Source organism: Ichthyophthirius multifiliis (assembly GCF_000220395.1).
Source record: "Ichthyophthirius multifiliis unplaced genomic scaffold scaff_1120509251265, whole genome shotgun sequence".
Lineage (NCBI taxonomy): Eukaryota > Ciliophora > Oligohymenophorea > Hymenostomatida > Ichthyophthirius > Ichthyophthirius multifiliis.
In genome coordinates, this window is record NW_004086043.1 from 1 (window position 1) to 56,664 (window position 56,664).

The following is a 56,664-nucleotide window of genomic DNA, read 5'->3' on the forward strand; positions in this document are numbered from 1 at the left end:
ATATATAATTATATATAATTTATTTATATACGATTTAAATAATAATATATATATATTTAAATTATATATATATATATATTAATTTCTATTAAATTATATTTTTATTTACATTTTTATATTTATTTATTTTTATTTTATTTATTTTATTTTATATTTTTACTTATTAATATATATTTAGGATTAAAAAATTTAAGCTAAAAGTTAAAAATATTGTTTTTTAATTAAAAGAAACTACATATAAATAAGTAGCAGAAAAATTATTAGAAGAATTAGATATTAAAAAAAATTCAATTGTAATTAAATATTATTTATAATAAATATTTTTTTTTAGGATAAAGAAGAATAAAATATAAAAAGAAGAGTATACGATGCTTTAAACGTTTTAATAGCAGCAAATGTTTTATAAAACAAAAAAAAAGTTATTTTTGATGACTAAAGTAATAAAAATTCATAATTTTCTAAAAATCCTTTATAAGAAATAACTTATTTAAATGAGGCAAAAGTACAAAATATATTTTATATTAAAAAGGTATATATATATAAAAATAAATAAAAGAAAAATAGAAAATATAGGTTAATCAAAAAATTAAATAATTTAAATGATTTAGTTAATACATTTAATAGTTTTTACAATTTAGTGGAAAGAAATAAATAAAATATAAATAAAGAAAAAGTAATCTAATTTCCATTTGTAGTAATATTTACATAAAAAGATAATTCAAAAGTAATTAAAAAATAAATATAAAAGTAAATATAAGAATTAAAATAAAAAATAAAATATATTAATAAATTTAAATATATAAAAAATAATAAATATAAATGATTATATATATATATTTATATTATTTTATTTATTATATATCAATTTTTTATTTAGGTAGTTATTTAATAAATAGAAAACAATAATATTCATATATATTCGACAAATAAAATGCAATTATTTGGAGATATTGATATCGTATAGAAATTAAATATCAATGAAAATAAATAACATATAAATAATTAAATTAATATATTTATTTAAAATATTATATCAAAATATAATATTAATATTGATATTTTGAATTAAATTTATTCTTGAATTTGATAATAGATATATTATTTTGTAAATATATTTTTTTTAATAAATTTATAAATTAATTAATTCTTTAAATTAAATTTAGAATGAAAAAAATAATATTTAATTATAAAAACAATAAAATTAATTATAATATAAAAAATAAAAATTATATATCGTTAACATTTTTTATAAAATATTTTTAAATATGTATATGTTTAAAAAAAATATATTTACAAAGTAAAATAAAAAAATATATATATATAATTATATATATATTATATAAATATATATATTCATATTAATGCATATATATATATATTTTCTTTTTATTAATTTTTTAAATATTAAATATTTTTTATATTTATATAATATATAATTTTAATATGATTTTTCTAATTTATTTATTTTTATCATTTTATTTTTCTTACATTATATCATTATTTATTTATATTATTAATAAAAATTTTTTTATTACAAAAAGATATTATTTTTTTTTTGTATATATTTTATTATAATTTAAAATTACTTTTTAAATCTATTATCTAATATTCTTTTAATATTTAGTATATAATTATTATTTTCTTATTATTAATTTTTATATTATATATTGTAATATCATATTTAAATTATTTTTTTATTTATATTTAAAATTAATTTTTTTTATTTTTATTATTATATTTTTATTTAAAAATAATTTATTTATTTTTTAAAAAATTTATGAATTATCTTTTAAATAAGTTAATATTTTAATTTTTAAAATATAAATCACATACAATTTCTTTTTTTTAAATATACTATCGAAATTTATTAAAAATTTTGTTATTAATATAATTTTATTTTTTCTTTAATAAAATAGTTAAAGCATATAAAAAAAAATTTAATGATTTTTCTTTATTTAATAAATATTTTTAAAATAAATTAATTTTTTTAAATAAAATACTCATAAACCTATTTTTATTTAAACTATTTTTTTATAATAAATAGTTTATATTTTTAAGGTTTAAAACCTTTAAAGAAAAAGCTTCTTTTTTTAGCTATAATTATCTTTAAATTTATATTTTATATATATATTTTTTTTATTGAAATAAAAACCATTAAATTAACTTATTTTTTATATACATTATTATATATTAATTTATTATAAAAAAATATTGATTAATATTAAAATTTTTTATTTTTAATTAAATTTTTTTTATTTATAATTTTATCCTAACTTTTCTTTATAATTATATTATTTAAAAAAAAGATATTAAAATATAAATATAATTCAGTCTATATTTATGTATTTTATTTTTATGGGTTTTTAACTTCATTTATAGATATTATTTTATCTAAAAAAATAATATTAATGAGATATTTATATTATATATAATATTTATTTATAAAAAAAGACTTTATAGAAATAAAAAAGAAATAATTTTATTAATTTCATTATTTCTTAATTTTATCCGGAGATTCATCCAATTTATCAAATTTTTTTCTTTTGTATTTAATTGTTTATCTCTTAAAAAAAATGCTCTAAATAGTATTAATCTTGCTATCTTTGTTGGCATTATTGAATTCTAAAGCATCAAAACCATTAATATTATTATTATTATTAATGTTATTATTATTATTACTTTCTAGATTCTAATCTAACATTACAGCTGCTGTATTAATATTATTTTCATTCCTCATTATATTATTATTCTCCATAATACGAATTTTCTACCTCAATCTATTTTAATTTGCAAAAAGTTTACTACCAATCCTTTTTTAACATATTTAGGACTTACTAATTCCTAATTTGGGCTAGTAATCCTAAAATCTTAATGTGTTTTCTTCAGATTTTTTTCATCATCTATATCAGTTGCTAAAGTCATTTTTTATTGCATAGAAGGATATGTAATCTAATGCACTTTTGCCGATATTTTTTTCAATTTATATTTTAGCCAATAAATCTTCGATTATTAACAAAAGAAACTAAAATTATCGAAAACAAAGACAGATAACTCTATTAAAAATATAAATATAAATAATCCGATTATTACCCATCCGTATATAGTTCTTTAATTTTCATCATATCTTCCGTTTTCTATTAAAGGCAATAACAAAATTAATGATAGAGTAAAAAAGAATTCAACTCCAACTTATTTAAATGAGTAAAATAGGATTATATAAGGCTTGTATTTCATTAAATAGCTTATAATAGATATATTTATGACAGCAACTAAAAGTATTTAAACATAATTATACCCATTAAGTACAATAACAATTGTTATAATAAACATTTTTCGATAGTAAAGGATTATTTAATATACAGGAGAATTCAAATCATTCTTTAGAGTTTCTAAAACAAATTACAGATAATTTTATTTAAAATATAAAATCGTAAAAAAGAAAGGAATAGGAAAAAATAAAATAAAAAATAAAAAAGAAAAAACAACTGATAAAACTTTTACTCCATAAATATCTTTTAAATTAGTAAATTAAATAAATGAAGAAAGTAAAATATCTTAGTACATTGTCCATAATAAATCTTTGTATAATCTAAATCCAAAACAAGATAATATATTATTTTTTATAAAATGATAGAATTTATTATTATTATTATTTTGTTTTTTTAATAATTCTACCAATAAATAAATAAATAAATGTAATCCAATATAAATAAGGACTATTGTGAAATTTTATCCTGTATTAGCTATAAAATTAGTTGTTTATTCTAACTCGTTTATTCTTCCTATTGATGAATTTTCATATATATCTGTATCCATCCCTATTTCGAATATATTCGGGATAAATCCCATAGTAATATCTTCTAAAGATTTTAAAAACAAAAACAGATTTTTCGGAAAAAGCATATTTATATAAATCATTAGATATAATATATTTGAAAAATCAATCAAAGTCGACACAAACTAAAAATTTTTCGTAAAGGCCAAAAATAAAGAACTACCAATAACAACTTTAGATATTTAATTTGTAGTGGATATTATTTTTTAAGTTATTTACTCTTCTTTATCATTTTAATTATATTCTAATTATAAATTAATTTCTTTTAAAGAAGTATCTATTTAAATATATTTGACTTATTAAATATCTAATGCATTTAAATTTTAAATTTAAATTAGTAAAATTTGAGACGGAGGAGGGTTTTGTTTAAAAATAAAAGAAAGTTCTAAATGAGTTTTATTTAAATATTTTAAATTCTTTTAATATTTTAAGTCTTTCGAAAATACTAGTTTAATGTTTTACAGTATATTTTAAGATTCTTCGATTTGTGTATTTTCTGGAAAAATAAAATAAATAGTGTTACTCTTAGGTGAAAAAATTTAGAATTGTACTTACTTTGTAGTTATTAATTATATACATTTATTATATTATTCATTCCATATTTATTAATCTTAGCACTTACTTTTTACACAATATTAATAATTTTATAAAATGTAGCCTTTTTCACATATTTAGCAACTATTATTATTTTTACATTATTAACAATTTTAAAACGGACAAATAATACAATTTTTATTTTTATCTAAAAAATATCTCTCAGGACATTCAATATTACATTTATTTTCTAATAAAAAGTACTTTTCTTTGCATTAAATGCATTTATCTTTTAAATATTTAACACAATACTCTATATAGATCTTTTCACAAACACTTCCTTTTTATTAATATCCATCTGGACAACTTTATACACATTAATTATCCAATTAGATATAATTTTAAGTACATATTTAACAATTATTTTTATCTGCACATTTAACGCATCCCAAAGAACATTCTTAGCATATATTAATAGGCTATATAATGGGAAAAAAATTATCTGGACATTTCTATATACATTAAAAAATATCTTTCTTTTAAATTAAATAATACTAACTTTTGCATTAAGAACACTAATTTATTCCAGTTGGGCATTATAGGCAGTTGGAAACGTTACATTATTCACATTTTTTCTTGTTTTCGTTTTAAAAAAACATTTATGGCTCACATTATTAGACACAAGCCTTAATTTATCCACTATCATTTGTTATAGAATAATAAAAATCATTACATTATAAGCAAAAATTACTCTAATTGCATATTTTACACTTCGAAAAACACTAAATACACTAAAAATTTTAATCAAAATAATTATCAGGGCATTTTTATACACAAAATTAATCTTTTTCCAAATTTAATAAATAGAAGTTTTTTTGGCAAAAAACACACTTATTTTAGTCAAAAGCTTGACAATTTTCAACTTAAATCTTAACACACTTTTATTCTTATAAAAAAAATCCAATTGGGCAAAAATCTACACACGTATTATTATTTTCTAAAAGGACTTTTGTCTCTTCACATTATATACAAAGTAACTCGCTTTCGCATGCAATGCAGTATTTTGGACATTATTCACATTTAAAAGTCTTTTTATTTACATAAAAGTACTACGGACAAATCCCTGTACAGTTTTATTCATAAAGGAAATAATTTTCCATACACTTGGAACATTAGTTCACATTATTAAGACATTCTATACAATTTTCAACTTTACAGGGCAAACATTAGGTGTTTATCTCGTCTTAATAGAAAAATTAGATAGGACATTTGACGTAACATGCTTTTATGAGTCCAGATTACTCTATGTATTTGTAGTGTTTTGAATCACAGGACTCACAGTAGTCATATTAAGTGCATTTTTTACAATTAAATGAACATTATTGACATTAAGTGTTGTTTAATTTGTAGAAACCAATATTATTCGAACAATTTCTGACACACATATTTTCTTAGACGAGCATATTATTGTTACATTAAATACAGAGATTTTATTTATACAAGATACAGTTTAAAATATATATTTATTGACATGAGTCTAGTTTAATATCTTTATAATAACCATCTGGACATTCATTGTTTAAAAGAATGCAAATATTTTGGTAAAGAAAATAGCCTAAGCTACATTCTAAGCAAAAATTATCTAAACTCTTACACTAAATACATGGAAATTTACACTAAATGCACATCCTATATTAAATATCAGGAAAAAAGCCTTTGGGACAATTCTATAGACACTAATTTTAATATAAAAAGTATTAATTTGTGCATTTTACGCAAACATTCACATCCAAAAGGCAATTTTCACATTTCTTAGTCTTACAAGGAATACATTTTTTTTCTGGTAGTTACATAAAAAAGCCTTTAGGATTACATATATCACAATAGAACTTATTATAACATTATACACAATTATCTTTACAGGCTTCACAAATAAAGTTTTAAGGAAAGTATTTATCTGGACAAGCCTAAATACAGTTTTAATTGTGTAAATATAAGCCTTTTTAACATTATAAACAGGTTGATTTATTATATAATAAGCAATTCTATATATGCATTTTTACACAGTTTTTATTAATTTAATCCTTTATATAGCCATCAGGACATTCCTAAATACATTCATATTTAACATCTGTATTATTTATATTATATATATGTTTAAAAAAAGAATCCCCGCATAAATCACAATTATCATAATCACTACAAGAGATACAATTACTAATACATGATGAACAAAATTATACAGTTCTTTGATAAGTACCTTAACTACATTATTTAGTACAAAAAGTATTTGTAATATCTAAAAGATAAGGATCTGAACATTAAGTACATGTATTTTCACTTTAATAAGTACAGTTTAAACAGTTTGAATCTGTACATTATATACATTCATCACTTTCACTATTATAAAAATAACCATCAAGCACACAATCATTTTATATTAAACATTTACTAAATGGATTAGTATTATTTCTGGAATTTTTCAAAGGAATAAAACCACTTATGCATTTGTTACATGAAATACTATCTATACAAATTAGACAATTCGCCATACATTAGAAACATTAGCCGATTGCATTTTTATAAAATTTCATAGGACAATATTTTAAGCATTAATCTAAGGTACCATTTGGTTATTTATAATATTTATATGCACATTTAATACAAATTTAATCATTATTAATATCACATTATAAACAATTCTCTGCTTTACAGTTTTTTTATACACATTATTTGCCTGTAATGTCTATAAAATAATCTTTTGGACATTTATCTACACAACTATTTTGTTATAAAAGCAATTTATTATCATCACATTTCAAGCAGAAGCTCGAATTTACGCACTAAACACAATATTAGGTACATTAGTGGCAAACATTAGCAGACATGAAATAATAAGGCGGGCATTAATTAACACATTAATTATCATGTAAAAAAATGGAATCTAAATTTGCACACTAGACACATATTTCAAAACTATTACAATATAAGCAATTTGGAGAGCATTATTCACATCTTTATTAATTAAATTAATAAAATAGGACTTTGGGCAGTACGTTAGACATTTATCTACAGAGTTTTCATTATAAATGTAAAAACCAACTAAACATTAATTACATAAATTTTAATTTATGCATTTAAGACAGTTATTAACACATTTTATGCATTTCATTTATACTTTATCAGCATAATATTAATCCGGACATACATCTGTACAAGAAAATTCATTAATAAGATATAAATTAGGACCACATTCTAAGCATTCGTCTTTACTTTTTCCAAAGCATGAACTACATAAAGGATCACATTTCATACACTAAATTTATTTTTCTAAATAATAACCGTTTGTATAATCACAATTTTTATAACAAATACCATTTATTAAAGAATAGCCACTATAACAATCTATGCAATTATTAAAAAAAGGTCCTCTGCATTATTTACATTATTTATTACATATTATATGAACAAATCTAATATATAAATACAATTATAAATAAATATTTATATTTATTATTTTTTGTTAAAAACTTTTTTTATCTGAAAAAATTCTCGGGATGTTAAGGAGTATATATTTAAAACCAATCTATTTTTTAACATTATCTGTTTTCATCTAAATATCTATCTGAAGAGCACATAATACAAGTTTTTGATTATATATCAATTTTTAAGCAACCTATAATATCTATACTTTTACAATATCCTTCGTAATAAAAAACTAAAAATAAAAAATATAAATATATATTATATTTAAATATATAGATGTAAATATTAAATATTATACAATAAAAAGGACAATCTTTAGCATCTTTTTCACAATTTCCATTATTTAAAAAATATGTAGAATCCTTACATTATAAACATTTATAATTTAAAGATTTTATACAATTAGAGTTACTATTATTAATACTTTACACAATACCAAAAATTTAATTTATATAATATAAATCATGCATTAAATCATTTAGATAAACACAACGGAAATCATAGGTTAAAATCATCCCTAAAATACATCTTGAGCAGTTATTAATTTAGTTCCCAAAACAACTTAAACAGGAAGGATTACAATCTAAACAATTCCCTGAAGATGGATATTAGCTAAAATTGCAGTATTTACCTTAACATTAATATCCAATCATGAATTTAGAAATATTTAGACATTCTGTACAATAAAATTCATCTAAACATTAAGAACATCCAGGTTAACATTTCTTATATAAAATTTCAATATTTTATAATCCCAATTTTAAATTAATATTATCAGATAATACTTATAATTAAACAATCTGTATTAAATAAAAATAAATATAAAAAAAACAAGGTATATATTTGTAGGTAATTATATAAATATAAATAAATATATATATATATATATATATATATATATATATATATAATATATATATATATTTATATATTTATATATTTTAATATTTATTATATAATAATTATTAATTTTTAATTTTTTTTTATATATACGAAATCAGTTTAAAAGGAATTATTAATATTACTTTCAATTTAATAAATATTATCATTTTCAATAGTCCCACATACATTTTCTTTTTTAGAATTAACTACAGTATATTATAATTCTCTTTAATCAATTTTAATATTTATTTAATTTATATTTTCTATCAATGAATCTACATCTATTAAACTTAAAGATAATAAAATTTCGAAATGCGGTTCTTCTATTTTAGTTCTTAATACATAAAGTTATTTTACACTAATATAAGGTATTTAAAATTTAGTTTTAAGGTTATTTAAGCAATATATTTAACAGTTTTAGATTATAAATTTAGACATATTAATATCATATAAACTTGGAATGTAGGATTTTAATTTATCATCAAAATTATCACTACATTAATTTTCATAAATACTTTTCTAATATGCAGTTATATATTCTTTTTTTATTAAAAATAATATTTATATATAATTAAACCTAATAATTGCGAAGATTATTTTATTAGTAAGGTTTATATGAATATTAAAAATATTATTTTAAATTTCATTTAAATTTATTTTTTAATTTTTTTAAGATAAAAATTTAAGCTTTATAATTTTTTATTTAATATAATTTATATAAAAAAAGAAAAATTTAATTTTAAAATAAACTGAAAATTAAATAAATTTTAAAATAATTATTAATATAAAAAAAATTTATCTTATTATATTTTTGTCAAAAAAAATAGGAATGGAAATTATAAAAATATATAAATATTTTTTATATATTTAAAAAAAAATGAATAGTATATATTTTAAAAAAAATATATTTGTAATATTTCTAATAAAAAAAATTTAAAAATATTATTAATATAATTAGTCTATTATTAAATAATAATTAAAATATATATAAATAAATTTAATCATTTAAACATTTTTTAAAAATGAATAAATAAATTATAATTTTATATTTTATTTATAATAATATATTATATTATATTAATAAATTATATTTATATTTATATTTATATTTATATTTATATATTTTAATATTAATATTACTTATTTTTTTTTATATTTTTCTATTATAATATATATATTTTTTTTTATTTTATAATAAATAAATAGACAAAACTAAATAATTAAATAAAAAAAAATATGCTAAATCTAATAAATCTATTATTTTTATTAAGAAAAACTTAAAAAATAATAATATAAATTTTAAAAAATAATTTTCAATCTTTTTTAACTTTTTTTTTTTAAGTATTATTTTATTCCTCTTACTCTTCATCATCTTCTTCATCCTCTTCTTCTTCTGCTTCATCTTAATCATCATCATCTTCATCACATTCTTCTTCATCTTCGTTTCCATCATCATCATCAGCTCCTTCATCTAATTCATCTTCATCATCACTTTCATATTCATCCTATTTTTTTTTTTTCTAAATATATATAAATATGTATTTACCACTTCATCATCATCCTCGTCTTCATCATCATATTCAACTTCATTTCCATCTTTGTCTTTATCATCTAAAATTTGAAGAGTCGATAGTAAAGCAAAAACACCTTGAGGATATTCTTTATCAATAGTAACCTTATTATTTGTCAAATCTAATTATTAAAGTTTTTGGAATTACTTAAAGACTTCTAGATCATTTAAAGTTTCAATTTAATTATTTATTAAAGATAGAGAAATTAATTATTTTAAATGTAAAATATTTTTCAATTGATTTCCATGAATTTTATTATCATTTAATTCCAGTCTTTCTAAATTTGTTAAAAGTGGAAATTTTTCTAAACTATTTATTTGACAAGAATTTAAAGATAAACTGCGCAAATTTTTATATTTTTCTAATGTTTTACATAATTAATCTTCGAATTTTTCAACTTTTTAACCATCTAAGATAATTTCTTCGACTTCGTCTGGTTATTGGTTTTTTGTTTATTCTTTTATAAGATCATATGTATTTGTCATTTTTTTATTATTTTTTATATTAATTTTTGTTTTAATATTAATATCTATATTTAATTTTTTAGTCTTTTTATATCAGTTATTATTTTACATAAAAAATAATTAAAATTATTATTATTTTTATTTATACTTCCTATTTTTTAGATTCTTAATATTTATATAATTATAAAAAAATGATTTTTTGATTTTTTAATATAATGTAAAAATAAATATATTTATATATTAATAAATATATATTTAAAAAAGATAATTAATATGTGAATTATTAAAAAAAATAAAATATTGTTTTATATATAAAAAAATAAAAATAAAAAATTATATATATAAAGTATTATTTATTTATATAAATAATATTAAATTAAATATATTTATAAAAATAAATATAATATTATATTAATTAAAAATAAAAAAATAAATAAAAAAAATTGAAAAAATTAATAAATAAATATTAAAAAATATAATATATATATATATATATATATATATATATATATATATATTTATATTTATTTATATTAAAATATTTTTAATTATATTTTTTTAATTTTGTTTTCAAATTTATTTAATTTAATATCAAATATTAATAATAATTTTTATTTTCAACTAAAAAAAAAATATATATTTTTAATTTCTAACAATAGCAACATTATAAAATTATATATTAAATTAAAAAAATCATTTATTAATAAATTTTTTATCAATTATCTTAATTTACTCTTGCCATTGCTTTTTATCTTCCAGTATCAGATAATCCTACTGTTTTATTCCAAACATATTATTATTTACCTAAATCAGAATCAAAATCTACTGTAAAGAATCCTTATCTTTCAAATTAAAATCTATCTAAATGATTTAATAATCCTACTAATCTTTTATTCATTTTAGCATTTTTTTTAACCACAAGCGAATTTTTATTGATAATAGTAATTAAATCTTTTTTACTTTCAGTTGGATCTTCATTAAATAAGCATTCATAGAGTCTAACTTAACAATCCAGACTTTCCTTTACACTAACCCAATTAACATAAGTTTTCGGTTTTGGTGCATTTTCCTTAATAAACTCAATCAAAACTTCCTAAACAACTCCATTTTAATCAGCCTTGACATCCAAACACTTAAAAACTCCTGCATATTTAAGTCCAACTATCTTGCCTTTGGCAAAGCCGAAGAAATCCTTATGATCTTTCATCAATGTATCTTCCCTTTCTACCCATACTTAATTAAATAGTGTAATTTTATGGCTTCCTCTTTCCAGATATTTCGGGAAATCTGGAGCATCTATTTCTAGGGAAAAGTTATCGTCTAAATTGACTATTTTAACCAATACAGGATCAACTACAGCCAAAGTTCTTTTAGCCACATTATCTAAATCTTTCCTGATACAATGTTCTAATAACTAGAATTATATGATATTCTCATTACCACTTCTTGTGACAGAAACTAGCTCACAAAAATCATTAATACCAGCTGGAGTATATCCTCTTCTACGCATTCCTTAAATAGTTAATAAACGAGGATCGTCCCATCCATTTACATGTTTATCGAAAACAAGAGTTTATAGTTTTCTTTTAGAAAGTACAGTACTTGATACATTTAATCTTGAAAACTATAAAAATTTAAAAATATATATATATATATATATATATATATATATATATATTAATATTTTTTTATGTATTACCTCCCATACATAAGGTCTATATATTTATAAACTTTTTAAATACCAATAATATAATTCTCTTCTAATTTCAAATTCTAAAGTACATAGTGAATGAGTAATACCTTCTAAAGAATCACAAATAGGATGAGTATAATCATAAAGTGGATAAATACACCATTTATTGCCTGCATGTGGATGACTTACATATCTAATTCTATATATAGCAGGATCTCTTAAAGTAGTATTAGGGCTTTTATAGTCTATTTTAGCTCTTAAAACAGCCTAAAATTATATATATATGTATATATAGAAATTTATAAAAATATATATGTTTACCGATCCTTCATCCCATAAACCAAGTCTCATTTCTTCAAAAACTTTCAAATTTTATTCTATAGGGCGATCTCTATAAGGTGAAGGTAAGCCTTCATCTCTATATTTTCTTCCATCTTCAATATTTTAATGACAGACATAAGCTAATCCTTTTTTGATAAGTTTGACTGCATATTGATATAATATATCAAAATTATCAGATGAATAAGTCACTTTCCAAGGTTCATATCCGAGCCATTTTACATTATCTTTTATAGAATTTATATATTCCATATTTTCTTTTTCTGGATTAGTATCATCAAACCTTAAATAGCATTTTCCTTTATAATCTGAAGCTACTGTGAAGTTAAAACGGATAGATTTAGCATGTCCTATATGTAAATAACCATTCGGTTCTGGAGGAAATCTTGTTAATATTACATTACCGAATGTTTTTTCCCTCAATTATAATAATTCAGGGGTATTTTAAGCTGCAGCTAGGTCTCTGCCGATTAAATCAGTTATTTTTTTCCTAGGTTCTTCTTAAAATTATCCATTATTCTCGGTATTATTTTCTTCGTTATTATTATTATTTTGGGCTGTTTTTTTATGTTTTTGGGATTCTTCCTTGGCTTTTTTTTATTTAATTCAATTTTCTGTTATTTATCTTGTTAAGTTTCTGGTCCTAAATAATTCTCATATTCTTTTTTAAATAAACCAGCAAGTATTTTACCATCTGCAAAAGGAAGAATTTCTCTCAAGTTTTTCATATATTCAGAAATACTAGTACAATATCTTAAAGTGTCTAATTCAGCTTTTTTTGTAGTTAAAAATTCACGGATTTTTTAAGAAATCTATTCTTCGCTTAAAGAAATCCCGATTCCGCATACTTTCTCTAAATCCTATATATTTATAGATACAGAATTTTTTAATACATATTCAATTGTAAAGTCTAATTAGTTCTAATTAGTTATTTTACCTTAGGAGATATATTTTGATAATAATTCTCTTTAAGCTTCTATTGTAGGTACTATTTTTGTAGCTAAAGAGTATAACATATTACCTTTTTTCTTATCACATTCATTTATTTAGGCACAGTCAAGAGTTTTAGTCAATGATTGGGTCAATTGTTTGTTCTTTAAAACATCATTTATTATTTTTTCGTCTAGATTTATGCTTTTTAATCTTTTTTCTAATTCTGATTCCATTTTTTTATTTTTTTTTTTTCCTCTATTTTTTAAAGATTTTTTTTATTTTTTAAAGATTTTTTTATTTTTTAAAAGTGTTTTTTATATTTAGTTTATTTTTTTTAAAAAAATAAATAAATAAATCAAATATCAATACATGAATGATTATTAATATTTAGAAAAAGTAATTTTTTATGATAAAGATGTAAACTAAAGAATAGTAGATAAAATAAAAATATCAGACCCAAAATTTAAAATAAAGCTCTCCGCAATCCATTACCATCATTAATAAAAAGAAAAATTAGACCGTTAATTACACGATGAATTATTTAAATTAAAAAAATAATATGAAAAAAAATAATTTGAAATAATTGAATAAAAAAATGTAATTGTTTTTTTTTTATAAAAATATATGAAATTATTATATAATAGAAAATATTAATGAATTAAGGCATTTTTTATGTAAATCCGAATTCAGATACTCATTAATTATTTTTAAAAAATACTTTACATTTTTCTAAAAAATATCAATATTAAAGAATTAATGACTATTGGATAACTGCTATAAGAAATTGTAAATTATTAAATGTATAATTAAGTTAATTAGATATATAATATGCTTAAAATTTATTAGCTGTAATATATATACATATATATATATATATATATATATATATATATATATAATTATTTAAATAAAAATATATGATAGATTGATATATAAAGATAAGAAAATTAAAGAGGATAATCTTATATATCATTGATATTCTTTTTCGATGAAAAATTAAAAGATTTAAATAATCATATTGTAACAGTATCTTTTTATATGTATGATTCTTTAAATTCATATAGATAAGAATGTAATGCTGAATTCTAAAATAAAAATTAAAAAGATAGAAATTTTAATTCATTTTTTATCTCTTTTTTTGCAACAATAAATCTTGAAGACTGTATAACTGATGTAAATATATTAAAATATAATATATATTTAAATATATATATACATAAAATTATGTATGTATATATATATTTATATATTTTTTTGATATATTAAGTAATCAGAAAGTAAAGATAAATGTAAAAAATTAGGAAAAAATTTTGAAATCGCAACTATTTTTAAAGAAGAATTAGTCCCGTTTAGCCTTGAGTACTATTTAAACGCAAGAACTTTAGATCTATAAGAAAAAGAGATTGACTAAAATAATTTTGATTATGTTAATGTTGGAGAAGAGAAAGAATTATAATAATAATCTTTAATTCATAAATTAAATAATGAAGAAAGTTAAAAATAAAGTTCCTTATATAATATCGATAATAACTAAAATGAATTTATTGATAAATCTTAAAATAATAATTGCTAATAGTAATGAAATATATTTTTTCATAAATTAATAAAAATATGTATTTATATTATTTTTTATAAAAATTAATAAAAGAAATTAAATAAAAAATAGTTCATAAATATTATGCAATATTAGTGAATTTTAAAAAATTATATGTTTTTTATAATAAAAATTAAAAAATATAAGAAATGTAATAAATTTTATTATTTTTAATTTTAATTACATTTTCATTATCTATAATTATAAGAGAATAACTTAATCTCAAATATATAAACGACATAACAAAAATAAAGTCAACAATAGAAGATTAATCAAGTTAATATCATCATTCTGCTTATAATAGATTGGCATATATAGTAGATACATACGGACCAAGATTATGGGTATATACTAAAAAAAATATAAAATAATTTAATATAACTTTAATCAACAAAAAAGGGATCTGATGTATTAGAAGCTGCAATAATGGATTTTTATTAATAAATATAATAAGAAAAAATAGACGTAAAATTAGAAAAAGTTTCCAATTTTACGAAATGGGAAAGAGGAAATGAGAATTTAACTCTTTTTGAACCACGTCTTCATCCTTAAAAACTTAATTTCATAGGATTAGGTTTGAGTGTACCTGGAAATGTTACTGCAGAAGCATTTTTAGTTACATCTTTTGAAGATTTAGAAAAAAATAAAGATAAAGTTAATGGAAAAATTGTAATTTATGCATTTCCATGGTAAAATATAAATAAAAAATATTATATAATAAATATATTAATATAGGGTAGATTACCCAACTACGGTTCAGTTTAGAACTTCTGGTGCATCCTATGCTGCTAAATATGGTGCAGTAGCTGTATTAATAAGAAGTATAACTCCGTTTAGTATTAATTCACCACACACAGGTGCTATGTAATACAAAGAGAAAGATGAACATGGTAAAATTTAAATATATATATAAATATATATAAATATATATAAATATATATATATATATATATACATATATTTACTAAATAACATATTTAATAGGTAATCCGATACCTAAAATCCCCGCAGGTTCCATTACGGTAGAAGATGCCGAAATGTTACTAAGAATGTAGAAAAGAGGTTAAAATATAAGAATAAACCTATATATGGAAAACAGATAAGTACCGAACTGTGAATCTTTTAATGTAGTTGCTGAATTAAAAGGTACTGAGTTTCCTGAAGAAATAATAGTTTTAGGAGGTCATATAGATAGTTGGGATGTTGGAAGTTAAACTGGTGCAAATGATGATGGTGGTGGTTTTATTACTACTTTTGAGGCTTTAAGAATTATATAAAAATTAGGACTTTAGCCTAAAAGGACTATCAGATTTGTAGCTTGGAGTGGAGAAGAATATGGAGGAAGTAATAGTGGAGGAAGTTAATATGCTTAATTACATAAAGGAGAAAATGTAATTTTGGCTTTCGAAAATGATATGGGATCTAGAACTTCTATAGGGTGGGGATTTAATGCAAAAAATAATACTTAAAGCTAACGTTTGAAAGATTTACTATAAAAATATATGAAAGTTTAATTTTTTTTTATTTTATATATTTTTATATATTAATAAGAATATTTATGGATTAACTAAAGTTTTTGATGGAGAAGGGGAAATGGTAGATACAAGCTGGCTTGGAGCTCCTATGATTAGAAATATTGCTGATGATACTAAAGATAATAAGTATTATTTCACTTATCATCATTCGGCAGGAGATACTATGAGTATTATGGATCCTGATTAGTTAGATTAGAATGTTGTAGGAATCGCATCTCTTGTTTATTTGGTTGCATAGGAAGGAATTTGAATATTTTTTATTGAAAACTATATGTTATTATTATAATTGTTATTTTTTAAAAATATAAATAAAGTTAAAATATTTTAAACTATTTGTAATAATAAAGTTTATATATTCATTTTTTTAAAAAAAGTTTAATTGCTTATTATTATTCATTATTTTAAATATATATTTTTTAATATAAATACAAAAAAATATGTTATTTTTAAAATTAAAATCTTTAGAAATAAAGATATTTTTTATAAAATAAAAAAAATAAAACAAATAAAAAAAAAATTTATAATTAAAGTTTTTATTTTTTTTATTATGAAATATAAATATCTCTTATTAGGCTAATATATGTTAAAATAAATATAATAAAATCAATATTTTAATAGCTATAACTATTGTAAAATATAAGAATTTATAAAATATAAAATAATTATATTATAATATTATATATATTTATAAATATAAATATAAATTAATATAAATTTTTATTTATATATAAATATTTTTCTTTAAATATATATTTAAAGATATATATTCTTTTAATCTTTTTCTTTATTTTAGTTTAATGATTTTTCTTTTACATATATAATTTTATTTATGCATTATTTAGTTTATAATTTTTTAAAAAAATTATAAGTTTATTATTTTTCATATTTTTTTTTTTCTGTATATATATATAAATAAATATTTTAATACAAAATTATTATAATAAATATTTTATGAATTAATAATTTATGTATTATTATTTATTTATTTTATATTTATTAAAAATAAAATCTAATATATATTATTTTTAATAACTTATTAATTTATTTTTATTTATACTATAAATATTTGCAGATTTTTAATAATTTTGAAAAATTAAATAGATGAATTAACAAAAAAATAAAGCGAAGATTATAAATATATTTTTATAATACAATTAATATATATATTATTCTTAAATTACATTAATTTTTATAAATTAATCATATTAATTTTAAATAATGTTAATTTTTTATAAGTTTTATTAAATATAGTTTTAATAAATTAATATTATTTATTATAAAAATTAATTAATTTTAACTATTATATAAATAAAAAAAATATATATATTTATATATAATTATATTTTTTTCTTTATAAAAAAAATAAATTAAAAATATTTTCTAATAAATATTCTATTATATTTAATTAATTATTAAAAATAAAAAAAAAATCACTTTAATATTTATTTATGTATACGAAAAAAAAAATTAATTTAAATTATATCAATAAATAAAAGGATATTTATAAAATAAAAATAAAAATATTTTAAATTATTTATATTATTTCTATTATTATAAATATAAATATTAATATTATATAAAAATGAAATATTTAAATTAATATATAAATAAAAGAAATATATATTATATAAAAATAACCTATTTATTATAGAAAGTTAATTTTTTTCTTATAATATTAATATAATAAATATTTATTTTTAAATAAATATTTATTAAAAATATTACATTATTTTTTTATATCTAAATTTTAATAAATATTTTAATTTTATATAATTATATATAATTATATATTAAATGATTAATTTTAATATTTAAATAATAATAATTTATATGTATTACAAATTCTATTCAATTTGTAATAATAGATAAAATTAATAAATAATATATATATATATATATATATATTTTCAATATATTCTTATAAATAATTATAATAAAAATGGATTTTTAAGATAATTAAATATAATTTTAAGCCGGAAGAATAAAAAGTTCAACTATTTAAAGTTGTTAACTTTTACATGAATAATAGAATTTGGCAGGCGAGAGTTTATTTAGAAGGAGGTTTTAATAAAAAAAGGAGAGTAATTATTTCACAATAAAACTACCCGCTCCATCTAAATATGAAGAAAATTAAAATAAATAAATGCTTTTTTCATAAAGATATAAAGTTCTGAAAAATTTAGGAGATGTAAATATATTTCTTTTAATTTAATAAAAAAAAAAAACATAAAATAATATAATATAAAAAGGGTGTATCTTCAATAGTTAAATTATGTTAATTAAAAGATAAAGAAAACGAAGATTTCAATAAGCTTTTTGCTGTTAAAATTTTTAAAATAAAATCTGTAGATGATACATTAGAAGTAATTTTTTTCATTAAAAAATAAAAATAAAAATAGATATAAAGAGAAGCCTAATTGTTGTAAAAAATAAACCATAAAAATATAATTGATTTAAAAGAAATATTATTCGAAAAGGCAAATGAAAAGGCCTATTTAGTTATTGAATATGTAAAAGGAATTACCCTTCAAAAATATATATAAGAGAACAAAAAAATAGATGAAAGAGAAGCATTTTTTATAATAAAATAAATTTTAGAGGCCATATATTATTTAGATACTTGTAATATAACACATAATGATATCAAACCTGATAATTTAATCATTAATTAAAAAACAAAAAAATTACATTAATTGACTTTTCAACTTCTAGAAAAGTAATTAAATAAAATAATTTGTAAACGAATTTAGGAACACTAAATTATAAAGCTCCTGAAAAATTTACAAATATTTAAAATAATCCGAAATCTGATGTTTGGAGTACTGGAGTTATTTTATTTTATTTACTTACAGGATTTCTCCCTTTTTAAGATTATTAGTATGTATTTTATAAAAATAATATATAATGTTTTTTAAAGAAATTCAAATGTAAATTAAGTAATTAGAAATATTAAAAATTAAATATTTTAAATCTAATTTTAAAATATGGTCTCTATATAAAGTTATATTATAATTAATTCTTTTTTACAAATTGATATAAATACAAGACCATCTTGTAAATAGGCTTTAGAAATGATTCCTTTTTAGGTTATTTTTATATTATTATTTTAAAAAAAGAAAAAAAAAAATAATTAAATTTTTTTATAAATAAAATTTAAAAATATAAAAGAAATATTAAATATTAAAAATAAATATATAATAATAATAAGAAGAAACAAAATAATATTTAAGATAAAAAAAAAAATGATTAAATGTAAATAAATAAAAAAAAATACATAAATAAAAATGATTTATATTATATATAAGTATTAATATAAAATATTTAATAATATAAATTAGTTTGTTAATATATATATATATAATATATATATATATATATATATATATATATTTTATATTCTATTATTTTATTTTGCTATACCGATTATAAATATATTTTTTTTATTTATAATATACAGAATTAATTTTAAGTTTAATAAAACATCTTTCAATTATTAAATAAAGAAAAAGTTTTTTAATAAATATAAGAATCAAATAATAATTCTAAAGATAAGAAATATTTTACAATTAATTAATTTAATGAATAATTTTAAAATAATTAAAATTAAGATGTATATGTAAATTAAACTTTTTTTAATTTATGAATTTATAATAAATTAAACAAATTTATACCAGTTTTATATTTTTTGTTAATTTTAATGCATATATCTTTATAAAAAATTTAAAAATATATTTTATTTATTTTAGTTAATTAATAATTATATAAAATAAATATTTATACAAAATTTTTTATTAATTTAAAAAAGATATGTAAACTGAGAGGATTATTATTTATAATAAATTAAATAAAAATTTAATAAAGTAAATTTTAGATACTAGTTAAAAAGGATGCACTTTTTATCAATTCGATTTTCAGAATCATATATTCGAAGATTTATAGAAATATATATAAAATTCAAAAAATGTTAAAATTTCATTTAAAAACTGTATTAATTTAGATTAAATTATTTATAGAAAAATTGGTTTTTTATTATCAAAAAATGAAAATTTGGCTAAATTTTAAATTTAGTTTTATGAATTTTCTACTGTAAATTTAAATGATATTGCTTATTTTTATTCTTGTCTTTAAAAAAGTAATTCTTTGAGAAAAACATATGCACCAAATCAATAATAAATAGTTTAACCTTTATCAAATTTATTTAATATTAATAAATATATATACAAAATTACTATAAAAATTATAGATGAGTAAAATTTGAAAGTATTAGTGTCTTTTTTTTAATTAATTTAAAGATAAATATAGATTTTAGTTATTTCTTAGTTGAAATAAATGAATAAAAAAAACTAAAATTTCGAAAAATTAATGCAGTTGATAAAAAATTTGGAAATCAAAAAAATAAAAATAAAATTTTTACATATAAATAATATGCAAAATAGTAGTTTTTTGAAAGTATTTGGAAATAAAAATATTAAAGAAATTTATATTAAAAATGCTAATTTGGTAAATTATGAATGTTTTTGGAAATTATTAAAAGGAATTTTTAAGAAAAAGAATGTTTTTTAATTTATTTGTTAAAATATTAATATAAAAAATAATGAAGATTTTATAAAAATGGACTATTTTAATAATATGTAGATTAAAAACAAAAGCTTATAAAACTTAGAATTAGGGTTTTTGTAAAATCATGAGTTTGTTTTAAATAATTCTTTTGTTTTTTTATTTTAAAAAGTATCTCGTTTATATATTTCTAATATATAAATAAGCTAATTAATTGTTTATAATATTTTTATATTTTCCTAGTTAAAATAATTACATGTATTTATGGAGAAAATTGAATAAATTAATTACATTTAATAAAATATTCAAAATGATTTATATTTTTTAGAAGTTTATATTGATATTATTAATTTTAATTTGTAAGAAGATAATAATAAAACATAAAAGAAATTTTAAAAAAATATAAACATATTAAGTATTGTTTTTATAGAAAATAAAAATAATATTTAAGTAAAAGAAAAAATGGTTTTGGATGTTTTTTCTTAAATATAAAAATATTAAAGAATAAATTTTTATAAAATTAAAATAAACTTAATTATTTAAAATTGTAATAATTTATCGATTTTATATTATAATTCTAATAACATAATAAAATTAGATATAAAAAGTAAAAATAATTTAATTATTATTAAAAATAAATTAATATTATAAATTATTGCTTTTAAATAATATTTAGAATTATATTAAAACTTTTCAGCATTATAAATATTATATGATTTAGTTATATGAAATTATATTTATAATATATAAAATATATAAATATTTAAATATATATATATATATATATATATATATATATATATATATATATATATTTTACTTTTTTTTTTTTATTACTTTTGTAATTTTTTTTTTTCTTATTTTAAAAAAATTTTTAAGAAAAATAAAATTTCATTATTTTTTTTTGTGACTTTTTTATTGTTTTTTAATAATAAAAAACAAAGATAATAATTTAAAATATTTTTATGATTTGTTATTTATATTTTTTTTTTATATAAAGTTATTAATATAATTATATAAAATTATTATTATCATATATATTTTTATTTTTTAAAAAAAATAAAAGTAAATATATATAAAAATTTAGTGATTAATATTACAAAATAAATATGTTAATATAATATTTCTTTATAATAATATTTATTCAAATAAATTTTACAAAAACCTCCACTAAAATTAAATGTGAAGCCAACACATAATTAAACACATGTTATTAATATAATCAAGAAAACAGTACAATATAAATAAATACAAGTCAAAATTGTAAATAATGTAAAGTAAACTTCAATACTTAATTAAAAAACTCACCTCTGTGTACGTCTGAAGTTTCCCAAGCATTAAAAAAAAGTTAGATAGGGCAACCCTGTTAATTGTTAAATGAGTGTTTAAGTAATAAATGTGAGAATAACGTATGCATAGGTGCAGTTTTAGGTGAAAAATGTGATATAAAAAATTATATTTTTTGTGATAAAAAGTTGTATTGTGGTCCAGATAATTTATGTATTGAAGTTCAGACTGAAAACTGCGAAAAAAACGAATAATGTCCTGTGAATATGTTTTGTGGTGAAAATAAAAAATGTTTGGAATTTTTCAGTTTATAAAAAGATCAAACAACTAATAAATTATTTTCTTTTGGAATATTTTTGAATTTCCAATGTAAATCTTTAGCCAGTTTAGATGGAAAATGTATAGAAATTTCCCAAAATAATTAAAATTTAACCCAATGTGGTGAAAATATAGGTGTTTGTGGATAAAATATAGATAACTTAGGAGAAAAGATTAATTGTGAAGAAAATTTTGCGGATAATAGGAATTTTTGTACTTTTGGAGTTCAAAATTAAGCTTTTTGGGAATTTTTATAAAAAGAATTTGTATAAAAAATAGTTTAAAAGAATATAGAATGTCCAAATGAAGTCAAAATGAGTAAAAATTGTATAGGTATAGGCTAAGTTTTGGAAGAAATGGAATATTTTGTTTATTTGTATTTAAATTATAATAAAATTTATGGAAGTTGTGTAGATGGGTTGATTAAAGAATAATATCCGGTATATTCGACCTTTTTTAACAAATTGAGTTAAACTTAGTTAGAAAAAGAAGAGTAGGTAAGACTATAAAAAGAAAGAGAGGAATAGGAAAGACTATAAAAAGAAAGAGAGGAATAGGAAAGACTATAAAAAGAAAGAGAGGAATAAGAAAGGCTATAAAAAGAAAGAGAGGAATAGGTAAGACTATAAAAAGAAAAGGAGGAATAGGAAAGACTATAAAAAGAAAAGGAGGAATAGGAAAGACTATAAAAAGAAAAGGAGGAATAGGAAAGAATATAAAAAGAAAAGGAGGAATAGGAAAGAATATAAAAAGAAGAACAGGAAAAAATATAGAAATAAAAGTAAGCGGAAGAAAAACGCTTAAAAGAATAACAAGATAGAATTGAGAAAGATAAAATAATATAGTAATAATAAGATAATTAAGGTTAAAAACAATAAAAAATTAAAACGATAAATAATAAGATTAAGAGGATTAAAATAATACTATACTAATGATTATAGTATTTCTTGTAATAATAATTTTAGTATTATTATTTTTAATTATTATTAAAATTATTAAAACCAGAAATTAAGACGGATTTGCAAGTCTAGCTGCCAATTTATAAGAATTGAAAGGAACTTAAAACGTACAATATTAAGGAGTATAGATTGGGAAATCTTAAAAAAGTAGCTCGTAAATTTAAACAATTTAAGATAATGGAGTAAAAGGAAATTCTAAGTAAATTGATAGTAAAATAACTAATGTTAAAAATAATAATAATAATAATAATGTAAATATTAATTTAAATAATACTAATAATATAAATAAAAATATTTTAAATAAAAATAATGATTAAGAAAATAATTAAAATAATTTTATTTAATTAGAAAATAATAAAGGTAATTTATTTAAATATAAAAAAAAATATTTATATATATTTTTTTTAAAGATTAAAATAATTTCTTTTGTATTGATGATTGCAATAATAATGATTAAAATGATAAAATAATAGATTCAATTTAAATAGAATGTTAATCAGACGATTCAAATTTTTCTAATGTATTTAATTTAGAAGGAGAATAGCCATAAAAAAAACTTAATAAACATAAAAAAAAAAAAAAAATGATTAAGACAAAATATAGATTTTATTTGATAATTAAGATAAATGAAAAAATGTTATTAATTATATAAAGTAAATATTTATTTTTAATTTGTATTCTATTTTAAATAAATATGAAAATTTTATTTTATATCAAAAATATATAAAACAAATAAAAAATAAATAAATAAAATATATAAAATAAAAAAAAAAAAAAATATATATATATATATATATATATATCTATATTTTTTTATAAAAATATTTAAAATTTATTTAAAAAAAAAAATATATAAAAAAATATATATAATATTTTTAAAATATATTAATTTTTAAATATAAATTAATTAATATATTAATATATTAATATATTAATATATTAATTTATATATTAATAATATAATTTATTATATATTATATTTAATGTATTTAAATATTAATACATGTTTATTCATTCATGCAATAATTTCTTAATAATTTTATAATAAATGAGATAATAATATATCGTTTAGTTATATAATAATATTTTTTTTTATTTATATTTTATAATAATATTATAGCATATTATTTATATATATATAATTTTGTATCATCTCAATATTATATATATTATTATTTATTGATAATTTATTTAATAAATTTTTATATTAATATATAAAATTTATTTATATATTATTAATATTTTTATAAGATATATAATTAATATTTATTTATGATATTATATAATGTTTTTAAATAATTTTTTTTTTTTTAAATATAATTATTAATTATTATATAAGATTTTCAAATTTTCATAAATTTTATAATAAATAAAATTTTTATATTAAAAAATATATTAAAATTTAATATATTAAATTAAATTTTTTTTATTTTAAAATTAAGTAAATAAAATTTTAAAATATATAAATATATATATATATATATTTATTATAAAAATATTATGTATTTCCTAAATAAAATATTTCATATTTTAATAAGCATATTGTTTATTTAAAAAATAATATATATATACATATAATGTTTTATTTTCTAAATTTATAAAAACAATTACAACAATAAACTAAATAATTATAAACTAATGAATATTTTAATTAAAAATTTATTAAAAATACTCAAAAATTTTCCCTCTAAAAAAAAACAATAATAATTTATAAAAAATCTACAAAAATTAAATAAATGTCTCAATAATAATTAACATTCGAATAAAAGAAAACTTCTTACGAATGGGTAATGGGTATAGATGAGGCTGGAAGAGGTCCAGTAATAGGTCCAATGGTATATGGCTGCTGTATATGGCCCATAACTAATACAAATAATAAAAAACATGAGAATGATAAAATGGAAAATGAAGGTTTTAATGATTCTAAAGCACTAACTATCGAAAAAAGAGAAGCTTTATTTGCCCGTATGTAGGAATTATAAGACGATGAGTTACATTTTGAGTATAAAATTTTAAGCGCGGAATTTCTATCGAATAGAATGTTGAGTAAATAGAGAGATTCTTTAAATTAATTATCATTTAATGCAGCTTATTATTTAATAGACTCAATTCTTTAATAAGAATTTAACTTAACAAGGGTTTATATAGACACAGTAGGGAATAAAGAGACTTATTAAAAAAAACTGGAAAATGATTATCATAAATAATACCCATAAATTAAATTTTGTGTCAAAGAAAAGGCAGACGCTGACTTCCCGGTTGTTGGAGCAGCTTCGATTTGTGCAAAAGTCATTAGAGATAAGGAAATAGAAAATTAAGAAATAGAAAAAAATAGCGTTAGTTTAGGTTCAGGATATCCTTCAGACCCATAAACTAAAAAATGGCTTTAAAATAATTTCGATGGGGTTTTCGGGTTTGGAAATATGGTTAGATTTAGTTGGAGTACTGTGGAAAATATATTTAAGGAAAGAGGGGTTTTTATTAATTTTTTTGAGGATAAGGTATAGGGTAATGGATGCTTTTAGTAGTTTTTAATATAGAAAGAAAAAAAAATGTATTTTTAAGGAAAATTGGATATTGTAAGGAATTTTTAACTTTGATTTATTAATTTATATACATGTATCTATTTATTATTATTATTATATTTTTTTAAGGATAAATATGAATTTTAATAATATTTTTTTTTATTTTATTTTAATGTATTTTTATGGTTATGTTTTATTTAAAAAATATCTTATTTTTTTCCTTTCTTTTTTTTTTTATTTTTAGTGTGTAATTTTTTTTTTTTTTAAAAAAAAAAAAAATACTTTTAATTTCTTTAAAATGAATACTTTATTTTTTTTGATTTTTCTTTTATATAATTATTGATTTTTTTTTTTGTAAAAAAAAAGTTATGTATAAGATAGATATTTAATTTATTAAATAAAAATTAATATATTATAAAATATTTCTCTATTAATTTATTTATATTTTTAATTTAGTCTATTAAATTGTATAAAAATAAAATTTATTTAAAATACACCTATAAAAATAGAATATAAATACTATTATATCAACTTTTAAATAATATAATTATAAAATATATTTTTTTAAAAAAAAGAGGCAGTACCTCCTATTTATATTTAATTTATCTATTTATTATTTGTTAAAATTTATAAATTTAATTAAAAAATAAAATATTTCGTATATAATAATACTTTTAATTTCTAATATATAATTTAACTATTTTATAAACTAAAATATTTATATATAAAAAAATTTAAAACTAAATAAAAAATACTAAAAATACTAAAAATAAAATAAAAAAAACAATGGATTACTTAAGTGATTAATCTCCCGAATCTCCCATATATAGAAAAAAAGCCCATAAAAATAACTTTTAAACTCCAAAAACATAATATAAAAGTGTTGAAAAACATGCTACTTAACTAATGAATTCACCAAAGCCTTCATCTAAAAAGAAAAACATTTTCTCTTGTACAAACAGCTCTTCGGATTTGTAGAATTTTACTTTATAAGACTTATAGTATCTGCATTTATAAAAAAAGCTTTCTTCTATATAGGAGAATATGGAAGATGATAAAGAGAATATTTTCAGTTAAATTTTAAATAATTAAAATAACTTTAATTATGGGAATAACAATAAGTTGGTGGAGTTTTTTTATTTTTTCAATGAAAAAAATGAAGCAATTAGGTCTCTTTTTACGTTTAATGGATAGTTAGAGATTATTAATTATTTAAATGAAAAAATTATAATGGAGATAATGGGTATATGTAAGGAATTTTCTAATTAAATTAAATGTTTAACGGCTTTTAAATAAATTAATAGTCTATTTTTGTGGAATATTTTGGTAATTTTTATATTATTACGCTAAATGGAGTTGCTTTTGGTAATTTTAATAATTAAAATTTTACTGCAAGTGCAAAGTTTTGTAAAATAGAGGATAATATTGTACATTTGAAAATATATTTTAATTGATTTTTTTTTTTTTTTTTTTTGATACTTATATTATTAATTAAAAATTTATATTTTTAAAATTTAAATTTTAAAAAAAAAATAATTAAATATATATATAAATTTTATTTTCGTATTTTAAATAATTTATTAAAATATTTTTTAATTAATATGTTATACTAGTTATTCTAGTATATAAATATTAAAATAAAAGATTTAAATTAAATATAAATAAAAAATTTAAAAACAAAATTATATAATAAATATTTATTTTAAATAATAAAAAAATAAATATATCATAATAATTAATAAAGTAATTACTAATTTTATATATCTTCTTCGAATAAAACCTTTAAATTAAATTATTTATTTAAATTAATAAATTTATTAAAAAGTTTTTATCTAAAAATTGCATAGCCAGTTATATTAAATTTATCAGAATTTAAATAAAATGAATTATTTAATAGTATAATTGTATTATTTTAAGGTAAAAAAAAATCACAAATAAGACCAAAGCTATTAAATATATCATTTTTATACATAATATACACTTTTTTATTATTTTTTTTAAAAAAACTATAAATTTCTTCCTTTTTTTCTTTACAGGGTTCATATAAAATTTATTAAAAACTTAAAAATTCTTAAATTTCATTTACTTTTTTATTTATTTCTTTTTAATTTTAACCAAAAAGCTTTTAGTCAAACAGAAGTCCATATGAGTATAAATTTTAGAAAATTCTTATGAAAAATTTACCTTTTAAAGTTCCTATTTACATTATTTAGTCAATAGCATTTTAAAATATATTCTTAAATAATTAATAATCAACATTTTCGCAATCTAATATAATCAAAGACCATGCAATTTATAAAGAAAAAGAAGGTGATTACACATAGTTTACCTAAACGAATTTAAAAAGCTATTTTCTAGGTTCTATATATCCTAGTTTAGCATTATTAAAGACTATATCTCCAAAAGAAGTCTTCGAAACTTCAATATATTAATATAATTAGACATTTAATTCGTCAAGGACATCTTTATTATATATTCTAGACCTTGAAAACAGGAAAAGAAGTTATATTATTTAGGATTAAGACATATTTTTTATATATTATTGATTATATAATTCCTAGATTATTTTAGTGTTTATTTCATTTATGCAATATATATTATCAAAATGAATAAAAAATGTAATAAATTCCATTATTATTTCTATTTTTTCTTATTATTATTTATTTTTCTGATTATATTTTTAGAAAATTTATATGAAAAAATTACGGAGAATTTCTAGTTTTTTTATTTAGTTAAAAATTTCGTTTTTTCCGTTTTTTTAATTAAGGTTAAATTTCTTAAAAATACCAAAATTTAATTTAAGTTTATTTTCTCAAATTCTTCCTTTAATTTTTCGATTATTTATTTTTCTTCATCATTTTTTAAAAAAATATTTTCAATATTCAAAAAACCTATTTAATATATAAAATTTATGTTATCAATGGCATATTAGGTGCTAGAATTTTCCATAAATAATTAATATAAGCCATTTTCGAGAATTTTATTTAAAAAATCGAAGTCTTAGGAGCTCTTTTATGCCTAAATATTATATAAGTTTAAGTATATGGCAATATATCGGATTTAATAGTCTTTATTTGTTATTTTTTAAAGGTATTCGCGGGTTTAGTTTATTGCATTTTGTATTTGTGTCCTTTAGAAGTTAATTAATTGATGGTTTTTGAATTTTTAATAGTTAAACCCTATATATTCGCATATTAAAAATATCTTTTTGTAATTCTATTTATAATAATAATTATATATATATATATATATATATATGTATATATATATATTGTTTAATATTACTAGTTATTTTTAATTAAGTTCATTTTAAAGCGCATAAATCATAGAAATATATACAAATTGATTTTAAATATTTAAATTATTGAATATTTTATCAAGTTTATATAATATATTATAGTCTATTTTTTCTAGTTAATATTAAATTTTAGAATAATCAATTAAATTGATAAAATCCCTTAATTATTACATAATGGATCCTTTTTTATTTCTTAAAATTTAATATGGGGAAACTAATAAACATTTTAATTTTTTATATAAATTTTTATGAAAAAGACTTTTAGATTAAATAAAAGAAGTCATTAAAAATTCTAATTTATAATAATTTTTATTTTCATCATTTATAAAAGACTTCATTAAAAAAATTTAAATTAATTCGTCTTATTCCATTATTATTTATTGAGTGTATTTTCGAAAATATAATGGGTCGCAATTATAGAATGTATAATAGGAAAATAATATATTTATTTTAGATTTTAAAGGAAGATTATCCATACTTTTATATATATTTTACAATAATAATTATTATAAATTTTTCATATTTTAACTATTTATTTAAGGAAATAATAAACCTATTTAAAGATAATATAGATTTGTATATGTATATATTTTTATTATAGGATTTTATTACTAAAATTGTATAAGTGAAAACTTAGTTTTTCTATATTGAAATTATTTATTGCTATTTAATATAAAGAAATTTATTTAGTAATTAATTCTTTTATATTTTCATTTTAATTATTTAAATTAGATAAAATATATATTCTTTAGATATATTTTTCCAATTATACATATTCTATTTAATTTTAAAATAAAAATATATATTTATGCACTAAAGTCTCTATATTATACCCGAAAGAAATTAAATCTAATAAAACTTAGATGAAAATTCCTTCACTTACTTAATTTTCATCAAAAGATAACATTTTTTATTCAATTAGATATAAAATTTCTTAATTATTTTATATTTATTTAAATTTTAAAAATTATAAACAGTTCGTCAAACGAGTAATTTAACTAGATGAAATATTTAAAATATTTAATTATTTTTTTATTAAAGAAAGTATTTATTAGAGAATATCTGGCATTATTTTATTCTATTTAACTTAGCATATTACTTTTATTGCTTTTATAAATTATAAAAATTCCATGTTTTACATTTATGTAATAATAAAATTATAACAAAATTTAAACAATTCTTAATTAAAATTTATTTATAAACTATATAATTTTTTTATATAAATAAAAGTAAAAAAAAATATATATAAAATATATATATATAATATAAATATATAAAATATATATATATATTTTATTTTTTATTTATATTCCTAAAATATTAATTTTAATATAAATATAATATATTTTTTATATATATAAATATTATTATAAACTTATTTATATACATTGTTATATAATTTTTTTATTATATATTTACTATTTATATCCGTCTATAATGTCGATTACATATTCAACATTTAATTAATTTTTTCTTTATTTCAAAATAATTTATGCTATCTCGTATAAAATTTATGGTGTAGTTTATATTCTGCTATATATATTTATTCTTAAAAAGCTTATAATTCTAAAAATATTACATAATTATTCTGTTTTAAATTCATTTAACTTTTCATATAGTTTTTCTGTTAATTATAATGCAAATATTGGATGTTTATCATATTAATAATCATATGAAAAAGCTAATAATATATTATAAATTATTTAATTTGTGAAATATTCATTTAATTTAGAATCTTGAAACTATTGAATTAATTCATGGTATATATAGTCGTTTTTAAATTTTAAAATACATAAATTTAAAAATAATTAACTTAATTGCTATGGATTTAATTTTTAATACTATTTATTTTCTTATATTTTCTCAATTATTTTTTAGCCTTTTTCTATACATTATTACTTTAAAACACCTTTTTTTTATTTTTTAACAAATATTTTTTTCTTTTTTACCTTATTAATGTAATTTAGTGTAAAAATTAAAGACTATAATTAATGTATTTTCATCCATTTATTCAATTTTTTCATTTATGAAATCTAGAAAATCTAAAAAATTAATGTTCTTGCTAATTTCTTTGGTTTTGAAAGTCTAAGAACTCGTATTGTCGAAGGATTTAAATATTTAATATATGTTTTATATATCTATTTTATGCTTGTTTTCTTTATATATTTCTAATATTTGTATAATCGTATAATATTTTTTATATTCGAATATAATATTATTATCCTTTTAATTATATTCAGATTGGAAAGTAGATTAATTATATTAAAATTTATAATTATTTATAAATGGTAATTTAAATAAAGTTTTTTTTTAGTATTTTGGAATATATTTAAGATTTTTAACATTTTTTTAATTTTTATCTTAAATTTTTTTAATAAGAATAAAATAATATATATATTTTTTTTATAAGAAAAAATTAATAGATTTGGTTCAATAATTTTTTAATTTATAAAAAATATATTTTATTAATAAGGTAAATATATATATATATCATTAGTTTTTTAAAAAAAGTGTTTTTTTTAAACTTAAAAAATTTTCTTTTATAATTAATTTATTAATATATATGCAAATATATATTTATATTTATATAGTTTTATTTAATTAATAAAATAATGATAATGCATTTAATTATTTCTTTTTATTATAATATAATATTTACATTTTTAAACATATAATATATATATATTTTTTTTTAAAAATTATGATTATATTATTTAAATTTATTTTTTACATATTATATATAATATAAATAAAAGATTTAGTATATTTATATCAAATATTTCAATTTATTTGTTTTTTCTTGTATTATATATTTATTTTTAAACGAAAGAAGTATTATATCCTATTAATTATTTATCTAATAATTATGATGAAAAACTTTTATATTATAATAATATATAAAATAATAAATAAAAAATTCAAAAAAATAATAATAATAATTATAAATATAAAAAAAAAAAAATTAAATAAAAAATTAAAAAATATATTAAAAATAATAATATAAATGTAAGTTAGACAAGAAGGTTTTTAACCGAGTAAAACAAAAAAGCTTAATATTTTTAAAAAATATTATACATAATATTAATTATATATATATATATATATATATATATATATATATATATATATATTTTTAATAAAAAGACTAAAACTCTAATTTTAATAAACAATAATTTGGAGGTGGAGGATTTCAAAGAAATTATAATTAATCCCAAAATCCATAATAAGGAAATTCATTTTTCAGTAATAGATAAAATTTCAACGATAGAAAGCCATTTAATAACAATAAGTAAAAAATAAATCAAAATATATACATATATATATAAATATATACATATAAATATGTGTTTTTTATAAAAAAAATAGTCATAATTAAGGAGGGTATAATAATAGAAGATTTGATAATAATTCCCAATAAAATTAAACTTAATAAAATACTTAATCAAATCCATAAAATCCATAAAATACGTAAAATCCATAATAATTTACGACAAATCAACAATAAGGAGGAACTTATAATTAAAGGAAATAATTTCCTTTTTCAAATAATTAATCAAATTATTATCAAAATCAATAATAATAAAGTAAACTAAGTATAGATTTTTAAAAAGAAATTCCGACAAATTCTTCTTTTTCAAACTTTTAAATAATAAAATTTAAAAATAATAATTTAGATTGCATAAAATTCCTAATGAACAACGAAAGTAAACTGTAAAAAGCCGAAATCCAATTTTTGACTTAATAATAAGGCTTAAATATATAAGAATTCGACGCTATAGATAAATAATAATAGAATTTTGTATTTATGAAATCTTTTGGAATAAATTAATATGAGGCAGTGACTTTTAAAGATATTAATACTAATATATATGGATTCGCTCTTATTAGTACTTTCCCAAATCAGTAAAATTAATTCTAAATCGCAAGTAAAGTAATATCAATAGCACATAGATAAGAAATTACTTAAATATTAAATCTCAATAATTATATTATAACATCTTCTTTAGATTAAACTATAAAATTTTGGGCTATTAATAATTAAGGAATTAATTGTGATGAAGTAAGAAGTCTATAATTTAATGAAGAACTTAAAAGATTATTAACATTAAAAACTCTTGAAATTAAACCTATTAGTTATATCTAAGTTTTCTAAAGAGAATAATAATAAGATATTATATTTTTTATAGGATTTAAGGTATTACTATATATATATATATATATATATATATATATATATATATATATATATATATATATATACATATATATATATATTAACCTTTTATTAATATTTTTTTTATTTTTAAGAGTGGAACAATTAATTAAGATAGAAGTTATAATCTTTTAGTTTTGAAATATAATTTTAATTCTAATTAATTAGAAATTATAAAGGAAATGTTCTTTGGTACACTTTAAAAAACTGAAATTAAAAAAATCAAAATTGATGATGTTAATTTAATTGGTTTTATTGATGTTGAGTAATAAATTGATAGAGGTTCTATATATATATTTACATTTTTTATATATTTTTATTAATATGTATATAAAATAGCTGATTAAAATACTTAATAAGATTAAATAAATAGAGGAATTTTATATTAATTAAATTTTAGAAATTGGTAGGATACAATAATTCATTAAAATAAATTTCCTTTTACTGATTTTGATGTATTTTAAAACAGTATTAATAAGAAAAATTACATTATATGTTCTGATTTGAAAAATATTTATATTCTTAGTTAATAATCAGAAGGGAAATATTTATAATTAAGATATGATAACTAACTTTCTTAAAAATCAGGAGAAATTTAGAAAATTTAAGTATATTCGGAATCTGTTAACCTAGTAGATATAAATTATTTGTTTGTTTTACATGGAAACTTCAAAACTGGTGAAAAAAGCAAAATTTCAGTGTCTTTGATTAAAACTGATGAATGAAAAGAATATTTATTTACTTTTTTTATTTTTTAAATAAAAAAAACAATAATTTTATCTTTTTTTTTAATAAATAATAAATATAAAGGGCATTTTTTACACTTTTTTTATTCTCAAAAAAAAATAGTGTTTTTTTATAAATTTATATATAAAAATGAATTTCAATAATTATAATAATTTAATTATTTTTTTTATTTTATATTTTTTAGAAAAAATCGTTTTAATTATTGATTTTTCTTTAGTAATTAGATTATATATTTTCCATATAAAAAATGCTGAAATACGCCTTAATAAGTAAAGGATCGTTTATTATTGCAGATTATTCAGAAAAGGATGGTGAATTTACATAAATATCTAGAAAAATAATAACGAAATAATAAAAAGAAAATACATAAAAACAATTTTTTTAACAAAATGACTTGATTTATTGTTTTGCTACTTTAGCATCGGAATAAACCTAAGTAACATTTCTAGTAGTAGGAGATAATTAGGAAATAATTAAATAAAAATCATTTAATTTTATTGATAATTTAAGTATTTAATATATAGAATATGAAAAAAACAAAAAAAGGGATTTAGAAATAGAAGGAAAATCAGCTTTTTTTACAAAAAAAATAAAAAGTTTATTAGTAAGATTAATATATAAAATTATTGATATTTAATAAAATTATAAAAAATATAAAAAAGGATGAATATAATGGAAACATTATAAAAAATAAACAAGTTGATGATCTTTAAAAATTAGAAAATGACTTAAATTAAGTAACTGAAATTGCTAAATTAAATATAGGTAACATTAAATATATATACATAAATATTATATATATATATATATATATATATATATATATATATATATATTTATTTTTAATTTTATAATAATTTATATTTAAATATATATATTATTATTTTATATTTTTATATTATATTTTTTAATAAACGAACTTTTTTTATTAAGATTAATTAATGTAAAGAGAAAATAAATTAAATGACATAAATTAAAAATCACAATATCTTTTAGTTTTTTCAAGTGATTTAAAATATAATGCAAAAAGATTATAGAAAAAAACTGAAAATTAATTTAGAATAAATAAATTTTATTTTTTATTATGTTTTATTTTATTTTTTTGCTTTTATTTTCTTTATTATTGAATATAGATATTTTTTTTTTATTTTAATTTTTTATATATAAATAATATTTTTCATTAATTATTTAATAAAAAAAAAGATATTAATTTATATAAAGAAATTAAAAATAAGTAAAATATATTTAAAAAATTAAAATGAATATAAAAATTAATCCATTAACTGGAGGACTTTAATTTGAAAGCCATGATGAATTAAAAGAAGAAATTTTATAATTAAAGAGCCATATATAAAAAATGACATACATTCCAGTACCTAAAAGTGATTTGAATTAATATTTTGATCCCTAAAGAAGTCGTTTGAGTAATGAAGAAAGATTTAAGGTAATAAAAAGTTTCGCATAAGAAATAGTTTAGGAATAAGAATTAAGAGAATTATTGGAAAAAAAATAATTTCCCATATGTTATGATGGATTTGAACCTTCAGGTAGAATGCATATTGCATAAGGAATTATGAGGGCAATTAATGTAAATAAACTAATAGACGCAGGCTGTATATTCAAATTCTGGGTAGCAGATTGGTTCGCTTTATTAAATAATAAAATGGATGGTGATCTAGAAAAAATAAGAACCGTAGGTTTATACTTTATAGAAACATGGAAGGCAGCAGGAATGGTAAAATATATATATATATATATATATATATATATATATATATATATATATATATATTTATATATATATTTAATTATTTTTTATATTTATATAATTTTTATATATAAATAATATTTTTACATATTACTTTATATATTATATACTTTTATATATTTATTTTTTAAAATTTTTTTTTTATATTTATTTTAGAAAATGCATAATGTCAAATTTCTTTGGGCTTCTGATGAAATTAATAAGTATGCTAATGATTATTGGCTTCGTGTTATTGATGTTTCTAGAGAATTCACAATTTCTAGAATGAAAAAATGTTCATAGATTATGGGAAGAGAAGAAAGTGATGAACTTAGGACTTCTTAATTATTATATCCTGCTATGTAATGTACTGATATATTCTTTTTAGATGCTGATATATGTTCTTTAGGTTTAGATTAGAGAAAAGTTAATATGCTTGCTAGAGATTATTAGAAACTTGGAAAGAATTTACACTCTCCTGTAATCGTTTCTCACCATATGTTAAGTGGATTAAAAGAAGGAATGGCTAAAATGTCTAAAAGTGATCCTGATAGTGCTATTTTTATGGAAGATACATATGAAGAAGTTAAAAGAAAAATTACTATTGCTTATTGTAAACCTCAAGAAATCTATAATGACAAAGGAGAATTTGTTAATCCTATTATGGATTATGTAAAATCTATTATTTTTAATGCTTATGGAACATTTACTATTTAAAGAAAGCCAGAACATGGTGGAGATATGTATTTTTTTTTTATATATATAATAATTATATATCAAACAAAAAAATATAAAGAGTTTATAATAATTATGAAGATTTAGAAAAAAATTATTTAGATGGAAGTCTTCATCCTAGTGATCTTAAACCTGCAGTCGTGGAAGCTTTAAATAAACTTATTTAACCTGTAAGGAATCATTTTTAAAAAGACCCTTTTGCTAAATAACTTTTGTAAAAAATATAATTCTGGTAAAATTAAAAATTACAATAAAAAAAGTTAGAATTACAATAATAATAATAATAATAATAATAATAATAATAATAATAATAATAATAATAAAAATAATAATAATAATATTAATATTAATAATAAAAATGATTTTTTTTATATTATTTTTATTAGAAATATATTATATTATATATATATATATATATATATATATATATATATATATATATATATATATATATTATTAATATTATTAAATAATTGTCATTAATTATAATAATATATTTAATTTCTAATATCAAAACATTCTTAATTCTTATTATTTTTGCCATAAATACTATTTAAATTTACGTGATGAGAAAAGTTTTTTTTTCTTTATTATCTTTCTTATTAGAGTAATATATTTTTACAAAAAATATTTTTATTCTATCTACTATTATTTTATTCAAATACTTCTATATTATTTATTTTATAACAATTATTTATACTATTGCTATTTATAGGAGGTAATAATTCATTCATAGAAGTACTTCTTTTTTATTAAATTTAAATTATACCATTTTCCTTATTTTATTAAATATTTTTTCTGAAAGGAGAAACATCTTATAAACTTTATTTAATATATTTTTATTATTATTAAAAATAACGATTATTTTTGATAATATTGTTTATTTATTCTTATCTTGAAGGTATTTTATAAATATTAATTTACTAATAATTCAAGTTTTCTTATTATTTTTTAAATAGCAAAATATCATTTTTGTTTTGCATTTATTATATATTTTACATTTAATTAAAATATTTTACTTTCTATTACTAGTATTATTATAACATTGGTATTTTTTTCATTAAATATTATTATTAAAACTATTGAATTTCTTTCTTCTATTTGAAGAAATATTTTACTTAATTTATCCTTTATTTTTGGGTATTCATAATAATTTTTTATATGTTATTCGATGTATATTCTTCTTATATTTCTTTTTACATATTTGGAGTTTCTTCTTATTATAAATTAAAGCTTTTAATTCTTTTTTATTTATTTATTTGAGTATTTTCTGGAATATCATATATATTTTAAGATTTATAGTCTAAACGTCTATCTTATGGTTTTTTTAAGTATATTTTTAGTCTACTTGAACTATTTTAGTCTACTTCTGCTTCTTCTTTATATCTTTATGAAAATATTTATTGCGAAATTAAAAAGTTTTCTTTTTATTTTATTTTATTTTTTTAATTTTTAATTTCTGATTCTTATTTTTCTACTTCTTCTTCCTCTTCCTCTTCCTCTTCCTCTTAATATTCTTCTTCTTAATTTTCTTCCTCTTCTTCTTAATTTTCTACTTCTTCTTTTTCTTCCTCTTGATTCTCTTTTTCTAGTTTTTTTAATTTTCTTCTTCTTCTTCATCTTCTTCTTCTTCTTCTTCTTCTTCTTCTTCATCTTCTTCTTCTAGTTTTTCTTAATTTTCTTCTTCTTATTGTTCTGTTTCTCCTTAAATTTCATGTTCTTCTTCATCATGATTTTGATATTCTTCTTAACTTTCATCTTATAAATATTCTGTTTCTTCTTAATTTTTTCCATGCTTTTTACTCGCATTTTTTTCAACTTCAATAATTAATTGCATTAATTCAATTAGTTCTTCTAATTTATATCGATCTTTTTCATAATATTATATCATATTATTAATTATAGCATTATTAAAAGTATCATATTCTGTATTAAAAATTTTATCATAATTTATATTTTATAATTTCATATTTATTATTAATTAACTATTAGTATCTACTTATGTCATTTCTAAAAAAACAATACCTAAACTATATATATCACTCTTTATTTAATAAAAAAAAAACCTTTATTTATATAAATATATATTTTCATAATACTGATTTTGATATCCTAATAGATTTATTATATATAAAACTCTAATATTGTTCAGGGGATGCATATCTAGTTGTACATCCTGTCTTTTATTTCAGAAATAAAAAAATATATATCATATTGTTTTTTGTTACAATATGCTTTGTATGTTATTTTTCATTTGTAACTCTTTTTGATATACCCAAATCAGCTTTTTATATTTTTTAAAAATAATACATATACTATATATGTATAATATTTACTAAATTTCCATTTTAAATCAATACCTAAAAGCAAATTTTCTGGTTTAATATCCATATGTATAACATTTTTTTCGTGTACGTCTTTTAATCCTTTTAATAATTATAAAGATGTTTCATATATATATAATTTAGACATCCATTTTTTGCTGTTTATTTTATTATGCATAAATACACATAAATCAACTTTTTTTTATTAATTTACAAAATTTAAAAAATTGTTTATTTTTAAATTAAAAGAAATACATTAACAGGCCTCCATTATTAGAAATTAATAACTTAAATTTTAATTAATTTAATAGTGTAAAATTTATATAGCTTATACTATATATTTTGAATTAAATCTTTATAAATTTTGAAATTCTTCTTCATTTTGATTTTTTTGGTAATCGCTTTTACATTTTAATAATTTTATTGCAACTTTTCCGTTCTTTTTATCTGTAGCTTTTAATACTAAACCTTTACCACCCTTTCCTAATATTCCTTGGTCAGGATTATTTAAAAGACCAGGATCTAGTTGGTAATTATTTTATTCGATAAATTATATAATGCCTTCTAAAGTTTATGTCGAAAATTTTAAACGTTCAGCAAGTTTTTACATTAATATGTCTTTTTGTGTATATTAATCTAATTATATATATACATTTTTTTTATTTTTATTAAACTTTAATTTTTTTAGGAATATTATTACTTTATACTTGTTGTTCATCTGTTTATGTTTTTAATCTTTTTTAAGTAGAATTTTTGGTACCCATTATAATTTTTTTGGTTGTTTTTATTTATTATAAATATAATATTATTTTTATATTATATTGAAAGTTATTAATAAAAGATAATAATAAAATGCTATTTATATTATATTTAAAATAAATATTTATTATTTTAAATATGATTTATTTTTATATAATTAGAGCATTTTTGATACATTTAAAAACTAATTTTAAATAAAAATATCTTTTAGTTTATTTTTAATAAAAATATATTTTATCAAAAAAAAAAAATATTTTAAATTAAATTTTTTATAATTCTACTAATTTTTTAAAATATTTTAATTAATATTAAAGATGAATATATATTTTAAAATTAATAAATTTTTAATATATTAGTCTAAAGTTCAATTATTAATAATTTTTATTTATTTAATCTTAATCATTATACTAAAATTAATTAGATTTTGTTATATAAAAATATAAAAATAAATATTTTATAATATATTTAAAAAAATCAAAAATAATCATAAAAAAAATATTTAAAATTTTACTTGTATAAATTATATAGAAAATAAGATTTTAATTAAATTAATATTTTTTATTTACTAAATAATTATAATATTTATAAATAAAATATTAAAAAAGTTAAAATTATTAATAAGTATTAGTTTTTATTATTTATTTATAATTAAAAAATTAAAAGTTATTTAATATAAAGTTAATTAAAATTGTTATTTATTTATTTATAAATATATATATTTTTATTTATCATTTTTTTATTAAATTTTTTTATATATATTTTTCTTATTTTACTGTATTAGGATAACTACTTTTTATTCATTTTTATATTTCATATTTAATTTAGATTTAAAGTTTATTTTAATCATATCTTCAATTCAATTTAATATTATTTAATATAATTAAATTAACTTAAACAATATTTTTTTATGAATTTAAATTTATCAAATTTTTATATCATTAGAAACATTTTAAATTTATAAAAACCTTTCATGATTACTTTTAAATTCATATACTTTATAAATTATAAAACATCTAGTTTCAAATTGAATTTAGTTCAAGTTACTTTTATCAATAAATAATATTTTGATATGCATTTATTAACCCATAATATATTCTAAAAAATCATTCAATTTAGAACAATTATCATTTTTATGTATACTTCTTTTAGTCTATAAATTAGCCACAATATTAAATTCTTGATATTTATCACATTTTGCAGTCACTTATTTATTCGTATGAATCTAATTATAATTTAGATTCTCCATGTAAATCATAGAACTCAAATATTAAATGTATTTCTTAATAAATATTAATATCTAAACCTTATATAATATTAATAACTTTAGCCTAATCATATAATTGAAATAAAGGAATTATAATTTACTTTTATTCTACATTAATTTCCTGAATATACTTTTGGTTTAATTTCTAATTTAAAAGAACTCCATCTTTAGTATAAAAAATAGTTAATTTTAAATCTTTTTTTACATTCCTCATTTTACTAATACCATAAATCCATTAGATATAGACTAAATTTTTTAAAAAGACATTTTAATTTAACCTATAAAGAATAGGATTTTTATTTTATACATAAAATCGATATTTATTAAAGTATTTGATAATCGAATTAGAATAAAAAAAATATTCTAGTTTTCAAATTACCAGCTATTCTTAATTTTTTCCTAACAAATACGATAGCCTAAATTATAATTAAAAGAATATCTCAATTAATCCTAACATTCTAAACATATTTGGTTGCCATATATATAGCTTTGATTGTAGTATTTTAATATTACATTATTATTATATACTTTTAGTTTTAAATTTCTGATTCCAAAGGAAATTATGAAGATAGATTTTTATACATTAGTTTAAATATTAATATAAATTAGGCCTTAATATGATTTAAGGATAAAATTAATTTTTTTATGTAAATATTCATGTTTAATTAATTTCCTGAGCAACTTGCATAAATTTAATTTAAATCAAATCTAATCGTTTTATTTGCATTATTTTCAATCTGATTTCAAAATTTTTGAATAAATTCATAGATCGATTATATATAAACAAAATAATAAATTATAAATTGGAGTATTTATGTAAGAAAAAAAATATTTAGGAAATTTCTCATAATATAAAAAGCTATAAAATATACTAAAAATCTTATTTTATTGCATATTTATATAAATTAAAGTTAAAATTCGAAATTTATTTAGGTAGTTTGAAAATGTATTTAGATTATTAATAAAATCTATAATAATATTTAATTTAATATTCAAATTATTTTAGATATATTTTATATTTTATTTATATATAAAAAAAATAGTTTTATAATTTTTATTTTAATAGAAAATTAATTTATATTATAATAATTATGATGATTTTACGAAGTATAAATATATATATCATAAAAATAAATAAAAAATATATATTTATAAATATATATATAAATAAATATATATATTTTAATTTATATTTAGTCTTTAAAATCAAATAATTTTATTTTTATTTATTTATATTAATTAATATCTTTCTAATTGTTTTATTTGTATAAATATAATATCTTTAAGTTAATGTCAATACTATATTAAAAGCGAAAATATAATTTTATTTTTGCAAAATATATGAATTATCTTTTAATATAATTATATCCAAATTATTATATTAACATAATAACTAAATAATAATTACTTATAAATAAAATATAGAATACATTCTAGAAAAATAAAAATTAAAATAATATAAAATTGATTGAAATATTTTAATATATATATATTTAAAAGTAATAATTTTATTTTTTCAATTTATTATATTTTTATATATAAATATAAAATAAATTATATTTTTTATATACATTAAAATTTAAATATTTTCAATTATATTATATTTATATAAACTATGTAAATGTAATTTTTATATTATTTAATCTTTTAAAACTTTTAATATGTATCAAATTAAAATTTTAATTGTTATCAATTTATATCTTTTTTATTATTTAATATTAAATTATAAAAAAATAAAATAAAATTAGAAAAATTATAAAAATTTTAAAAATGCAAAAATTAAAAGAATATTTTATTTAATAATAGAATTTTTAAATAATTACAATTTAATTTATTTTTTAAATAATATTTATTTTTTTAAATTTAATAATTAATTACATAATATATAAAAAAAATTATAAATTATTCTCATATAGTCCATTAAAAAAATTCTCTTACAATAAAAATAAATAAATGGAACAAAAAAATCTATAAATAAAACATTTTGATAATTATCTTTAAATTGTAAATAAAAAATTATGTCCTAAAAAAATTATATTAGATAATTAAAAGCAATTAAAATTGGATTCCGAAAAAGACGTATTTTAAAAATTTTCAGTATATAACAGGCATAATTTAATAAAATAAAAAAATTTAAGTCTTTAAGATTCTTTTCCTTTTAATTCATCTAAGCATCCTTAATATACAAATACTCAAATATCTACATAGGATACTTTAAATACAAAATCTAATATAAATATTGATAAAAAAAGCGATTATTTAAATATATTAAAGAACAAACCAGCTTTTCAAAATGCTTTAAACGAGGCTTATTTATTTAAATAATATAATAATGTGTTGGATAATATAAATAGCCATAATTATTAATTCGAAATGATGAATTTAGCTTAGAATAGTATTATTGATTAGTCAAAATTTAATGACTTTAAATTATTTGATTCTAAAATTAATTATTATTTGAAACTTTAATAAGAAAAAAAGTTGGAAAATATATAAAAAAATTAAGAAAATTAATTTTAATAATCTAATTTGGAATAAATACAAATTCCTGATATAAAAAACATAAAAAAAATTCAAAAATAATAAAGTGTAAAAAATATTTTAGCCAAAAATAAAATTTCTTATGAATAACAAGTCTAAAAAGGGTCTTTATCAAAATTTTAGGAAGCCCTTCAAAAATACGAAAAAAATATTTTAAATTTTCAAAAAATATAAAAACCAATTATTTAAAATAAAAATAAAAATAAAAATAAAAATAAAAGTAAAGTATAAAATATTCTTATAAGAAAAATAGACCAAAATGATAATTATTCAGGCCTAGATTTTTCCAAAAAATTAGTTTCACCAATCATCAATAGGGTAATTTCAGAAAATATGTTAAGATAATAAATCTAAAATATTAATAATGCTGGAAATTTAAAAAAAGCTACTACTTTAATTGATAATGAAACACCTAAATCTTAATTTTCTAGTAAGCATTCTAAATTTAAAATATAAGGTTTGTATATATATAATTATATTATATTTTTATTTTTTAAGAATAGAGATTATTACATGGACCATCAGTTAATATTTTGAACGAATTTTATAAAGATTGTAATAGTTCTTAAGAAAATTTATATAAAATTAATACTGATTTATAGAAAAAAAATAGGAATTCATTTTATTAATAATAAAAAGGAAATTTCGTAAATATTCATTTTAATCAAAATAATGAACATCATCTATCATTTTCTATTAACGAAAGTATTCGAATCGATACACCATTGTCAACTTATTAAAAACATTATTCTTTTGATTTCGAGTAGAAATACGCAAACCCAAGTCAATATTATTTCGTGAGTATTGTAAAGATAATAATTCTTTTAAACAGATATAAAAGGAACAAAGATATGTAAAAATAAAAAAACACTAAAGAAGTGCATTAAGTGTTACTAAAAAAACTGCTATATTGAATAGGAAGTAATAAATATGTGATTAATTACATTAAATAGGGTTTTAAAAGGACGGAAAAATAAAAGGTCCGTTTTTAAATTTTATCCGCCTTTTAAATTCAACTTGTCTAAATTTGGGTAGATACCTTAGCTTTTTCGGGTTAGACATTAAATGGGATATATCAAGCAAAATAATATGGAAAATAAATAACTTACATATGGTATTTTAGTCTATTCGGATTATTAGAGTAAGTTTATTCCTTTAAATATTCAAAATATTACTTCTTTTGAGTTTAATACGGTTTGGCCTTTATATTATTTTGGTTTACTTAATTATTTAGTTGATTTAAAGATTGTTTAGAATGAGGAAGACCTTCATTTCGATCTATGTGAGAATTTTATGGAAAAATATTTTAATTCTTTTGAGCTTTTTCCAAGTGAATATATTTCACTTTTGCATGTAAACGATATTATTTATGCCGGGAAAATCAAAGAATTATTGGAATATTTAATTAGGTATAATTACTAGTTCGAATAAAAAATTATCGGAAATTCATTTTAAATTTCTAATTATTTTGATAGTTAATAATTATATAATGATATTATGAATACATGTGTATAAATGAGAAAGTATTAATAAATATATATTTTTTGATAATTATATAGTTTTATTTTATTAGAGAAAAATCATATTTAACATATTAAAATTAATTTAAATTACCTTATTTTTATGAAATATTAAAAAGAAGGAAAATTTTTTATGAATAATTTGACAAAAATTATATACCAGAAAAAGAAAGTAGTAATATGATAATTGAAAATAAAAATAATTATAAAACTGCATATAATAATGAATAATAAATTAATTTACTTCTGAAATAATATAATTAACCAACTCATGTTTTGATGTTTTTGAAAAAAAGAGGTCAATATTATTATATGGTATAATTATAAATAAGTTTAGCAAATTACAATTATACAGAATAAAATATAAATTAAGTATCCTTTTTGATAAAAGCTAAAAATCTATCATTACTTTTTATAAATTTAGATGCTAATGAAATTAAGGCTAGCAAAATTATTGATTATATTGGAGAATCATAGTTTTTAAAAGAAATAAACGAGTATTAATATATATATATATATATATATATATATATATATATATTTATTATTTATTTTTTATATTATTTATATTATTTATATAATTATAATTTATTTTTTTATACATATTTTTTATAAGGTTTATTTTTAAATAAAAATTTTCGATTAATTTTATAAAGAAATTGTAGAAAATTTTTTATTAATATATTACATTTTCAACTGCTTAAAATTAATAAAGTATGTCTAATTCTAAAAAAACACTAAAAAAATTTATGACTCAAAGTATTATTTTAATATTTCAAAGCTAAAGTAAAAAAAGGGATTTATTAAATAGAAATATACCTATTCTTAATTTTATGTAAGAAAGTGATGAAGAAATTTCTAATAATTCTCTTTTTGATAAGAATTTTAATAATATTTATGATAAAAATTTTATTTTAAAAAGAGATTAGAATATGAATGATTTATACTAAAATATAGAATATGATACTAAAGATGTATTTTTTAATAAAGAAACATAAAATAGTAAAAGATTGCCTTTTGAAATTCCATCAAATGAGTATTTTCCTATTATTTATAAGAAACAATAATTACATTAATTTTAATAATAATAAAAACACTAATTTAATATATAATAAATATTTTAAGTTAAAATAAATCCAATCTTAATAATACTAAAGTACTTTAATTTAATTATAAAATAATTAAGCAAACAAAAGATTAAACTTATAATCTAGAATATTTGGAATAACGAAAAATATTTTTACTTTATTGAAACATTAAAAGACATAAATATAATTTAAAATTATTTGAAAAAAATACAAAATAAAACTTTCAAAAAACTCAAATTCTAAAAATTATTTATACAAAAATAAAAAATGAATGGAATATTAAAACATTTAATAATTTTAAATAATCAAAAATATGAAAATGTTTAAATAATCAGATTATAAAATTAAGACTCTATCCTTAGAAATTTAATAGTGAAATCTAATTCGTTATAAAACTATTATTAGTGTATAAATAGATATATAATTCTAAAAAACTCAAAATTTAAAAATTATGTAATATATGTATCTATATATACTATTAAAAGCACAATGTTTAATGCTTTTTAACCTATTTTGTTGCATTTAACATATATTCCTTATTAACAAAAGACAAAGTAGTATAATATATGCTTTGGATATTTGGATTTGTTATAAATAGACCCTAATTGGTGTTATAGAATACTAAATAAAGGGTTTGAAAATGAAAATATGATATAGAATATTGTTTTTAAAATTTCTAAAGATCTTCTTTTTTTTAAGTCTTATTTAGGTGAGTAAATTTATTTTAAAGGAAGAACAGATGGGAAAATAATTAGAAGCAAGACTTCTTTGATAAATTCGCCTTATAAAAATAAAATAATTGTCTATAACCATTTTTAACCTTAATAGTAATAAAATAACGAAAATGTAATTATTTAAAGGAATTAATTAATAAGTAAAATAAAATACTAGAAAAATAAATTTTAGAAAAATAATTATGAATAAACCTTTTAAAGCAAATAATAAAGTAAATAATTTCTCGAACAAAGTTGTTAATAAAAAAGAATCATATATTAATGTGTTAAAATAATAAATAATTAATTTACAATTTTTACTGTTATAAGAGATGTACTTTTTGATAAATTTGTCATAGAAATTTATGTACCAAAAACTTCAAGAATCCTTTAAAGTAACTTCCATTTACCTTAGTTACATGAATGCTCTTGGGAGTTCTTTAATTAAGTTTTAAAAGATAAGTTTTTCTTTTATTTTGAATATAATAATAATAATAATGATAATACTAGTATTTGTTTTAAAAATTATACTTAATTTATCAAAAGAAATAATTATATGGAAGCGAAAAAGTACTTTGCGCAAAATGATTAATTATAAGAGAAATAAGAAGAATAGAAATCTCTTTTTTGCATAAATATCGAATAAACATAAACACAAAATTACCAAGAAGACTTTTATACAAATCTTGTAAAAATAAAAAGAAGTGCAAAAGAGCCTGTGTTTAACTCTTTAATTAAAAAAATTATGCCAAAATCACAATTAATAGCCACAAATAAAAAAAATGTGCATTTTATTATTGATGATTTGAAAAAAAAGGCTAATATAGTAAAAGCATTTGTAAATAATTCTTATAAATAAAAAAATAATCTAAACGATAACTCATCATCATATTCTGTATAATCATCTCCTTTAGCATCTGAAAGTTTATTTTCTTAATTTAGTCGTAAGAATCAAAATTATTCAAGCGTTTTAAATATCCCTGAACCGAATTTAAATAATAACTTTATGGGTATTCAATATCCAAATAATAATTAAAAATTTAGAAAAACTTCTATTTTTTTTTTTTAGAGTTAGTAACAAAAAGAAATAAACATTTCTATATAAAAAACAAAATAAAAAAATGAAATAATATAAACTCCTTAAAAAGGTTTATGGAGAAAACTTTTTTTGAAACATAGGCTTAAAATTGTTTATCATAGAAATTAAAAAATGCTTTTTGAACTTTTCAGGAGCGAAAATTATCGAAAAGTTGATAAAATTTATTAGTTTAGATCTCTTACTAATCATATGGATAATTATTTTATTAATAATATTTCTTCATAAAATTTAAAAATTCATATAAATTTGTCGAAATAGGAATTTGGGATAGAATCATTAGCAAATATACAACTATTAGTTCAGATGAAAAATTATAAAATGTTTACTTTTATGTAGATGGTAAAACAAAACTTAATATTAGGGAAGTTCTTTTTATGGATCATATTCGTATTGATAATTAGGAAGAATATTTAACTTAAATACACATTAATTTTATAGATGTAGTTTTTTTTTTAAAAAAACATATATTAAAAAACTAAAATTTTAGGTTTTTCATAATCTAAATTAAATATAAAGATTTAAATAAAACTCAAACGAAGAGACAAGTGTATAAGCTTATAAAAAATAATTAGAGTTTTATTTCTTTGATAATATATAAACAATTTCTTATACAAAAAGCTCTTTATTTACAATATTTATAAAAATGCATTCTTTATACTAATAAAACGTATAATAAATGGAAATTAATTTAAGGGAAATTGTTAATTTATACATAGCGGAAGGATATTTTAAAAGTTAATTAAATTATATGAATTCAAAACTTAATTACGGAGATTTAAAATAACTGTGTTCTTTTATAGCTTATAAGCTTAAAACTTTAGAATTTATAGATATTGTGGAGATGAAAAGCAGTATAAAAAATTATTACAATTATTATAATTAGTATAATCATTAGTTGTATTTATTACCTGCTTTTAGGAATTAAAAAGAAAAAGAAAATAAAAGTGAAAACGAAATATTAATTTCTGATGAGAATTATATTATATATAGGGATGAAATACTCGATCCTTAGTAAAAATTTATGTTAAAAGCGTTTTTTTATACGAATGATTTAAGTTTTAAGTTTAAAGCTTATAAAACATGTTCAGATGAGAATATTATCAAGTTTAAATCATTGTAGTATTTTATAAAAAAAATACCATTTTTTAATACTTTTATATAATAAAAATAATACGAAATTGCTCTAAAAAGGGCAACACATTTTTATGCATAAAAACTTTTGATCTTATATGCAATTAATAATTATTAAAAAATTGATAACTAATGAGATAAATTGCAAATAATGTTTATATATATATATTTTTTATTATAAATACGAAATTAAAAATAAATTAATAATTTATTATATATAAATAATTTATTTAATTTTTATGTTTGTTATAATGTTTTTAATTAAAAAATATTAAATAATTTATATATAATTATTTTATTATTTCATATTCGTAAATTATATATTTTTTTGTATCATTATAACACAAAAATCTTAAAAAAAATATTATGTAATCTTAAATAGAAGAATTTTATAAAAATATAAAATAATAATTTAAAACTTTTAATGTTTTACAACCAGATGAAAAATCCAGAAATTTTGCCAATCATTAATCAAAATAAATGTATAAAATAGTTTCACCTTTAAATGAAAGTCAAAATATATTATAATAACCAAAATAATCATTTTAATAAAATCAGCCCTTTTAATAAAAATCTTAAATATTTTAAAAACCAATAATAAGCAATGAAAAACAAAAAATCGAATTTCCTAATTAATAATAATCATTTAATTTTTTTCAAAAAAATAAAAATAATAATAATTAAAAATAAAAATAATATGAATAATAAGAGAAATAATAAGAAGATTAAAGAAGTTAAATTAAATAAGTTAATTTTAAAATTTCAGATAATTAAAATTTCAATTAAGGATAAAATTTTAATTAAAACTAAAATTTCAATTAAAATTAAAATCAAAATTAAAGGTTCAATTAAAATGAAATTTCTATATAAAATGATATAAATTAATTTGTTTAATAAAACGAAAATCTTAATATAGAAGAAGGATATGTAAAATTGCTTTCTTATAAAACAGTATTATTATTAGTCTATAAAAAAAAAATAGAAATAATAAATACTTCTGAATTCGTATAATTTTAGTAAAAATGCAATAAAACAACTTATTTTTAACTTGAAGAAGAATCTATAGAAAGTATATAAAACGCTTTTTTACCAAAAAAACATAGTTTATGCCTTTCTATATAAGAAAATGATAATTTTAGCATTATTATATTAAATTTAAAAGGCGTAAAATAAACTCTTAAACTTTAAAATGTACATAAAGGAAATATAACTGATATTTAAATAACTGACCAAAATCATGTGATATCTATAGGACTGGATTCCAAAATAAATTTTTTTGTTTAACTTGAAGATAGATTCGAATTATTAGCTTAAGATTTTGTTTAAAATGTATATTTTAATAATATATATTTGTTTTTTTTTTTTTTAGAATTTATATTAATATTTTTTAATTTTTTAGAATTTTATAAAAAATAGTGCATTAATTTCCATTTGTGTATTAAAGAATTAATTTTTTGTCGGAAGTTCTTAAGGACAACTTGTATAATACTCAATAGAAAATTTAGGAATAAATTCTAAGAAAATTGAGACTGATAACTCTTGCATATTTAAAATTTGTAATTTTTAAAAGAAATATGTTTTAGTATTCTAAAACTATCAAAAATAAAGTAAAATTTCATAAATTCAATTTACAAATGGATAACAGAATTTAGTTTAAATAAAATAATTTTCTTAAGCTTTTACTTCTGTAGAAATTCTAAAGCGATAATTGGAATCAAAGCTTTTAGTATTTATAGCTTTTGGAAATCAAACAATAGGCATTTTTAAATTTTAGAATGATTAAAGTCTTGCTTTTTAAAAAGGATTTATTACTGGATTATATGTATAAGATATATAATTAGTTGTTAAAAGTTTAAATATGATTTCGTTTGGGTATATTTTTTACACATAAATATAAAATGGCGAATAAAATTATATATAATGCCAGAAATTAGAAGATTTTATTATATGAAAAAAAAAAAAAAAAAAAAAAAAAAAAAGTTTATTAGATAAAATTATTATTTGTTTTTTTAAATATTTTAAAAGAATTTCAAAAAAAAAAAAAAATTTTTTAATTTATATAAATATTAAATGGTAAGAATTTATTATATTTTATTTATTAAATAATGAAAAACTTTCTAATTAAAAAATCTATTGTTAATTGTAAATATATTTTATATTATTATTAGTTTTTTCTTATATCTAATACATATATCATTAAATATTTTGCAATATCAAAAATAAATATAATATTATTATTTAATATTAACATTACTTAAAAAATATTTATTTATAATGAAAATTTTATAAATTAATATTATGATATATACATAACACAATTTATAATCTATTTAAATACAATCTTTCATTATTGAATATTATAACATTATCTTTTTAATTTTTATTTCATTAAAAAAAATATAAATATTTATATTTGTAAAAAAGAAATATAATTTAATATTAAAAAATATTTTTATTTAAAATTATAATATTTTTTTTTTCAAAATTTTTACTATTATTATTATTATATTTAAATTTCTTAAATTGTATGTTATTTTTAGATTTCATTATCACATTCATTTATTAATTCATTTTCTAACTATTTGTTTAAGATTTTCTGTTATTTTATTTCTTCTTTTCTATCTTTGTAATTATAAATAAAAAAAGGCTTAAAAACATATTCGTCTACTGTTTTCCATTTTTTCTAGCTATAACTCTTATATTATCTATCCTGATAAGGTTCTCCCTAAGCTAAACTTTCCTGAATAGAATTGTTATCTACAAACTAAGGATTAACTTACATTTTTTTAAGAACTAAATGCACAAAGCTAGGCATAATTCCTCCCAAAATAATTGTTGTTATAATCACAATTGCAAAAGTAGTACTTTAAACAATATATGTAGAATAATCTGAATCATTTTCCAGAGGAACTTTTAAAATCAAAGCAAAGGCAATAGCTCCTCTAATAACTCCAGCAAACCAAATAATAGAAATTTCATATACATTTATTCGACATTTTTTATTCCTAAATTAATAATACCCAATAAAAAGCCATGAAAGTATAAAAATACTGAAAAACCTAGAAAGAAAACATACTATAATTTCCAATAAAATAAAACTCCAGGACCATTTTTGCTTAAAATCATTTCCATTAAATTAAAAGCAAACAACACCTAATGCTATATATAAAACTGCTTCACAAATTTAAGAAATAGTATCAAAAACTACTTTTGTGGTAGTTTTTGCTTTTTCAGATATATTATACATTAAATAATGAGACATAGTTATTCCGCAAACTAGAATTGTAATAACTCCGGAAAGTTAGCATATTTCTGATAATAAATATGAAAGGAAACCAAAACTAAATATAATGGCAGTCTCTAATTTTGGAAGTTATTCAAACACACGTACTTTTTTAGTTAAATAAGTCACAAACAAGCCAAAAGCCAATCCCATAAGTATACTTAAAACTGCATTTTTTATAAATTATCCAAACATTTCTAAAAATTTTAAAAAGTTGAACTCTATTTCTTTTTTAGGATCTTTTACCATTTCAAAAACTGCAGTATATAAAATAATTGATACTGAATCATTTACCATTCCTTCACCGAATATAATACTGAAAAGTTTTGGGTATTTAGATGGAGATATCATGGCTAAAGCTGAAACACTGTCAGTTGCACATATTGTTGCGGAAAATAAAAGAATAGCTTTTGTATTTAAATATTAAATAGGATTTTCTAAATCAAAATTTCTTATTAAACCTAATTTTATTTTATTTTTTTATTTTTATATTTTCTATGTTTAAAAGAAAAAAAAACCGGCTTTATTAATTAAATAGGTTAATCCCCATACTACTAAAAAATTTATTATTGTACCAAATAACCCATACACAGTAATGTATTAAAAGTTTTAAAAAAACAACGTTTTTTTAAATTGTAACCACCCGCAAATATTATTGGAGGCAAAATTATGGAAAAGAAAATATTATTGTCAAAATCAAGCTTTTAAATAATTAAAAATTAGATTTATTCAATTTTTAAAAAATACTTTTGAATCGTAAAATTTATAAAGAATTATACCAACAATCATGCCTAATATTATACCAAAACCTGTTTCATGGATATAGTGAAACTAATATTTTATTTTAGTATTATTTTGATTTTGATTTTGATTTTATTTTTACTTTTATTTTTTCAAGTATTTATCCTATAAATAGATAGCAAAGAACCAAACATATAATAACTATTATGTTTACTTCAAATTAATTATTATCTTAATCAAACATGTTTTTTTTTATTTATTTACTATTTATTTATTTTTATTTGTTTTAATTTATATATATTATTATTTTATATAAGATAGCAAAATTAAAAATAAATATAATAAAGAACTAAAATTATCGCATTTATATAATAAACATAATATATGTAGTTTTTAGATATAAAAATTATCTTTTAACTTTAAAAACATATTTATATTTTAGCAAAAATTAATTAATAGAAATATAAAATTCAATGTTGAGTATAATAACTTTATTATTATTATATATAGCTTTATTATTATTAAATATAACTTTATTATTATTGTTAACCCTATTATTATTAATTATTTCCTTATTTACTTTAAATTATACTTTTTTAAGTATTTTAATATACATTATTCGTTATTTATTATATATGTAGCAAAAGTTAAGGATTTTTAAGTTTAACTAGTTCTTCTATGTCTTTAATTCTTCCATCCATTAAATTTAATTTCGATTTACTTGCTCCATATTTATAAGAGACATTTTGCCTTATTATATCATCATCTCCACTTATCATATCATATCTTAAAACTTCAACATCTTTATAATTTAAGGTTTAAATGATTTACATGAAACCTGTATTATTTGGTTTTATATTCAAAATACAAGAAAATCTAAAAATAAAATATTTTCATATTTTTTTTATTTTTACTTTTAAGATTCAGTTTTACATTTGGTAATATGATTTTATGTTGATTATAAATATTGAGGAAAATTTCCTTATAATTATTGTGTTTTTTTTATATATTCATATATTTCATTATCTAACCTATTTATTTTATATTTCTTATATTTTTTTTTTTACGTATGATAAAAATAAAAAAAATGTCATTTTCGGTTGTAAGTTCAATAGTCATTTTTTCTAATTATTTTTCTTTTGCGAAAGTTAAAATTCTTAAATTTATCAATTCTATTTATGCAGGATTTCTTTCTATTCCTTATTAGTCTATATATTTTATTAAAATTGGTAATTCGATATGAAATATTTGCTTATAATTGCTTCCTTAAATGTTTTTTTATTATTTTTTTATTTATTACAATTACTTAAAATGGGATCCATTTTTTTTATTGGGGTTAAATCAAATTAATTTAATATCATTTTTTAAAATGTATAAAAATAAAATAGCAATAAAACTTGATATTTATTACTTTTTTTATTATTTTAAAAAAAAAAACTTAATTATATATAATTAAAAAAAATATATATTTTATATATGAGTTGAGCAATTAATTATTAATTTAAAAGTTTTAATTATAAAATTTATTGAAATATTAAATATTTTATTAAATTATAAATTTAAAAAAATATATATATATTTTTTTATATTTTAAATTTAAAATAAATAAAATATTTTTTAAATTGATTTTTTATTTATCTTTATAAATTTTAATTTAAAATAAATTAATTAAATATTTAAATAAAAAAAAATCTTTATTATAATATTTAAAATAAATATACAATAAACTAATAATAGAAAATAGTTTTGCATTTTATTAAAATATTACCTTACCTATAATAAATTTAATATAAAATTAAAATTAAATAAATATATTATATATATTAAATTATATATTAAAAAAATAATAAATTAAAACAGTTATAAAAATAAATATATATATATATAAATTAATAAATAAAATATTTAGAAAGAAAAAAAAAAAAAATTAATAATAAATAATATATATTAATAAATATTACAAATATTATATTAAAAAAGCATAAAAAACATAAATTATTTATATTATTATATATTAAAGATATTTATTATATATATTTTATTTCATTAAATTTAATTTATAATATTTGTTTTTATGTATAAATTTAATAAAATAATTAAAAATATTAATATATGATATATATTTATATAAATAAATATAAATATAAAAAAAATATAAATATAAATATATATTACATATTTTAAATATAGAAAAGAGAACTTGCTTTAAATTTATAAAAAAAGATTAATAAAAATAAATTTAAATAATTAATTTATAAGAAAAATATAAAAAGTAAAATTGTTGAAGAAAATAAATATATTAATATAATATTATAAAAACAATTATTTTGTTACATTTATAAATTAAAATTAACATAAAGAATAAAATAAAATAGAAAAAATAATAAGTAATTAATAAATTTATGGAAAAATATATTAAATACATATATTTATTTAAAAATAAACATATTAATATTATATTTATTAAATTTGTAAAATATTTTTATATTCATAAATAATATATTATAAATTATAAAATTATTATTTATCATGATTTATTAAAATATATAATAATATAAAAAAAAGTTACATTTATTATTTGAAGTAATAAAATAAAAGATAAATATTATTTATAATATATTATATATTTTAAGTATTATTAAGAAAATTATTTAACAATTATTAAAATATAAAATAAAAATAATTTCATATAATATATATTTAATAAATTATATGTAATATAAAATAATAATTATATATAAAAAATGAAAATTCATATAAAAAATACAAATTTATTGCAAATATTAAATATAAAGTAATAGTGCAAAGTATTTCCAAGAAGATTTAATATTATTATTAATTATTTTTTTAAAAAAATACATAAATATATTTGGAAAAGGTATTTAGGGTTGAAGTTTTGGGGTTGGGGTTGGGGTTGGGGTTGGGGTTGGGGTTGGGGTTGGGGTGGGG

The 56,664-nt window shown here is 16.6% G+C and overlaps 8 protein-coding genes across 8 annotated transcripts, besides 128 other annotated features; 4 read left to right on the forward strand and 4 right to left on the reverse strand. All coding sequences in view use genetic code 6, as the record gives it.

The window, feature by feature from the left end:
* Positions 1-76: a microsatellite.
* Positions 46-156: a microsatellite.
* Positions 82-135: a microsatellite.
* Positions 94-159: a microsatellite.
* Positions 97-165: a microsatellite.
* Positions 101-149: a microsatellite.
* Positions 112-152: a microsatellite.
* Positions 166-720: 555 nt separating the features above from the next.
* Positions 721-771: a microsatellite.
* Positions 730-780: a microsatellite.
* Positions 766-818: a microsatellite.
* A 349-nt stretch (positions 819-1,167) lies between these two features.
* Positions 1,168-1,211: a microsatellite.
* A 99-nt stretch (positions 1,212-1,310) lies between these two features.
* Positions 1,311-1,379: a microsatellite.
* A 298-nt stretch (positions 1,380-1,677) lies between these two features.
* Positions 1,678-1,747: a microsatellite.
* A 473-nt stretch (positions 1,748-2,220) lies between these two features.
* Positions 2,221-2,264: a microsatellite.
* Positions 2,265-2,638: 374 nt separating this feature from the next.
* Positions 2,639-2,678: a microsatellite.
* Positions 2,679-8,709: 6,031 nt separating this feature from the next.
* Positions 8,710-8,795: a microsatellite.
* Positions 8,796-9,587: 792 nt separating this feature from the next.
* Positions 9,588-9,656: a microsatellite.
* Positions 9,598-9,670: a microsatellite.
* Positions 9,671-9,771: 101 nt separating this feature from the next.
* Positions 9,772-9,864: a microsatellite.
* Positions 9,779-9,916: a microsatellite.
* Positions 9,780-9,858: a microsatellite.
* Positions 9,780-9,896: a microsatellite.
* Positions 9,782-9,861: a microsatellite.
* Positions 9,805-9,931: a microsatellite.
* Positions 9,837-9,925: a microsatellite.
* Positions 9,837-9,934: a microsatellite.
* A 116-nt stretch (positions 9,935-10,050) lies between these two features.
* IMG5_171920 (hypothetical protein) lies at positions 10,051-10,793 on the reverse strand (the record flags this gene model as incomplete). The annotated part of the gene is made up of 3 exons (XM_004029792.1): positions 10,051-10,242; positions 10,284-10,429; positions 10,682-10,793. The coding sequence occupies 3 exons, from the start codon at positions 10,791-10,793 to the stop codon at positions 10,051-10,053; spliced, it is 450 nt and encodes a 149-aa protein (XP_004029840.1).
* Positions 10,100-10,176: a microsatellite.
* Positions 10,285-10,327: a microsatellite.
* Positions 10,794-11,188: 395 nt separating the features above from the next.
* Positions 11,189-11,253: a microsatellite.
* Positions 11,190-11,247: a microsatellite.
* Positions 11,197-11,262: a microsatellite.
* Positions 11,246-11,306: a microsatellite.
* A 172-nt stretch (positions 11,307-11,478) lies between these two features.
* Positions 11,479-13,970, reverse strand: IMG5_171930 (hypothetical protein; the record flags this gene model as incomplete). The annotated part of the gene is made up of 5 exons (XM_004029793.1): positions 11,479-12,396; positions 12,472-12,732; positions 12,787-13,394; positions 13,496-13,664; positions 13,794-13,970. The coding sequence occupies 5 exons, from the start codon at positions 13,968-13,970 to the stop codon at positions 11,488-11,490; spliced, it is 2,124 nt and encodes a 707-aa protein (XP_004029841.1). The 3' UTR covers positions 11,479-11,487.
* Positions 12,413-12,450: a microsatellite.
* A 23-nt stretch (positions 13,971-13,993) lies between the features above and the next one.
* Positions 13,994-14,043: a microsatellite.
* Positions 13,994-14,055: a microsatellite.
* A 230-nt stretch (positions 14,056-14,285) lies between these two features.
* Positions 14,286-14,317: a microsatellite.
* Positions 14,318-14,588: 271 nt separating this feature from the next.
* Positions 14,589-14,635: a microsatellite.
* Positions 14,636-14,914: 279 nt separating this feature from the next.
* Positions 14,915-14,952: a microsatellite.
* A 528-nt stretch (positions 14,953-15,480) lies between these two features.
* Positions 15,481-17,192, forward strand: IMG5_171940 (plasma glutamate carboxypeptidase, putative; the record flags this gene model as incomplete). The annotated part of the gene is made up of 5 exons (XM_004029794.1): positions 15,481-15,675; positions 15,731-16,020; positions 16,067-16,221; positions 16,316-16,839; positions 16,883-17,192. The coding sequence occupies 5 exons, from the start codon at positions 15,481-15,483 to the stop codon at positions 17,114-17,116; spliced, it is 1,398 nt and encodes a 465-aa protein (XP_004029842.1). The 3' UTR covers positions 17,117-17,192.
* Positions 16,230-16,302: a microsatellite.
* Positions 16,233-16,292: a microsatellite.
* Positions 16,654-16,697: a microsatellite.
* A 158-nt stretch (positions 17,193-17,350) lies between the features above and the next one.
* Positions 17,351-17,381: a microsatellite.
* Positions 17,382-17,508: 127 nt separating this feature from the next.
* Positions 17,509-17,601: a microsatellite.
* Positions 17,572-17,621: a microsatellite.
* A 504-nt stretch (positions 17,622-18,125) lies between these two features.
* Positions 18,126-18,176: a microsatellite.
* Positions 18,177-18,412: 236 nt separating this feature from the next.
* Positions 18,413-18,476: a microsatellite.
* Positions 18,477-18,602: 126 nt separating this feature from the next.
* Positions 18,603-18,662: a microsatellite.
* Positions 18,627-18,657: a microsatellite.
* A 347-nt stretch (positions 18,663-19,009) lies between the features above and the next one.
* IMG5_171950 (protein kinase domain protein) lies at positions 19,010-20,684 on the forward strand (the record flags this gene model as incomplete). Its single annotated transcript, XM_004029795.1, has 4 exons — positions 19,010-19,054; positions 19,116-19,229; positions 19,266-19,288; positions 20,672-20,684. The coding sequence occupies 4 exons, from the start codon at positions 19,010-19,012 to the stop codon at positions 20,682-20,684; spliced, it is 195 nt and encodes a 64-aa protein (XP_004029843.1).
* Positions 20,172-20,216: a microsatellite.
* Positions 20,212-20,256: a microsatellite.
* Positions 20,685-22,031: 1,347 nt separating the features above from the next.
* Positions 22,032-22,072: a microsatellite.
* Positions 22,073-22,155: 83 nt separating this feature from the next.
* Positions 22,156-22,238: a microsatellite.
* A 1,035-nt stretch (positions 22,239-23,273) lies between these two features.
* Positions 23,274-23,303: a microsatellite.
* A 219-nt stretch (positions 23,304-23,522) lies between these two features.
* Positions 23,523-23,783: a microsatellite.
* Positions 23,528-23,636: a microsatellite.
* Positions 23,722-23,800: a microsatellite.
* Positions 23,801-24,303: 503 nt separating this feature from the next.
* Positions 24,304-24,360: a microsatellite.
* A 342-nt stretch (positions 24,361-24,702) lies between these two features.
* Positions 24,703-24,773: a microsatellite.
* Positions 24,704-24,777: a microsatellite.
* Positions 24,718-24,762: a microsatellite.
* Positions 24,765-24,796: a microsatellite.
* Positions 24,797-24,827: 31 nt separating this feature from the next.
* Positions 24,828-24,857: a microsatellite.
* Positions 24,830-24,854: a microsatellite.
* Positions 24,845-24,896: a microsatellite.
* Positions 24,852-24,889: a microsatellite.
* Positions 24,859-24,896: a microsatellite.
* Positions 24,867-24,977: a microsatellite.
* Positions 24,867-24,989: a microsatellite.
* Positions 24,990-25,183: 194 nt separating this feature from the next.
* Positions 25,184-25,236: a microsatellite.
* Positions 25,207-25,274: a microsatellite.
* An 83-nt stretch (positions 25,275-25,357) lies between these two features.
* Positions 25,358-25,402: a microsatellite.
* A 321-nt stretch (positions 25,403-25,723) lies between these two features.
* IMG5_171960 (ribonuclease large subunit, putative) lies at positions 25,724-28,687 on the forward strand (the record flags this gene model as incomplete). The annotated part of the gene is made up of 5 exons (XM_004029796.1): positions 25,724-25,989; positions 26,125-26,566; positions 26,969-26,979; positions 27,088-27,092; positions 28,635-28,687. The coding sequence occupies 5 exons, from the start codon at positions 25,724-25,726 to the stop codon at positions 28,685-28,687; spliced, it is 777 nt and encodes a 258-aa protein (XP_004029844.1).
* Positions 27,260-27,284: a microsatellite.
* Positions 28,004-28,040: a microsatellite.
* Positions 28,294-28,331: a microsatellite.
* Positions 28,587-28,623: a microsatellite.
* A 455-nt stretch (positions 28,688-29,142) lies between the features above and the next one.
* Positions 29,143-29,195: a microsatellite.
* Positions 29,144-29,192: a microsatellite.
* Positions 29,196-29,745: 550 nt separating the features above from the next.
* Positions 29,746-29,784: a microsatellite.
* A 1,260-nt stretch (positions 29,785-31,044) lies between these two features.
* Positions 31,045-31,099: a microsatellite.
* Positions 31,050-31,101: a microsatellite.
* Positions 31,050-31,102: a microsatellite.
* A 1,346-nt stretch (positions 31,103-32,448) lies between these two features.
* Positions 32,449-32,561: a microsatellite.
* Positions 32,562-32,697: 136 nt separating this feature from the next.
* Positions 32,698-32,785: a microsatellite.
* Positions 32,698-32,815: a microsatellite.
* Positions 32,700-32,773: a microsatellite.
* An 81-nt stretch (positions 32,816-32,896) lies between the features above and the next one.
* Positions 32,897-32,941: a microsatellite.
* A 173-nt stretch (positions 32,942-33,114) lies between these two features.
* Positions 33,115-33,154: a microsatellite.
* Positions 33,125-33,154: a microsatellite.
* A 100-nt stretch (positions 33,155-33,254) lies between these two features.
* Positions 33,255-33,291: a microsatellite.
* Positions 33,292-34,012: 721 nt separating this feature from the next.
* Positions 34,013-34,085: a microsatellite.
* Positions 34,086-35,545: 1,460 nt separating this feature from the next.
* Positions 35,546-35,606: a microsatellite.
* Positions 35,560-35,675: a microsatellite.
* Positions 35,560-35,676: a microsatellite.
* Positions 35,629-35,678: a microsatellite.
* A 350-nt stretch (positions 35,679-36,028) lies between these two features.
* IMG5_171970 (hypothetical protein) lies at positions 36,029-37,614 on the forward strand (the record flags this gene model as incomplete). Its single annotated transcript, XM_004029797.1, has 3 exons — positions 36,029-36,505; positions 36,695-37,260; positions 37,314-37,614. The coding sequence occupies 3 exons, from the start codon at positions 36,029-36,031 to the stop codon at positions 37,612-37,614; spliced, it is 1,344 nt and encodes a 447-aa protein (XP_004029845.1).
* Positions 36,511-36,574: a microsatellite.
* Positions 36,526-36,610: a microsatellite.
* Positions 36,568-36,610: a microsatellite.
* Positions 36,584-36,659: a microsatellite.
* Positions 36,649-36,692: a microsatellite.
* Positions 37,523-37,608: a microsatellite.
* Positions 37,615-37,640: 26 nt separating the features above from the next.
* Positions 37,641-37,706: a microsatellite.
* An 824-nt stretch (positions 37,707-38,530) lies between these two features.
* On the reverse strand, positions 38,531-40,340 carry IMG5_171980 (hypothetical protein; the record flags this gene model as incomplete). The annotated part of the gene is made up of 5 exons (XM_004029798.1): positions 38,531-38,630; positions 38,731-39,121; positions 39,239-39,296; positions 39,911-40,212; positions 40,277-40,340. The coding sequence occupies 5 exons, from the start codon at positions 40,338-40,340 to the stop codon at positions 38,531-38,533; spliced, it is 915 nt and encodes a 304-aa protein (XP_004029846.1).
* Positions 38,725-38,916: a microsatellite.
* Positions 38,753-38,792: a microsatellite.
* Positions 38,768-38,816: a microsatellite.
* Positions 40,341-41,047: 707 nt separating the features above from the next.
* Positions 41,048-41,105: a microsatellite.
* Positions 41,066-41,104: a microsatellite.
* Positions 41,106-42,714: 1,609 nt separating the features above from the next.
* Positions 42,715-42,777: a microsatellite.
* Positions 42,741-42,782: a microsatellite.
* Positions 42,783-43,122: 340 nt separating this feature from the next.
* Positions 43,123-43,178: a microsatellite.
* Positions 43,179-43,246: 68 nt separating this feature from the next.
* Positions 43,247-43,292: a microsatellite.
* A 1,035-nt stretch (positions 43,293-44,327) lies between these two features.
* Positions 44,328-44,365: a microsatellite.
* A 1,798-nt stretch (positions 44,366-46,163) lies between these two features.
* Positions 46,164-46,201: a microsatellite.
* Positions 46,171-46,239: a microsatellite.
* Positions 46,177-46,274: a microsatellite.
* Positions 46,275-47,624: 1,350 nt separating this feature from the next.
* Positions 47,625-47,662: a microsatellite.
* A 2,694-nt stretch (positions 47,663-50,356) lies between these two features.
* Positions 50,357-50,388: a microsatellite.
* A 74-nt stretch (positions 50,389-50,462) lies between these two features.
* Positions 50,463-50,522: a microsatellite.
* Positions 50,463-50,532: a microsatellite.
* Positions 50,490-50,532: a microsatellite.
* Positions 50,533-51,641: 1,109 nt separating this feature from the next.
* Positions 51,642-51,670: a microsatellite.
* A 689-nt stretch (positions 51,671-52,359) lies between these two features.
* Positions 52,360-53,638, reverse strand: IMG5_171990 (sodium hydrogen exchanger family protein, putative; the record flags this gene model as incomplete). Its single annotated transcript, XM_004029799.1, has 2 exons — positions 52,360-53,435; positions 53,493-53,638. Coding segments are annotated over 2 exons (1,221 nt in total), but the record flags the coding sequence as incomplete, so codon positions are not given.
* Positions 53,639-53,810: 172 nt separating this feature from the next.
* Positions 53,811-53,866: a microsatellite.
* Positions 53,825-53,866: a microsatellite.
* A 334-nt stretch (positions 53,867-54,200) lies between these two features.
* Positions 54,201-54,259: a microsatellite.
* Positions 54,201-54,278: a microsatellite.
* Positions 54,279-55,252: 974 nt separating this feature from the next.
* Positions 55,253-55,339: a microsatellite.
* A 501-nt stretch (positions 55,340-55,840) lies between these two features.
* Positions 55,841-55,894: a microsatellite.
* Positions 55,847-55,884: a microsatellite.
* A 717-nt stretch (positions 55,895-56,611) lies between the features above and the next one.
* Positions 56,612-56,664: a microsatellite.